Source organism: Pantherophis guttatus, chromosome 1, assembly GCF_059756535.1.
Source record: "Pantherophis guttatus breed Tessera chromosome 1, ASM5975653v1, whole genome shotgun sequence".
In the NCBI taxonomy this organism is placed as follows: Eukaryota; Metazoa; Chordata; class Lepidosauria; order Squamata; family Colubridae; genus Pantherophis; species Pantherophis guttatus.
The window spans coordinates 261,423,503-261,495,591 of NC_142063.1; the positions used below are offsets into that span (position 1 = coordinate 261,423,503).

The window sequence follows — 72,089 nt, forward strand, 5'->3', positions numbered from 1 at the left end:
TTTTCTATTTCTTTAAAGTCCAACTTTCAGTTACAAAGAGTGTCCTAGGGAAAACTATTGCCTATAGAGTTCTGATCTTTTAATGCAATTTTTTCCAAGGCCTTGTTTGCTGCTCCAAGGAAGATCCTCAACTTCTTATGTACATTTCATAGCTTGACATGATCAAAACATTTGAAGACCATTCTATAATTAATGATGCATATCTTCACTTCTTTTTGGTACTACACTTGATTTTAGCAGTCTGTACTTAATCCAGGATGTCTATGGAGTCCTGGATTTACAGTCCTGTATATTTATCCATGACCACCCCACTGGAATTGGGTGCAAACAGGAATATCTGTTCCCAGGCCAATAAACAGTATAAGTATATAATCTGAAATGTTTTTTTTTAATCCTCCAACATTTTTAACTCTAAATTTTAACCTCTAAATGTTAATCTCTATTTTACAATCAAAGCAGATTCTGCTCTAGTCTTCTCCATTACAGCTATAGCTTAATCTTCCTACCAGTTTTTTTCCCCTTCATTTTTGTATGTATTCTGGTCTTGGAATACAACAATAAAATTTTTGACTGGACTTGACTTCTTTTTGCTATTTTTCTGAATTATCTATCATACATCACCAATTGCTACAAAGAGGAGGGAGTCAAGCTATTCTCCAAAGCCCCTGAAGGCAGGACAAGAAGCAAAGGATGGAAACTAATCAAGGAGAGAAGCAACCTAGAACTAAGGAGAAATTTCCTGGTAATTTGAACAATTAATTGGCAGAACAACTTGCCTCCAGAAGTTGTAAATGCTCCAACACTGGATGTTTTAAAGAAGAGATTGGACAATCATTTGTCTGAAGTGGTATCGGGTTGCCTGACTGAGCAGGGGTTCGGAATAGAAGATTCCAAGGTCTCATCCAGCTGTTATTCTGTTCTGACCAATAATATATTGTGTTCCTCAGCCTTTTCTAAAGACTTTTCTAATCTGCATTGGATGATGTTAAGTGGTATTTTATTAGCATAAAAAAATAAAGATATTGTGTGATGGCTTAGATACTCTGGTAAATCTCCTTTCTTTAGCATTGGTGTGCAGATTGAATTCTTCCCATTTGTCGGCCATTGTGCTGAAATAATTCATAAATTCTTGTAGACTTCTGATTTGGTAAAGACCAGACTGCGTATCTGAATTTAGAGAGTTTTTTAATGAGATATTGTAGTATCATCTTTTTGTTTTAATGGTCCACTGGTTTAATTAATTTAATTTATTGCTGGTCTCTCAGCAATAGATGAGAGAAGCATATTAAAAATCAATGTATTTATTTATACAGTGAAGAAAGTTGCGTTGATGTCTTTTTAACACCATTCTACATAAAGATTGTATAGAATCATTATGCACCAAGCATAACGTTGACAGGGGAAATTCAACTATCTAGTGAAAAATGCTAAGAAAGACCAACACTGTGTTGCTATTGTTTCATTGTTACTGTACTGATTCTCACTATTGTTTTTTAATAGGAAAAAGAAAGATAACAACTTGTGTTCTGTTCAAAGGCTAGGTTTACCCAACACTGGTTTGGTGAGTCTGAGTAGAGTGTATTGCGTGAATTCAAGTCATTATTTTTAATATGCAATATATACAATATAAACTTGTTGTGATTTATTAATTAAATCAAAAAGGAAACAAGTCACAGCTTAGTACAAAATGTAAATCTAATCACAGGCATGTTCTGTAACCTATTAGGTCTGTTTCTAGATCTCAGACATGTAGTCATGGCCATTGATAGCCGTGACAGAAAAACGATGCTATGATGCAAACCCTCCTATATGTATGTCCAACAAGCATGTAAGTCAGGAAATTTACATTGATGGCAAAATGCTAGTTTTATCATCACCACCCCCCAAAAAAAGGTATGTAGGTAGACATTAGATATTGATAGTGAAAAAAAGATATATAGTGAAAAAAATCACTTGTACTGTTCTATTCCAAATACAATACCACTAACATACACAGGGGGGGGGGGGAATTGGAATCAGAAACCAAGCTTTGTTTCTACCACTAGTAGGAAATGATTGATGTACTTTCTGTTTCTTCTACCATATCACCCAACTAAGCAAAGAACATCTTGAGAAAAGGGGGAGTGGAAGTCTATAATAACACTTCCAGTTGCACTTGTTTTTGAAGTATCCAGCTTTCTATTAGCGACTTGGGCAAGAGGAGTTTTTGATATGACATTATTTTCTTTCTTCATCAGTAATGAATTTCACACTCACACAGTAATCACTGCTTACATCTTTTTACTGAAGATACTTTTTCAGAAACTTGTGAACACATTGGAGCAAAAACATCCAGAATGCCACTGTCTTATTCATTATAGCAGTCACAGCACCTCTTAGGCAGGTAGTTTATCTTCTGTAAAGGAAAAATAAATCTTCTTTCTTCCTCTTTCTCTATATTAGAACCTCTGTCTGTTTTTAATGGCAGTGCCAAGCAGCTGTTTTTAATTCTTGACACAGGATTCTTGGTCCGTGTGTAGCAAATTGCTGTTAGTGATCAGTGATTATTGTCGCAAATTTATTGTTCATTACTGTGAGAGCACTGTTTTGCAATCATTAACAGAGACCAAAATATCCATTGATAAACTGCTTCTTGCTGCATTAGACTGCAGAAGTTTATCTTGCTCTAATACTTTTGCGGCTTTTGTGAGCCTTTTTGTGATGGAATGTGCACCTGGAGAAGTGGGGAGGGGGATCTTGGCAACACAGAGCTTTCCTGGGGAGGAGTCAGTAAATCTCTTCAGAAAGAGGCCCAGAGTAAGAGACTGCACAGTCCCAAATTGGATGGAGAAATCAAAAGTACTTCAGGGTAGCTACACCCTAAAATATCTCAGAATATATCTATAGTAGGTTAAAAGGTTATAATATTGGTTTTGAAAGCCTCTGCCTATTTGGGTTGGATTCAACTGGATCTCACTGTGGGCTTGGGCCTGACACTTTTATAGTTTTATGCTGAACTTTCATTCTACACAAATGAGTGAAGCATAGGGGCATCTGCAGAGTGTTTTGAAATACCAAAACCACAAGCGCATCCTTGTTGATCGAAGTTCTGCCCTTTTAAATATGTTTTGCATGGGTGCAAACAAGTCCCTTCCCTTCTAATGAATGACCAACTTTTCATGAAGCAGTAACAGAATCACCTTTATTATAATATGTGCTATCATAAAAAGGGGACTTTCTCTCCTCCTCCATGAGTATGTTTTAGGACTCTCTTTGTATAATTGCAATGGGCACTATGGTTGCCTTTTTTTTCAAGCATGCATTCAAACTGTATCAGCTACCTAGAAGGGGAAGGGTTTTTCAGACAGGTTTAAATCCCAGCCACATCTTTGGCCCAATACACAACTAAGTGGCAGTATTAACCAATCTAGGCTGATTTCCAAAAAATAAATAGGATTGGCCCCAGTTAGCACTTGGAGGGAGACCACTAGGAAATCCTGGGGTTGGAAGCCACGTTCACATTGTTGCCAAGTATTTAATTGAATGTAGAGAGCTCTATTTAAAGGAGACTTTGCCTTTAATGCTCAGTCTGTTTTTGCTGATGGTGTTGCCTTATTATTCCTAAACTGAAATGGAATGGATGGAAAAATCAGGAAAAGTCAGTCCCAGTGAAACAATCACAGGGGTGTCAAACTTGCGGGCCATGGGCCGGATGCGTCACCTGCTGGCCCTGCCCACCCCTGGTTTAGTGAAGGGGAAAAAGTCACAATATGTCACGTGACAACAACGTGACGCTTTGAGTTTGACACAAGCAGGAAGCAGAATGGGGCTCCCAAACAATATCACACTATGACATGAGGAGTGGGGATTTTGTTATACTGGCTTCCAATGGTAGCTGGGAACCATGGTTTATGTGCTGAATTATGATTTCATCCCTTGTAACATTGCATAACCAGATAACAATGGGTTGTGTATCTAAGTATCAATTGTATTATTTTATGTTTATAGTTGTAATTATCCTGAAGCAAGAATACTTCTGCTCAGAAGAACTTCTAAGCTCCTCAAATGCTAGAGTAGCCAGGGTTGTCTTGTTCTCAGGAGCAGGTTTCAAGAATGCCAGGGACATAGAATCTAGCAATAGCAATAGCACTTAGACTTACATACTGCTTCATAGTGCTTTTACAGCCCTCTCTAAGCGGTTTTACAGAATCAGCATATTGCTCCCAACAACCTGGGTCCTCATTTTACCCACCTCGGAAGGATGGAAGGCTGAGTCAACCTTGAGCCAGTGAGATTCGATCTGCTGAACTGCAGCTAGCAGTCAACTGAAGTAGCCTGCAATACTGCATTCCACTGTGCCACCTCGGCTCCTTAATCTAATCTATAAGTGTATTAGGTCTAATTCTGGATAGAGAAAGACAGTTATAATATGCCACTGTAAGCTATTGAACAAAATCAAGAATGTCATTTTAAACATTCTTAGGAACCTTGAATAGAAGATGCGTAACACAACTGTAAGCTATTATTACTATTCATAACAATGTAAAACCACAGCTGTCAGTTTTTTACCTGGTGCTAGCCTTCATTTGCATCAACTTCTTCCCAAAAATTTAGGATGCTGTAAATTATCAGAATAGTGTGGATCAAGCATTGTGGTCTTTTGCAATTGACAGATGGAAATTTTGCTAATGTGTGCCATCCAAGATTTTTTAGTATATACTTTTGAGATATTCTGAAAAAAGTCATAGGTAACTCTGCATCTAATCCTACTGTAGAGTAATAATTGAGGAGATGCAATAACAACAAATAAGATTAAAGAATGGCAGAAATAACTGTTAATCACTGTTGCAACCAGCATTATAGAATGAAACTTCTTTACAGGAGAATATTGAGGAATAACAGGCAATGGATCAACTGTCAAATAGAAAAGCCCCAGGTGCAGATGACAAACCAGATGAAATACCCTTCAACTGCATAATGCTACAGGAGAAATATCAACTAAAATACTCAAAGTTCTATGTCAATAAATGTGGAACAAGGTCTATGATCTACAGATTGGGAAAGTTAGATGTATATGCTTATATTAAAGAAGAGAAAAAGCAAATTGACAATATTAGTTCCTCACAAAAGCAAAGATCTTTGCTTATTTGTTTGCTGTACATCTCACTGCAAAGGGACTCTAGATGGCTTAAAATTTTACATAGAAAAATAGAGTTGTACATTGAGAAAGAAATACGGAGCTACCAAGCAGATTTTTTGGCTAAGACACACATAAGAGCATGCAAGAATATGAAATATATTATGGTAATTGAGATAAATAGCTTATTGTAAGAATTGAATTTGGAGAAAGGGTGATTTAGAATAGGGAAGGATATTACAAAGGAATTTATATTGTTCCCTTATGCCAAATACTGCACATTGTAAGAATGCCTTATTGCTAATGCACACTGGATAATTGAAAAAGACAAAGAATATAAAAAAGACATCAATATCTGCTTCGTCATTTATAGAAATGTCTTTTATTATGTTTAATAATGGAAAGTGGTAAAAAAAAAAATGGGAATCCAAGAACATCTCATTGTCCTCATGAAAAAATTATATACGAGCCAAGAAGTTAAAGTACAGAGAGACTGCTTCCAGGTTGGCAAGGGAGTGTGATTGCATGTACTCCTCTTAGTTTATTCAATTTATACGCTGAATATCGTATTGATATCAGAGGATATTCATTCGGAGCCTCCAAGTGCTCTTGAGGAGCACTCGGAGGCTCCAACTGGGGCAGAGTGCGGCCGTGCGGGTGGTTATGGGAGCGACATGGCGTTCCCATGTAACACCTCTCCTGCGCGAGCTGCACTGTCTCCCAGTGGTCTTCCGTGTGCTTCAAGGTTTTGGTTATCACCTTTAGAGCGCTCCATGTCTTAGGACCTGGTTATTTACGGGACCGCCTGCTACCATCAATAGCCTCCCACCGGCCGGTACGCTCTCATAGAGAGGGGCTCCTCCGGGTGCCGTCGGCCAAACAATGTCGACTGGCAGCCCCCAGGGGGAGAGCTTTCTCTGTGGGGGCACCTACTATCTGGAATGAGCTCCCCCCGGAGATACGGAGGATCCCGGATCTGCGCACTTTCCATCACGCTCTCAAGACTTTTTTATTCCATCAAGCCGTCCTGGCCTAAATCTTTCCCCTTTGAAATGTAAATTTTAATTTGTTTTTTAAATTATTGGGTGTTTTAAATTTGTCTCGGCCAAATTGTTTAATTCGGTTTTATTCTGTTTTTTAAATTTTGTATTTATGTGTCTTACTCTGTGGCTGTTCACCGCCCTGAGTCCTTCGGGAGTAGGGCGGTATACAAATCTAATAAATGAAATGAAATGAAATGAAATCTATTAAGGAAAGGTGGACTAAACGAGGATGAGCTGGATTTTAAAACTGAAGGAAGAAACATCAAGTAACCTGCACTATGCTGCTGACAATATCCTGATAGCCAAAAATGCAAGAGGGACCTACAAGCCCAAATACTAAAAGTTCACATGATCATTAAGCAGAAATTCCAAAGGATGAGGATGGGTGGATGTTAGGATTAAAATGATTATTGAACTATTTTTGGACAAGCTAAGAGCCTTTACTCGCAACATTTTACTCTTGAGAAGTAGTTGCAAGCAACCTTTTTTTTCTACTCAGAAAAAAAAAATGAAACATTAAAAAATATCAGTTCAAGTACCAACCTCCTTCTGGAAGTTTGTATTAATGTTATAGTACAAAGAAACAAAGCAATTCTATTATACAGACGAATGCTTCTAAATCTCAGCAGCTATAGATTGTGTGGACTTCATTTCTAAAAATTCCCCCAAAAAGCATGCCAACATGCCACATCCACACAACTTTAAAATTGCTGACGTTGAGAAACCCTGATATACAGCAATGTTGCTATACTTGTGAATAACAGAACTTCTTGCCAGAAAGAAGATGCCTGTCTACCAACTTTATTTCAGATGTCTTTGTTTGGTGTTGGTCCTGCAACAATGCTCATTGAGATCCAATAGTAAGAAATCCCTCATTTATAGAAACAAATAAAACAATCAAGATAGGAGAACATATATAGGGGGGAAAAGGAGCCTTTTCGTCAGCTCATCCCTAAGCAAAAGAATTAATAAAAATATTTTACATAAACATAAACATAAAAAATAGTTATGAACAATGCCCGCCTGGGAGGAAAAAAAATAAGAATCCCTTTTTATCTTCTACCAAACCGTCTTTCCCCCTAAAACATCGCTTGATTTAATGCCCTGCTTCTCCACTTTCCACCTCTCTTCACCAGCAAACGGAGGGCTCCCGTTTCCAGACAGGAACCCGGACGTTGATTAGAAAAACCACAGAAGCCACAGCCCCTTTGCTCAAACCGCCTCTTCACCCGCATAATCCAGAGGCCGCACCTCTCGCCCTACTACGCATGCGCGCTTCAAAGGAGCCGATCGGAGTCCGTTCTTCGGTTCACGGCCCGGAAGCGGAAGTGCTTGGATGGTAGTCAACAGGAGGAGTGGTAGTAGTGGCGGCTTTCCCCCCCCCCTCTACTGAGTTGCCTTCCTTGAAGTGAATTCATAGTGCCATGGCTGCCTCGGGACTCCCCCCGCTGCCTCCGCAATTCAAGCCCATTCAACACTTCCTGAGAACCGCGCAGGAGCTCGAGAAGCGTGAACCTGTGGTGTCTTATTATTGTAAGTTAGGGGTTACAATATCGTAAGAGGGGTTAACAGTCGGCGAAGCCCCCCCCCCTCCATGTCCGTCCCCCCCCCGCGTTTACGTTCTCTGTGGGTATCTTAACGGCCAAAAAACTAGGTCCGACCGACTCTTCCCTCTTGTTATTGCGCGGGTATAATATCATTGGGGGGGGGGGAGATCTTCGGTTCAGTGAGTCACGTGATCACACACACACACACACACACAATAACTTTATTGTCACTTTGAAAGTACACTAATCGGCAAACATTAAAATGAAATTTCGTTGCATATAGCTCTCAAAAGGATCACCACCTCCAATATACACTAGGTGACAGTGGTGAAATCCAAATTTTTTTTTACTACCGGTTCTGTGGGCTGGTGGTGTGGCTTGATGGACGTGGCAGGGGAAGGATACTGCAAAATTCCCCATTCCCTGCCCACTCCTGTGGGAAGGATATTGCAAAATCTCCATTCCCACCCCACTCGGGGGCCAGCCAGAGGTGGCATTTGCTGGTTCTACGAACTGCTCAATTTTTCCGCTACCGGTTCTCCAGAACCTGCTGGATTTCCCCCCCTGCTATATGAACATGGGAAAATATATACATACCGTATTTTTCAGAGTATAAGACGCACCTTAGTTTTTGGGGAGGAAAATAAGTAAAAAGCTGATTGGCAGGTGGATCAGCCTCTTGGAATACCCCCAATTAGCTGTTCCCAGAGGTGAATTTTAGCAACAGGTTCCTTGGTTGTAAGCTCTGTGCCTTGTTTTGTTTTTTTTCCTGCCTCTGAAACTTCTGAAACTCTGTTTCAGAAAAAACATTTTCCTGCCTCTGAAAGCCTCCGAAAGAGAGCTTCTGAAAAAAAGCCTCTGAAGCTCTGTTTGGGGGCTTCTTTTCTGAAGCTTCATTTCTGATGCTTTTTTTCAGCCTCTGAAACCTCCGTTTGAGAAGATGGGCGGGGCTACATTCGAAGTATAAGACGCACCCAGATTTTCACCCTCTTTTGGTGGGGGAAGGTGAATCTTATACTCTGAAAAATACGGTACATACAAAATTATGCATACACCCACATATATGACATGGAGAAACAACACAGTCTAGTTCGGATGTGTACATGTACATGGTACATGGCGAGAAAAATGGATCTTGCGATTTGCACCAAAGTTTTGAACACACCAAAGTGTTTTGTGTAAAACCTCCTTTTTTGACTCTTGGTAACTTCATGGGGTCTGTGATGAAGTTCTCTTGGTGACTGCGCAGAGAATGGTTTTCCATAGGCTTCTTCTTGAAAGTTAAGGCAATGGCCTTGGTTGTTCCCTTGAGGGTTTTTCACCCCAAAACTGATTAGGCCTTAGTGTCCTGTCTGTTTGCAGACAAGGGCAAGGTTTTGACACGGGGGGATATGAATGAAGCATTTTGAACTCCCAAAAGCAGGGCATGGATTTAACAATGTTTCCCAGTAAAAGTTGGTAAACCCAGAATAAATAATTTGACTGGAAGTATAGTCAAATGTAAATGATGGGTAAAAAAAAAAACAGAGTATACTCCTGCTTATATGATATTAATCATGTTCTTTTTTTTGCTCAGCCATCTTAATGCTGTTCTTTAGCACTACTTTCCTTTTTTTTTTAATGCTCAGCCATCTTAATGCTGTTCTTTAGCACTACTTTCCTTTTTTTTTTAATGCTCAGCCATCTTAATGCTGTTCTTTCCATTTCTTTTATGCTTGGACTCTGAAAATTAATGCTAAAAGTAGTCCTTGTTATTGCAAATGTTGCACACTATTTAGAAGTATCCTATTCATTCATTGGCTTAAATAAGCATTACCAAACACATGTTGCAGATGATTAAATATCTATAGTTACTTGATCCAAGAGTGTAGTCTCAGTTTTGCCAAATATAATTCTTATTTATCTCGCATTCCCTTGTTTTTTGTCATCAAAAATATGAGAAAATAGCATGTAAAAGAGTAAAGTGAGCTTATTTGGCTTCATTTGCCTTTTGTAGACTACAATAAATTATTATGGCCAGCACTTAATCAATCATGACTGATTTTAAAACTTGAAACTGCTACTGGGTTCAATAGGTTCAGCCACAATATAAATAGATAATGGATAGGAGTCTAGACTTGAGAATTAAGCAAAATTATAATGGGATACTTTTTGGACGGAAGACCCTACAGGAATACCAGGGCTATAGACTAGATTGAGAAGTAAAAACAAATATGAAGAAGGCAGTGACAAACATTTCCGTATTTCCACCAAGAAAGCAATATGGGCACGTCTGTGTAGTCATCAGAAGGCAAGCTCAGCTCACGGGACACTTGATGTTTAACAAGTACTTCCATATTGTATCCAGAATAAGAAGTTATTGATTCTGAACATTTGTAAACAAAATGTGTTTCTGGACTTTGGTAATATGCATATGATGACCAAAAAAAGTTACTAATTTAATCTGAAAAAAAGTATTAGGAAAAAAACTGATAGCCACCAGTTAGCAGCCCTCAACCACATTATCCAAAATCTTTCCTGAGTTTCCATGGTTGAATAAGATTGCTTGGAAGAGGAATGAACAGTGAAAGTCATCCTATAGTAAAATTCATTTGACTATCCAAATGTATTGATATAATTTAGACCTGTATTTGAAAGGCTATGTTATTCATATTTAGATAGCTGAGCATATTTTTGGAAACTTTTTTTTTGTTTGAAAAGCATGTGTAGACATCAGAAGTCAAGCTCAGTGCACAAGAGAATTGACTTGTAAATAGATCTTATTGCATCCAGAATCAAGGGTTATAAAATTCTAAATATTTCTCCTAAATAAATGTATTCTGAACTTCGGTAACACGCATGTGATGACAAAGAAGTTAATAATTCAGCCTGAAAAATCAAATTAGTGTCTCTCTTTTATCTCTTTCCATGTGGTTGACTTTAAAAACATTCTTCACTGCCATTTTTCCACTCCTGAGGATTGTTCCCTAAAGCCTTGTTGAGTATGGCATGTTGCTTGTATTGTTCTTGTCAGCAGAAACTTTGTTTCCATTTTTCTTTTAATAGTAAAATGTTTATATACCGTTTAAGCAATTATGGTGAATCTGTTAATTTTATAGAAATATTTTTAGTATCTCAGGGAAATGCCTAAACACAAATGGTGACTCATGCTTTGATCCTCTCGATTGAACTTATTGCAATGCATTTTACATGGGGCTATCTTTCAAGAGCATCTAAAAGCATCTTCAGTGGTTCAAAATACAGTGGCACAGGCAGTTATGGGCACTTTTCATTCAGTTCATATAACACCTCTACTCCATAAGGTGCATGAGGACCCAAATTGTTGGGGCAATGTGCTAATTCTGTAAACCGCTTAGAGAGGGCTGTAAAGCACTGTAAAATGGTATATAAGTCTAAGTGCTATTCCTATTGCTATTAGTTGCCAGTATGCTTCCAGGCTTAATTCAAGGTGCTGATAAGCCCTTCATAGAATGGGACTAGATTACTAGTGGAACCATCTCTCCACAGCTGTAGCTGCCTGTTCTGTGAAGTTCATCAGGAGAGTCATGCACTGGCTCTGGTGGGTCCCTGGAGGAGAGTATTTTATGTACCAGCACCTGCCTTCTGGAATATTATTGCCCCAGAGATTATCTTTGCCCCAATTCTATTGGCTTTCCATAAGGCTTTAAAAACCTGGATTGATTGCTGAACTTGGGCACTTGGTTGTGTGGTTGAGCCCATATCTTCGCTATATTGATGATGTTGGTTGACTTTATCTTTGGATCTTATATTTCTTATTTGTTGTTTTTATTATTTTTAATCTTATTTTTATTTTCTGTTATCTGCCCAGACTCAGGCTTTGAGATTGGGGGGGGGGGGTTGATATAAGTTCAATAAATAAATAAAAACGATGTCTCAAGATGGTAGGCTTTCTGACTGAGCCTGTGTAATTTTTGGAATAACAGGTTTTTGGTTTTGTCTCATATATATACTGTTTTACTGTACATTCTCTGAACACATCAAATAGAAGGGATAATACATATAAAGACAGGATGAAAACAATTAACTCTTACACTGTTAAGATCTGGCCATTTTTCCTGAGGTATTTTAAGCTTTCAAAATTTTGATTACATATATTTTGTGACATGTCTAACTCGGAAAGAGCTGATTCATAAAATAATCTTTTGCTTTTGGACAACAGCTTGTTTTTCTGTACCTTATAATTTCTAGTATTTATTTTAGGAGCTATACACTTCAACAGTTATTTGGGAGATATATATATATATATATATTTAATTTGATTTATATGCCACCCTTCTCCAGAGACTCAGGGCCGCTTACAATGCGTTAAGCAATAATTTAATTTAATAATTTAATTTAAGCAAAATTTTATGTCTTGCATCAGTGTAACACTGCTCTGCTGTTTATTAAAACTACCTGATGATGATGATGATGATTGTTACTACTACTACTACTACTACTACTACTACTACTACTACTACTGTTATTTTGCATTTGTGCAAGATATGAAATACAATTTCTGAATCATTTTATAAGAATACACAGTCCTATGCATTTTTTAAAATAATTTCAGATCATTTCGCCTCACCCTATCTTTCAACAACAAAATTAATTGGGTCCAGTTTAGAAACTGACAGTCTGATACCTCTTATCATAACATATTGGTATATTACAATGGGTGACCATATACATTTTCTCACTAAATAAATAAATGGAGGAAATTCAGTAATAGCTTAGAATCTTTGCAGTTAACATGGAAGCACAATTCAGTTAGGTTCTAAATTGTCACTTTAGTGTCGTCTGGTTTAGAAAACACTTTATTGAAGTAATGCATGTCTTCCAAAATGACTGCTGAGGCACTTTAATGTTCTAACTCAGGAGAATTAAAACAGATTCTTAGTACTCACTAGGAAATAAACAAATGTAGGAGTGTGGGGAAATTTATTTTCTATTTTCTGGTTATAATCACTCACACATTTCTGTTTGTTTTATTGGCACATAAGAGACAGCTGGTGGAAGAATAAATGAAATAAATGAAAATAAGTGAAAAACCCTTGATTGAGCATCCTATAAAATATAATCAAAGATGAATAGCTTGGAGTTGTGTTCACTTGCCAATTCCTTGTTTATGTGATTTTAGATTTTACAGTGAAATACTTAACGCTGGTTCCATTTAAAAATAAAATGGGCATATTTCTTTATAAACTAAATAGGAAGACTCTGAAATTAGAGTATTTTTAATGTAGGAGCTATTCTCATTTATATTTAGTATAGTAAAATTCATAGACTTATGTTTCTTGATCCCAGGGCAAACACCTGTCTTCTCTTTCATTTCTCCTTCACTTTTCTCACATAAAACCCATCAATTTTACAAATGAGTTGTCTCATTTTAAAGACAGTTTAATTCTCATGATACTGATTTATTTATTTATTTTTAGAATTTAACCTGAGGCCAAAATGTATTAAAAATTTGCACAGTCAAATCAAGTGAGCTGCACCCAACTATTTGGGAGAAAAAATATACTGGACTAGTTTTAGGCGAATTGGCAATCCAACAGAAGTATTTCATATGATTTTTGCATATGTTTATAATTTTTATCTCTGTTATTTTTATGGATTGGTTTGAGAATTGTATTCTTTTCATGCTACAGAATAAAAAATGGTTTAGTTAAAGTTTAATTGTAAGTTAAATCTCCCAGCTTTTGCACACATATTGGCAAATCTATAATTATTCCAAGAAAAACTGTAGATTGTATTCTGGTTTGTGGGTTAAGTCCAGTTTAGACTTTCATTTACCAATGTCATTCCAATATGTCTTTGATTTCAATTTACTCTCAAGAAAATTGAAATGTCTGCACTTCAGTCAATTGTTGAAAGGTACTATTTATTCAAATTATTGAAGACTTTCTAAGATTCATTCTGAGACAGCAATATTCCCATTGAAACATGTTTTCACACTTAAGTACTATCAATAGTTCATATTACTAAAAATGATAGTTTGTTACATCCTTAAAAAACAAAATTATTATCTTAGACATGATTTGTATATCAATCACAGCTTTTATGCTACCTGTTTTGAGATGTTCCTTAAATGAAGCTATAATGAAAGCTGTAGTATTTGAAAACCTAAAAACATGAGTCAGGGATAACACATGCTATGACACTATTCGCCACTTCACAATTTCTTTTAACACATCAGTGCTTTTATTACTAATGCAGTTCAATTGCTTAATCTTGTTTAGTCAGGTAAATTGCTGGCCTAGAAACTCAGATACTGTGAGTTCATAGACTCACATAGACATAGCAAGCAGCTGAGAGACTTGGGGCCATCGTTTTTTTCTCAGCCCAACCCACCTCACAGGGTTGTTGTTTTGATAAAAATAGGAGGCAAGATATTAGGTGTGTTTGCTGCCTTGAGTTATCTATTAAAAGGGCAGGATAAACATAAATATAATTCCCTTAGTGTTTAATTAAAATACATATTGTTTGGATTTTGGCATAGCCATTTTATGGACATGCTCTTGTCACAAACAAACAAAACATAATTGAGTTTATCTTGACGTAACCTTTAATATAACATGCTAACATAGCCAAGAAGACGGATAAATGTAGGAAAAGTGCAGGTCTCTCTGCCATAAAAACCAAGCGGGTCTCCGTATGCTGTATATACCTTCCTATAACATGAAAAGTTTTTAAAATGTTGTGGTCCTTCCAAAGCTATTTGTAATACAGCTCAGGAATCATTTGTGGAAACAAATTCCTGATGGGATTTACCCATCTAGGTGTGCCCTGAGAAATTATACCCCACCTTCATTGTTGTTCTATATCAATAATTGTAATCCAAGAGTTATAGAACACTGCTTTCAAATGTTTCTATTTTTATAGGTTTTATGTTAGATCTCAAATGCAAACAAGGCTTGATATTAATAAATGATGTACATGTATTGCTGAATTGTATCTAGCAGTGTTTTTCACCAGTTGTGATAAAATATCTAGCAAGCCTTGGCAACATGGGGTAGGAAATAGACTAATAATATAGTATAATAATATAAGGAAATAATATTACAAAAGAGACACTTAGAATAACTCAACTTTGATTATGCTGGGTATAAACTGACCTGGAAAATTACTATAGTACTTTTTACAGGTTTTATGGTTTACCATAGTAGCAACAAAGACTCTTTCAGAAATCCAAGTGGCTCTTAGAGTTTGCCTATCTCACAGGGTCTGACATCCTTGGCAATAGTTTGGGGAATATCTAACCTAAGGGCAATAGGAAATTTCTCTGAAGTCTTCATTGAGTCTTTTTTTCTTTTACAGGTCGTTTGTATGCTATGCAGACAGGTATGAAGATTGATAGTAAAAACCCAGAATGTCGTAAATTCTTATGCAAACTAATGGATCAGCTTGAAGCTGTAAGTTTCTTGTTATGTTACTGGTAATAATAAAAACATGAATGAACTTCCACTATATCTGTTCTTAATTAGATAGTATTTATTTTGAAAAGAAACATTTCCATCTTTTGCTGCTTCATATGGATGAAAGTGGCATGGGTTTGTGATTTGACGATGAAAGCAATTTCCTACAGTATTTGAAAATTTCCCATTCCAGAAAAATATAATTTGTAAATTGGTCTAATTAATATGTTTTATTTATTCATTTTTGTTAGATTTAAATATTTATTGATCTCACTGTGGTGATATTGGCTAAACATTTGAAATCATAACATATTCGTATACATTTCCATTGCATTGAAGGGCTAGCTGAATGTATACCATATGATATCTGGAATTGTATTCTAGCAGTGTTTTTATATGGAATTATCTTAAGAATTATAAAAACTGAGCTGTATTAATTATAAAAGGTTTTCATGATATTCTCAGAAGACAGGCAAATTAGTAAAATTTTTGGTTCTGGAGTTTAACAAGACATTGATAACATGGATTTAAACAACGTTTTGCAGACTTGAGTCTAGCTGTTCCATTTCTGTGCTTCCTGCAACATTCTGCCCTCCTGTGGATTTTGCTCTCTACACAGTCCATTCAATGACATTGTTGATTTTTATGTCCATATTTTTTTATAATTGTCTAATTGTAAAATTGAATGGAGCAGAGAAGAATGGATATATAAAACATTCCTGATCTATTAATTAAGAGTAATAGAATGTGATTTAAATTGAACTTTTTTATACTGCCAGCACCATCGATGTTATATAGCTTGTACTAAGTCATTTCCCTTCTTTCATGTTTATGGCATTGTTTTGTAAGGATAAACTAGGGTTTCTCTAAATCCCAACAGTGACACTATTCAGCAGCCCAGTGCCCACCTGTTGTAACTGTAGATGTTGTAATCTGTAATATCTTTGAAAACAGCTCTTTGAATTGCATTAGACTGCTTGACTAAGCATTCCTGTAATTCTTCAGGTCTTCGGCACAATTAAATTAGCTATCAACTCTCCATTTAATTAAATTTTTATATTAAATGTCTCATGTTCTACAAGAGGCTATATACACTGCTCAAAAAAATAAAGGGAACACAAGCAGAAGACATCCGAGATCTGAATGAATGAAATAGCCTTATTAAATACTTCGTTCGTTACATACAGTAGTTTTGTGTTCCCTTTAGTTGTTTGAGCAGTGTATAAACTACTGTATGTAAAGAACAAAGTATTTAATAAGGCTATTTCATTCATTCAGATCTCGGATGTCTTCTGCTTGTGTTCCCTTTATTTTTTTGAGCAATATAGTTCTATTGCATTCATTGGCATGATCTAGGTTATGAATTAAATATTGCATCTTTCTACATGTCTTATCAGGGCAGAGTGGGAAGGTAAATTGTCATACAGCTAAAATTGAACTGAATTTGAGTGTTATCTATTTTGTGGCATAGAATGAAGTTATCTGAGAATTTTTGGATTTATAACTTTCATTTTCTTTAAATAAAGATGTCTAACATTTGTAGTTTATAATGTGAATGAAATTAAATATAGCAACCTGTGATGACCCAGGGCGTGGCACGAAAGCAACACAACCAGAGAACAGATCTAACTCCCCTTTATTGCTCCAACTGTGCCCCCAAACGTTTCCACATTCACTGCAAGTCGTGGAGCAAAGCTCTCATGCGCACCTTCAGAAGCCTCTGGCTGCAAATAGTCCAGTAAGCCAGGTTAAACAGCAATTAGGGCTAGCAGTCCAATAAGCCAGGTTAGCCCAAACATTAACCAGGGCCAGCAGTCCAATAAACAATAAACAGAGCAAGAAGTTCAACGAAGCAGGCAAACTGGCAAACCCCACAAGACGGAGTACAGCAATCTCTAGGCTTTGGCAAGTGTGCATGAGGCTCCACAGATTCAACGCTTGTTCCCGACAAATGCCCCTCCCACTGGCACCTCCTTACATCTCAGTCCCCAGGTGTGCCTTGTGAAAGGAGACGGGGCACTCTCCTCCCTCGTAGCCGGCTCAATCTGTGTTGATCTCGCCGTCTCTCTTCCCTCCTTGCTCTCGGATCAGGAGCGGGTAGTCCTTGCTCTTCTCCTGAGCTGTACCTGTCTGCAGGCCTTACTTCATTCAGAAAAGCCTTGCCTGGACTGACTCTGCCCTTCCCCAGTTTTCTCCAAGGCCAAAGGAGCCGGCCTCTCTATCTCTGTCAGTTCTTGTTCCAGCTCATCTTCCCCCGCAGATTCAGACTCCGACAGGGGAGCATGACACAACCATTGAGGGTTGGAGTTTGTTCTCCGAATTTGTGGGTTGGTTTCCAAATGTTTTGTTACCCAGCTAGGTAACCTCTTCAGCGGAATTTAGGGGATATCAGTGTAGATGTCATTCTGCTTATAAGGGCTTTGTATGGCCAGTAGGTCTTGTGATAGGGAGATCGTGTCAGGTGAGGGTGACTTCCCCTTGACAAGACTACTGACCACACGAAGCCCTTATAACCAGAACAACACAACACTGACATCCCCTAAATTCTGCTGAAGATATTACCTAGCTGTCAGAATAGGGAGCTAGTGATAGGTTCAGATGAATTGCACTTGCCCATCCTCTCCTGGCTCACTGATCAAGAGAGTTGAAGTAAGGAGCTCAGTAACATGAACTAAACCAAGAAATGCCTGGATTGCCAAGGGCATGAAAGGAAGGGCTGATTTCAAATGATAGGTAACATTCAAGTCTACACTATAATAATAAGAACAGCAAACATCTCCTTTCTTACGGAATCTGCAATTTGCCACCTATTGGTCCTTTTAAACTTAGCCAACCTGTCCTTCCTTTTTGATGAAGGACAGGTTGGCTGAACAGCTAAGGTCGCTCTGAATTTTTCTAACTTCTGGATGATAAATCACTCTGGTCAGTTCAGATTGGACATTAGCCAGATGAGTCTAGAAGACATGTCTGATGTTTCATCCTGCACGATTATCTCAAATGACCACAGTTTGATTCTCTGAGGAAGTGGATAGGGTTTTCTGTCATTTTAACGGAAATTCCTTATAGTTTGGGTTCCTTCCTGAAGGTGAAAGCCTTCAGGAGTTGACAAAAAGTTGAGTTGACACAATGGTAAATCCATCCTTGAGAGAGAGAGTAATGCTAGTGTTGTAAGCCTTTCTAAAAGAGACATTTGTATGCCCTCCTTAAGAAACCATCATTTGAGCCTGACTAAATAGACAACCTTGTCTACTAAGGTGTTTCCTGGGAAAGATTGTTGAGAAAATTGTGGGACTGCAATTTCAACAAGCCCCAGAAGAAATGAATTACATGGACCCATTTCAGACAGGACAAGATACAGAAACATAGCTAGCATTAATTGTTCTTGTGGATGAACTCTCAGGAGACTGAGATAGATATATTGTAAACCTCATAGTTCTGCTTGATCTGTCAGTAAGTTTCAAACCATCAATCATCGTAACTTCTGGGATGCATCTGAAGATTGGATGTCAAGGACACTGTTATGCAAGGATTGTCCTCCTTCATGAAAGGATGATTTCAATTAGGAAGGAGAGTCTGAGCCCTAAGCTGTTGAAATATTGTCCATGTACCTTGAGACTTCAGATCTGGATGAAGAGGAACAGATTAAAATTTAATTGCAACAAGACAGTCTGTATTTGAAAGCCTGCTGATTCCAGTGAGATATCATATTTAATTTGGAACTGGATTGTACTATTCCAAATACAACTGGTTCATAATTTGGGAATCCTCTTGGATTCACAGTTCCAATTCAGGAAATGGATGGTACCTGTGACCAAGGGGGCCTTTGCTGTGTACCAGTTGCAATCTTTCCTGGAATGGGACGCTTTGGTTATCTCTGAGTTGGATTGCTTCAATGAGTAGTTTTTGAAGTGCACTTAGAAGCTGCAGCTGATCCAAGATATGGTGGCATTAAATAATGATGTAGCACTTCAAGACATCCATGTAAAAATTCTACTTTGGAAACTGTACTGCTGCCAAGTGGCTTCTTGGTGCAATTCAACATGCTGGTTGTTAATTTTAAAGTTCTTCTTAATTCAAGGCCTGTATATGTGCAGGATCACCTCCTGGTGGTATGCCCTCACCCAAATAAGATCGACTAGGATGATGGGGTTGACTCTACACATTTCTTGGTTTGAGGGTGTCACCTAGTGATGCCATGGGAGCCTATTTTAAATGTCAATTCTTAGTCAAAATTTAAAGCTAAAACTATGTAAAACTATCTGTTTTTATTCCGAAATTATGGGTTTGAGGAGTCGTATGCTACTCATAGTTGGCTGATTGGAGTGACTTCTAAATAAATAAATAGTCACACCAAGGATTTTCATTATGTGGCTTAGAAAGTATATCTGATACCCCCAGGCTTCTTTGTAGGACTTCATATTTCGTCAACTGCTTTGTATGATTTCCATTTCCACTGAGCCATGGTGGCACAATGGTTAGAATGGAGTATTGCAGGCTAACTCTGCCCACAGTCAGTAGTTTGATCCTGACTGACTCAAGGTTGACTCAGCCTTCCATTCTTCTGAGATCAGCAAAGTGAGATCCCAGATGGAGGCAATATGCTGACACTCTAAACTGCTTAGAGACTGCTGTAAAGCAATATGAAGCAGTATATAAGTCTAAGAGCTATTGCTATTTAAGATTGAAAAAGTGGACAGAGGAAAGAAATAACCTTATGAAAAATGTAGCTTTAAAAATGTCGTTTTCAACATGCCCATACAAGTTTGCTTGACCTATACAATTATTTCCCTTGCTTATCCTACCTGCATGTTATTCATCTGTGTCAGTGAGAAGACAAGAAGCCAGTTTGAGATCTTCAGTTTATTTTAATAACTACAGTATGAGTAGTCTCTTGAAAACAAAAGACTTGAAATTTATTATAATTATTACCCTGTTTCCCCCCAAATAAGACATCCCCTGATAATAAGCCCAATCGGGCTTTTGAGCGCATGGCAATAAGGCCAAGCGCTTATTTCAGGATTAAAAAAAATATAAAACAGGGTCTTTTTTTTGGGGAAGCACAGTATAATTTATACCTTCTATTTCTAAATCCTGGGAAAGAGTAAAATCTAACTTGTCAAGTTGCACTAACAAGAACAAAATGTAAAAGTTGCCATCTTATTCTCCCTGTTGACATAAGTAAAGTTTCCAACCCAACTTGAGAAGCAGAAATCCTGATTTTCTCCTATAGTTACAATATGAGGCGTGATAAATAACCAGTTAAATTGTGTATCTTTTATTTATTTTTTTTTAGATGAAGAAACAGCTTGGGGATAATGAAGCAATTACTCAGGAAATAGTTGGCTGTGCCCATGTGGAGAATTATGCATTGAAAATGTTTCTTTACGCTGATAATGAAGATCGCGCTGGTCAGTTTCACAAGTAGGTAGCAAAGGAAAATACATACTGCATGTAATAATGAGCTATTGAAGCAATGTAGCCTAAATTTGATCTAAATATAAAGCCAGCTTGGCTAGTGGTTTTTAATAGACCATACTAGAAAGCAGGAGACTGTGAGTACAAATTCCGCCTTAGCCAAGAAAGCCAACTGGGTGACTTTGAACCAATCACTTTCTCTTAGCCCAACCCACCTCACCAGAGTATTGTGGTGGGGAAAATATGAGGAGAAAGGTGTATTGGATATGTTCGCTGCCTTGAGTTATTTGTAAATATAATAGAAAGGTGGGATATAAATAAATAAAAATATCAAAACTTTCATGTTGCATAAAACTCTGGAAAACTACTAGAATGAATGGTTATAAAAATAATGTAACTTGAAAGTGCTCTCAGTTCTGCCCTTGCCTGTGAGTTTAATGTAAAAAAAATTGTACTTGTCTAATTATTATATAATATATATATTTATTCCTATTCTTTAAAAAAACCCTATTTTTTCCAGAAATATGATTAAATCCTTTTATACTGCAAGTCTTCTCATAGATGTCCTGACAGTATTTGGAGAACTAACAGATGAGGTAAGTAAAAGGTGTTATAGATCATAAAACACAGACAAAGGAAACAATTTTTAACATTGTAATTTAATCATCTTAAATTTCTACTTAACTATCCTGGTTACAAGTGTTACATATTAATTATAAGAAAACTCATATTTAGTAACCATTTAATTATATGAATTGCAGAGAAGAATTCTAATGCAAATACAACAGATTTCTTTGGGTTTGGGAGAAATCTATTTCCAGAATCTTCTATAAAGAGGCATTGTCAATGAAATGCATTATCATTTTTTACAGAGTAGAACAAAACTATGGAATATTACAGTATGGCCAGTTTCTTAAATGTCTTACCAGAATTAATATACTCCAAAAAGAGGCAAGAGAAATCACAGAATGGAACAAAACATGACAGGAGATTTCCCTGAATTGCACTGACAATTAATTTGTACAGTATAATCAGAAAGGAAAACAACACAATATAAATAGATATATCCTTTTTATTATGCTTAATACAGGTAATCCTCAACCTATGACCACAATTAAAATCTTGGTTGTTGAGCAAAGCAGTCATTAAATGAGACATCATGTGACTGCTTTGCTCAATGACCATAATCCCGTAAACTTTATTGGGAAATCAGAGAAGATTGCAAATGGATTACACATGATCACAGGGCACTTGGCAACCAGTTGTAAGTGCAAATAGATTGCCAAACACCTAGATCATTATTATGTATCTGTCGAGGTTGGATGTGTGAGATGTTTTTCAATGGCCAGAAGTGCTTTACATCACTTAAAGCATCTGTTCCATAATCTTTGTAATTTCAGACTGTCGTTAAACAGTCATAAATTGAGGACTATAAATATATCGAGGCACACCTCAAATGACTTTTTAACTTTTTTTAAAAAAAAATAAGTAGCACTTTGGTTGGGAGATTCCATTGACTACAAAGAAATCTATGCAATAGGTTGCCTATTAAACCATCTGTCCCTTTAAATAAAAGAAATGTAATTTCTTATATTAAGAAAATATTTATACAGACATTATTAGATTTTGGCTGCATCGGATTAGAATTAGATATGCCAGACAGAAGAGGAAAATAGAAACTATTGTAAAAACTGCTTCAAATTCTGCATGCCAGCTTGCCTGTCAATTTATTTTCTTAAGTATGCAGGAGGTTTTACTGGATATGCTTAAGTACAAATTTTAACAAGGAGTTCCATTTTTTTGCACTTGGCTGTTGGTGATTAAAATTGAAGGAATTATATAAGATGAAAAGCCATCTCAGAAATTCATATAGGCAGATTTCAAAAGTAATTCTGGAATAAAAACATACTAAAATGATAATTAAATGCACATTAAACTCATCACCTAGAAGCAAGACACATGAATCCTGGAAACTTATAATAAAGACACCGCTTGTGAGATTGAATAAGTATATTTTCAATTGACAAAAACCACAGAAATTGAATGGTTTGTTCAGGTTCATTATATTTCTCTTAACTTTTTTTGAAACTATACTACACTGTATACTTGGTGTTTTAGAAATATTGTATAGTCATGCTAGATTTTTGTTTTAATGCCACTCTTGAGGCAAGACAGATTATTCCTGTTGAGATTCAAAGTTATGACCTTCTCTCCTCAGCAATCACAAATGTTCCAGAGAGTAAATAACCTAGCATCCGTAAGAACTGGGCTGCATTCCTGTTATTGTGACTGTTTCCTGTTGAAAATTTACTTAGGAAAGTACTACTTTCTGAATAGTAAAAAATTATAGAAAACTGTAAAGCTGTTGGGTTGCTACCTAGTTAAAAAAAAGCTGCATGAGAGAAAAATAATAGCTTCCCAACAGTTTTATTGTTGAAGCCTGAAATGATCTGAAAGAAATTACAATTATTGAGCCAAAAGGAATTGGATATTGCTAAGGACTGACTAGAAAATTGCTTGCTTCATCCTATAAAATTCACAACACTTCTCTCATTTATCTTCTTCCTAAATATTTAGTATAGACGAAAATCCAGCCTGTAGCTAACTCTTTAGTGACACCATCCCAAACATTTTTATTTAAGGAAAAATTGTTTTAAAAAGCATCTGCTGAGAGAAGTGCAAATAGTTATGACCCTACAGTAAACTTTTTATTCTCCCTCTGCAAAAAAGACATGTTTTGAGGGCTAAGAGTCTCTCTTAAAGGAATAATAAATCAGAGTGTAGAGATTTGAAGGATGAAGAGTTGTTCATACCAAATGTGAGAGAATAGTTTCTATTTTATTGTGTAAATTTTGGAATTGTTTTTAATAATGCCCATTTTGGAATTTTAGGGTTGTAGGCTGAATCTGTAGGCCTAGAAATCTTGACTAAGTATTAATGATATTAAAGTTACTTCATAAATACCTTCCCTAAGTGGCCAGATGATACAGTGGATGCTGAGCTAAAAGGAAAGAAGCCTACTCTCTTGTCATCATTTTTCTATGCAGCAGGAGATAGGAAGCAATAGTTCCCCATGTCTTTCTATCCGTACGCAGAATAGAGGCAAAAGTCATTATTCCCTTATCATGGACAGAATAGCATTTCACTGTATGCCTTCTTCATTAGGATGGCTTCCAGGGTGTGCTAGACTAGGGGTGTCAAACTCTATTTCATTGGGGACCACATCAAGGTTGTGTTTGACCTTGCGGTCCGGGGTAGGTGTGGCCAGCTCGACATCACTCGTGACATCAAAAACGAGTTCCCAAGCTCCGTTTTGGCTGCAACGGCCTCCTGCAACCCTCTGCCAGCGAAAACAGAGCTTGGGAGGCCGCAAGCAGCCCTCCTGAGCTCCGTTTTTACTGGCAGAGGCACTGCAGGCCAGTCCTTTGCTGTTTCCAGAATGGCCCCGTGGGCCAGATCTAAGCACCCCCGGTCCTTGAGTTTGACACCCCTGTGCTAGACATAGCTTCAGCTGTACTTGCCCATATCCCCCATTCCCCACATGGAGAAGTTCCCTGAACATTTTATCCATTTTACAACTTTTTCAATGGATGCAGATAGCGCATGGATCATCATGAAAGACAAGAACTTCCTCTAAGATGGCTCTATCTTCATTAGGCTAGGTTTCCCTTTCACACTATAAACTTGTAAAAATGTGAGTTAGAAGACCAGTAAAAATTCATATTGCAGTTCTTATTTTACAGGGAGTAAACATAGCAGAATTAAGCAGTAAACAATATATGCAATTTAAATTATTAAATTTATTTATAGAGTATAGAAGCTCTTCTATTTTACTTTTCAATTTCGAATTTACGCACTCTAAGACATGAACAAATTTAAATGATAAATTCTTCTTTAACTTTCTAGAATATTCAGCACAGAAAATATGCCCGGTGGAAGGCAACATATATTCATAACTGTCTTAAAAATGGAGAGACTCCACAATCTGGACCTGTTGGAATGGAAGAAGAATTTGGTAACATTACTGTTAATGTTTTGTTAAATATAAATAGCATATGAAATATATTTAATGTGATAGAAGTCTGTCTTTTATCATTTTTTCTCATTTCTCAATCTGTCAGACTCATTTTGTCAAGGTATTCCAAAAAGTTGAAATGGTAATTGTCCCTCACACTATTCTATTAACATATATTAATCAACCAATTCAGCTTTCTTTTCCTACTTTTTAAAATTCAGAAACATTGCTCCTTGGGTGAATATATCTCTGCTTACAACTTTGGGTTAGCACATATAATTTGTCAAAATAATTTTAAAATAAATTGTTATTTATGAATGAGCATGAAACCATGCTCATCCATTAATTTTATGTAACAGTTACAAATACATAAAACATAAATGAGTATTTTATGTAACAGTTCAAATTTCTATAGTGCATATTGCATACATTATTGCATATGTAAGGGGCACTGAAATAGATATGTGAACGTTACTTAAGAATTTTTTTTCTCTGGGCTGGTTGAAACTTTATTAGTGAATAAAAAACACTTTTTGGGGACAAAATGAAATACAGGCAAAAGTATCTTTTTACTCTCATGGAAGCTATGAGGGATTTATTTATGTCTTAAGTGTCTGAAATTTAACCCCAATGGCATGGTCATTGCTTAACTTAGCATTGGTTGCAACCATTTATAGACTTAGATTGTCGAAATCTGTTACAAACTCTTGCCATTGGATATGTCATATGAGATATATCCAGAAGTCCTTCTAGGAACTTCCCTCTCTTGTATGATCATATGTTTTAAGTTAGACTTACCTTTGAGAGGTTCCAAAATAAAGTTGCAGCCATGTTCCAGTTGTGGCTAATAAATATGATATGATTGAAAGCAATTACAAGTAATTTTTAAAACATCTGTAGCATTAAGGAGGATAGCATTTTATGCATCCTTCATTTTTATGCTAATCAGTTTTTCCTTCAGTTAGCCATAACTATATTTTGCTGGGTGACTGAGCTTGGGGGAGGAAGAGTTGTTTGTTTGCTTGATTCAGTTTGAAAGAAAACTTGACATTCGACACTTAATTTTAATAACAACAAAATATATTATGTGTCTGTTAGTGTATTAAATGCATAGTAGTAATTTGAGAAATCACCAGATTTAGCAGTAAATATCATTGCTTAGAAATCAATATTTTAAAATATTTGGTTCATTTCATAATAAAAAATAATACAATACATAATAAATTTATTCACTGGATAGGATGAATATCTAAGTCATGGTATATTTACTACACTAATTTTGTAAGATAAAAATGAGTATATTGGTTCTAAATAATGTTCTGAAAGTTTTATTTTATGTGATAAGTGACCCACAAAGTTTAGGGTATTATCGTGCCAAAGTTCATATGGAAATGTTTGTATTCCAGAATATCTGAAGAACTCATAGTTCTTGCTTTGTGCATTTCAGAAAGAAAAGCAGCATTGTTTAAATGTACTGGAAGACTTCCCCCATTCCTTTCAGCTTGCTCAGTTTCTTCCTTCTCTTGAAACTAAAAAGTACTGAACTAGAATCAGCTCACTTTTAGACATCACTGTGTTTTCTAAACGTATTATTCTTGAAAATCAGTAATCCTTATAATATTAGATCCACTGATATTCATCATTGCCAGTTGATTTGGTTACAAGATAATGAGAATTATAATGGAGAATAATAGGAGCAGCTGTAACCTTGACTATCACTAAGTGTTGTATCTTTTTATTCTCAATGATTGTATTTTATTCTCCTTATGTACACTGAGAGCATGTACACCAAAGTCTTGTGTGTCCAATCACACTTGGCCAATAAAGAATTCTATTCTATTCTATTCTGTTCTATTCTATTCTATTCTATTTCTATGCAGAAAAGTAATTTCTGAAGCAAATACCATAGGGGTAAAAGGAGCAAGTAACTTTCTTGTGTTTAAAGCAGAGCATGGACATTTTCTGTTCAAATCTTAGTATTATTGTGCCAGCAGAATACCTTATTCTCTTGGATTATATTTTCAGTCAATATAATTGCATCCATTTTTATTTTTTCATTAAATTTATGTGCTATCCATCTCATCAAAGATGACTATAAATGTTGCCCTCCCATGGTCAATTTTAGATGAAGTCAATAATAGCTACTGAATACTGATCCTATATGTCCTAGTGTTAAATTATCCTAAACATTTGCTACATTCTTATAGCATAATAAATAACATTGCAAGATGCTTTTAGTTACTTTCACAGTGCTTATCCAAAATAGGTGAAGTTGGAAGGCACTGGTCCAGAGATACTAATGTTATCGGTAGTCTCTGTTTAGCAATCACAGTTTGGATCACTCATTAAGCAAAACAGTCACTAAATGAAACCACAACTGTTCTTATGATCTTACTTCAACTTTCCTTTGTTTTACAGACCCATAAAGGTGATAAATGCAAAAATTGACCATCAAGTTAGTTATTCATCACTATTGTAATTGCAAATGGTCATTTTAAAAAAAGAGTTGCTAAATAAAAGCTATTTGTGCATTGAATTTTTGGTTTTTAAAAAAATCAGCATGTCTCTATTTTTATTTGCAAGATTATGAAAATGAACAAGCCAGTTCTCCAACACCATCCAGCCAAGAATCAGAACCATCATCTACCTTTCAATCAAGTAATATTCCCACAAGCAGTTTCAGTGGCATACATATCCCACCAGGTGCTCATGCTCCTGCTAACACTCCTGCAGAGGTACCCCATAGCACAGGTGAGTAATCTGTATATTTTTAACAGTGCATGTTTGTCTTTTCCTAGATTTGTTAACTATGTAATAAGACATTGGAAACTATTTCTTAGAACTTTTGCAGTGAAAGGAAGCTACCACAAATAGTGCCATAAGATTTATTATAAATCCATGCTGGTTTAAAAAGATAAGAGAAACTATTAAATTACACTGTATAAATACAAAGAAAAAACTATGCTCAATTATACCAAAAGGTCCATAGAGGGATAATTGCTCTGTTCCCTTACTGAATAACCAAAAGCAAATACAATTAATATGAAATCTATGGCAAGGTATGTAACCTATAGTAACCTCATTTGTGCTCCTTAGCAATTCATATTAAGAGACCACCTACTTCCATCACAGGTAGTTCTTGTTTAATGGTGTTATTGGGACTGGAAGGTCCATCATTAAGTGACATGTTCATAAGTAAAAAGCCATGTGATTGCATCATTTAGTGATGGCAGTTCCATTAGTCCCATTTTCTGTTTTTGAATGAAGACCATGAAGGTCGTTAATCAAGGACTTCATCTGATGACAATTTCTGATATCCTGCCAATTTCTTCATTGACTTTGTTTATGGGTAGCCAGCAGGGAAAGTTGTACATTGTTATCAATTGACTGCAGGGATGATTATGCATCAGCAATAATTATAGTTGTAACTACCACCCATTCAGTGCTGTCATAGGTTTGAACTAATAGGTTAAACAAGTGGTTGCTAACTGTGTAACCAACCAAGTAAAAATACTTTTAGTATACTATTCAAATACTATTCAATCAAGTTATGTTAAGTATATCTATCTAAAATCATAATTTTAGACTTGCCTATTAAGCACTTTGCCTATTTTTCACTCATTTATTCACTGTAAAATTAGGTTGTCCAGGTAAGCAGTGAAAGACACTATATTAAAAAATGGCTGCTTCCTCTTGAAGTAGTTCCATTATATTTTGGATTGTGGCATTAACTTTACAAAGAAAAAACTAAAATATATAGTTTTAAAAATCAACATAAGCCATATCAAATAAAAATTCTGATTATTTAATTCTGGTGCTCTTTCAACATAGTTAAGTAACATAGAGAGAGATTCTACATTCTTGTGGGGATAAAAGTACCTGACTTACTAAATCATTTCTTCTCTCATTTTTTCTTAGTAGAATTGACATGCAGAAAATTCTATTAATCATCAAGTTAGGCATATTTTTGAACTATAGAAACTTAATTGCTGATGGATATGAAACATTAATGTTATATAAGTATTACATTTTTCCCAATTTCTAATTACTGTTTAAAAGTTCTCAAATATTATTCTGAAATCATAGATTACATTCCAGCTAAGGTAAACATATGATATTTCTAAATTTGCATGTTTGTTTGTCTCTTTTTATTATTTATAGGAGAAACAAGTAATCCAATTCCACCCACCCCTCAGAATGTTCCCCTAGTTGATCCTTCACTTTATAATGTCCAACCTGCTGCAGGTAAGCTTTGTTTTCCTGCTAGTTTGCATCATTGAAAAGAATTGGCTACACCACACCTGTACTTATAAACACAACCATAAATTTGTTTCAAAATAATTCTTGCTGAAATCCATGGAGCTACTCCAAGAAAAAAGTACCTATGTTTACAATCATGGATTCAAGAATATTTCAGAATACATTTGGACATTTGGATTCAAAGCATTTCAAATGAGAAATACATCAGGTTCAAAGCCATCATGTTGCATTTGAAATATTAGGTTAGGTTTATTAAAAATGGACTATAGGTCTTTTGAGTTCAGAACAACTTTTTTCCACATTCCCAGCATTCTGTTTCAAGCAGAAAGCACTTCCAAAATAATTGAAACAGCCCAGTCTGAACACAAGTGTTTTTAGTGCAAAATGGTTCCCTTTGGGACTTAATACTAACTATAAAGAGGGGAAAAAAACACTTGGTACTACTTAAAAGTTTGGTCCTGTATTTGGGTTTGTGTATAAGGAATAACATTATATGAAACTCAGTGCAGAAGCAATAATTTCAAAGTAAAGGGGAAAATATAGAAATTGGATATCTCTAGTAGAGGATCTTATTGGTCATGTGATTCCACAATTCCTGGAAACGGAGTTCCATTTTAGTATATTGAGGCAATATATTGTCAGCCATCTTGAGTGCCCTCTGGTAGAAAGGCGGGAATATATATTGCATTTATAATCATAATTGGTATCAAAACATGTAGCAGATACAATGTAGACTGTATTGTGATCTCAACATTTCATATATTTATAATTATAACCTATAAATCATCCTAAGAGCTTATCATCTAGGCCATAGAATGATAATCTAGGATTCCAAATGGGTGATTACCAATTTTTCATCATTACCCACTAGCACTAGAGTTCAGAAAGACCTGACTTATAGTATATTTGAGTGGACAAGGAGCAATAATTCCTAAGTGGTCTTCCCTATAAATTATGTTAACTTTTTGTGTTTTGAGAAAGATTTTACTTTTGTTAGTTTTGCATTTAGCAGGGACAGCGGTTCTTTTTTTAAAAAAATAACCATAAAAAGATTTGCCAATCTCAGGCAATATATTCAAATTAAGCTCATTATATTCACTGGAAATTGATACCTAAGCAGATCCTTTTCACACAGAATTTTACATAGAATTTCAAAGGTACTTATGGCTATGTGGACAAATTTATTTAATGTTAAGTGACCTGGTAGGCGGCATAAGCCATGAATATGTGTCAATTTTTTGGGTACTTCAGAATTTTAGTTCTGTCCAATGATGTCATTAAAAATATCTAAAATTAAAACTAAAATTTTGCCTGATACACATTAATAATATTTGAAGTAGGCCTCAATAATAATAAATAAGGCTTTTTGCCAATAGAGCATGTAATAGAGTAGATACTGTAAAAATAAGATTAGATTGCTTAATTTAGGCTTTGTTCCAGAAAATCAGTTGAATACTGGACTGATGCCTTGGCAGTTTTCTAAAAGAATGATTTTCAAGTTTCTTTTGGCATCATAATATGAGAAAACAAAATGTCCTTGAGACAGTCTTTGAGGTAATGTGTTCACGCTGTGTTTTTCAAAGAGAGGGAGGCCACCATTGACCAAACCTTAAAAGTTAATTGTGGATTTATACATTTATCAGGTCATGGATGTTAGGTTACAGATTGAAAATTTAAGTGACACTATATTTTGTGACATGGTGTATTCTTTGAAGAAATTGCTGCTCTATGCAAATATAACTTGCCTCCTGTTGAAATAAATCCACTTGAAGTTTAGATTTTTTTATAGAACATGTAAAGTGAACTCATAAATAATAAGATGCTTGTTGCAAGAGTTTTTTTTTTAAAACTATAGGTAGGACTACTCTGATTAAAATCAGATTTAGCAAATTGATTAACAATATTTGAAAAAATATATTGGACTGGATTAAAAAAATTTCCATTTCAAAAAGACAAATGTGTATTAAAAGAAACAGCTATCCTCTGTGTGAAAACTTTTTTTAATTTGCTAAAATTAAAAAGTAAACCATCTAATCTTTAAAAGAAGTAAACCATCTAAAGTAAACCATCTAATCTTTAAAAGAAGAAAGATTAAAATAATTTTATGTTACAAATTTAAGTTATGAATGAAAGGAAACCAATAATTACATAAAGATAAAAAAACATTTTTATCTTTATCAATGTTAGGTTATAATGAATGTAATTTCACATACAAATAATTGTGATAACATCGCAATGATAACTGTAAAGTGAGGAAAAGATGATGTATAAATGCATATATAAATATGTATATATTATTAAATTCTTGCCTCTGAAGCACTTATTATACTGTGTTGTGGCTCCTAAGGTTTTGTTGAAATGAAAATAAGGGAATACCGATTCAGAGCTGTTTGCAGTGTCAATCCATCAACAGAAGATGCTGTAATGTTCTTTCTTTTAGAGAGTTACGAAAACTCAGGTTTTAAAAAGCTGGAACTTCTGACATAGGACACTAAATTTCTATGTTTATAATGTACTTTAACATGATATGGCTCATTCCTTTGAAATGTAGCAAAACAAACAAAACTTTATTTTAAACAATGCATAAATACACTATGCCTTTTAGGTTTCGTTTAGATGCAGATTGATCAGTATAAATGGTAAGCATGTATCTGTCTAGCCACAGTGTTTAAAAAGATCAAAACAGATCATACAAATAAGTCAATATTAGCTATATAGTAGCTAGCATTTGTTTGCTTTTGTTGATAAGATTGTAACGGAAATTGCAGCGTTCATTAATACTGTACAGACAGAACTTTCCATTGAATTGCCGTGTAACAAAGACTTAATGCGAACTTTTCCTTTGTCATTTGTTTTGACTTCTATAGTATGAGAGTGTATTAAATTTGAAATAAGGCTTAACAACTATACTTCTGTATAGTTTTATTAGAAATGAGGACATTTTCATTCTTCTATTTTAGGCAAAATGTGGGTTATAAAAAAGTTACTGTTTTTAAGTTCCTAGTGCCTTGGTATCTCATGCACGTTTGGCCCTTTCTTTCACCTGACAGGAAAAATAAAATGTCACAGTGCTTGATTCTTCTGCTAGGGAATGGATGTTATTTCGTAACGAGATGATCCCATATCTCAGCAAATTATACAGAGGCAGAATCAATGAATGGCCTCAGTTGCACTCCAGACTTGAGGGAAAAATGGGAGAATCTAAGGTTAACACACAGGATCCTTGTTTTTGTGCCGATTGTTTTTGTGCAGATTGTAACATGATTACTGAAGCTTCTAAAGATTTTAGATAAAGGGCAATTTTCTCTCAAAGTATTGGGTTACACTTTAAGCTTCAGACAGCTTTTCTGTTCACTGATCTTAGCAAACCATTTCAGGTGGTTAAATAAATATGTGTGTGTCATGTATGGAAGCTGAATCTTAATCATCTGTCTCTGTTTTGATAGGGGAAATTCGTTTGACTCCCGAAGATTTTGCCAGGGCCCAGAAATACTGCAAATTTGCTGGCAGTGCTTTGCAGTATGAAGATGTGAGCAATGCTGTGCAGAATCTACAGAAAGCCCTCAAGTTACTGACGACAGGCAGAGAATGATGCCTTTGTCTGCTGGCTTCATCACTTGTACCTAAAAAAACTTAACAGGCAGTTACTCTTAACTCTTGTCAGGAAAATGCACTTGTACAAAAGCTTTTGATTTCTGTGATAAGAATACAGCCTCTATGTCTGTCTCATTCTTTCTGACAGAGGTATAAGAACTATCTGTGGACAGAGATTTACATTCAGCACACCAATTGTGGCACTCCTTGCCCAAAATTATAAAATGCCCCCATGGCAGTGCTGTCCTTTTTACAAGATAGGGTAGGGAAAGGAGGGAAATGCTTTCTGATGGCATATTTGTTAGGAATTTGTTATAAGAGAAGATTGTTTGAAATGCAACATGTATCTAATTGAAATGTCCAGATTATTTGGGGGCCGGGGGGGACACTATATAATAAAACCAATGCAGCAAATAAGGTAGAAATGATTTTTTAGAAACTTTCAAATTAAGTTAGAAAGGTATAGTTAGCTTTACTGATATTGCTGGAAAGCCATTGTAATGTTTCCTGGTTCCAGTACTCATTAAAGCAGTATAATTTTGTGTGTGTGTGTGTTTTTTTCATTGTGTGGTTCATTTCAGTTTTGAAGATAAAGGAAATATACATCTGAAATGTAAAACCTAGCTCTAGATATCTTGAACTTTGAAAGCATTCTAACACTAAGAAAATAACCAAAATTAAAAATATCTGGAATTTAATATTTATTGCCATCATTTAAAAAAATGAAAATGTTCAATTCCTGCTGTACTGTAGACTATTAAAATATTGTGGAACCTTTAAGTATGTGTTTGAATTATTAATGTTAAAATGCATAAATGTTTTAACAAATAAAAATATTTTAGTATTAAATATGCTTTTGTTAATAAATTTAGTTTAAATGGATATTTTGTACAAAATATGATATGCCTCCCTTTTTTGTCTCAGCTTTTCTTTTTTAAACAATAGTTTAGCTCTGCCTTACAGTGTGCACCACCAACTCAATTGGGTGGAGATGGAAGAAACTGTTTAAATGTCAAAAACATTTGTTCTACAAATAACAACTAACAAAAGTTGTTTAATGTTAAGATAAAGGTATAGTCTTTCAGATATCAAGATTTATTTTAGGTCCCAAGTTTGGCAAATTTGAATGTTGCAGAATTCTTCACCTCTCTTGATTTGACTCAGAGCTCAAATTCAATTTTTATTTCAGAGTTTGAATCATTGACTTTCCTAACTTTTCCTGTATATATCCAGGTGCTATATTTGACAAAAACCTTTTCTTCACTGAACTCTTGTTCAGTAAACACTTAGTGCACTCCTGTTGAATTTTCTCACTACATGCTAAATGCAAATACTGTAATCTTTTCCTTTGTTACCAAACTGCCTCAAACAGAAGTACGTACTATATGCATGCACATTAAAAAGAAAAGCCCATGTAATAGCAATACAATTATGTCTCTTGGTTTTATGTTACTATAGAGTTAAAGGGCTGCATTAAAATAACTTTATATGTGTTTCTCACTGCTGGGCTTCTATGAATGCTTGCTTTTCAGAGATTTTTTTAAAAAGCATTCTTAAAAATTGGTGCTTCTGTTATTTGCAATGGAATTCAAAATTATTGGAAATTAATATCCAGACATTTCAAGTCTGCTGCTCTTAAGGTCATTTAGTTACACGTTTTAAAATAATGCGAATGTGGGTTTGAGGATTTATGTGCATTCATTGATCTTCATGATTTCAACGTAACTTTTTAAAATCACTTTAAAATCCTAGTGGATTCCATATGTAAGTCGTGTATTTTAAACTTCCAAACATGATGAACTTTGGAAATGGACAATAGCATGGTTCCTCTATGTTGATCTGCTTGTATTCAGGTATTTCAGTTAAACTTTCCAGTTCTACTGAGACTGGTTGGATCATATGCACAATGCACAAGCCAGATGCACAATTGTACGTGAATAGAAATAAGCAAATACTGAGTTGCCCTCCAGTATTTGTGCAGCTTCATCCCCTTCCCCCCTCTCAAACTAGGAAGTATTTTAAAGCAGCTTTAGAAGCGGAGAACTGTGGATAAGGAAAGTCAATGACTCCTCATGGAAGCTGGACAATTTTCTATTCATTCAGCAAGATTTTCAGCATGTATTGCCTAATTAATCTTTAAGGCATTCATTTCATAAAATAGCACATATCCCTTCAAGCTATATTATTGATTGTGTTACAGTGTGACTACAGCAAAAATGAATGTTTCTAAGACTTGCCTTACACTTTTTCTTATTTGCTTTGCCTGGACAGTATAATCAGCTTTCAGGAAAAAGTATGCACGAAATACATTTTGTTTTGAACTGGTTTAAGATGAATATTTTAAAACCTAAATAGATACAATGGAAATACAGCTGTGCTGCCATTGCTGAAAAATCTGGTTGGTTTAGAATCTGCTATTAAAATGATCCCACCCCTGCTTTTCAACAGAGGAAACCCTTTATCAGTTTCTTCAAATAAACACCCCGGTTTGTCAGCCAACAGATTAGCTGTTATTTTTTTTCCCTGTAATCTTTTTATTGCTTATTTCAGTTAGCTAAAACTTGAGATTTCCTTACTAAAATAACAAAAAAAAATAGTCAATTTTCCTGTAGAAAGTAATATTCCACTTACACAATAAAGGTGCATAGAGGGGAGTAACTGGCTATTTAAATCATAACCCAGCTGATTCCCCCAGCAGGAGGATTCTCCCAGCAGGAGTCACCTGACCCCTGAAAAACTAAACAAAATGAAGGGAGCTAAGTCAGGTTGAGACACAGGAGGAATTTGGGGGGGAGGTTTGAGATCGTTGCCTTGAATTCTGAAAGAAGGACCTCAGGCGAGGCTGGAAATTGAGTTGCTTGGCTGTAACTAGAATTGTGTTAGGGTTTTTGTGTTTTACCTCTTTTCAACTATATGTTGGGTGTGTAGAACCTTATCTTCTTTTGGCAGCTTTCATAAAGTTGATTTTTGTTTAAATCTTGGAGTTGACCGGTGGCCTTTTAAGACCCGCCTTAGCTTGGCTGTGGTGCAGACTTCCAAAAGTTTTGTTTGGTTTCCCTTCCTGTAGTTCAGCCCAAACCTTGGGGCAGGAAGAGGATTTCCCCTTCAACCCTCTCCTGGTTCCTCAGAGGGTTGGGGCAAAAGGAAGAAACTGGTTCATAATGAAGAGATGGTGGCTGCAGCAAAGGGCCTAATTTTTCAGTTACTACTCAACCCCAGGCCCTGGTTGCCTCATAGAAGGGATTTTTCCACCATGGGGCCCCTTCCTTATTGCGGTGTATCATATTTTGGAATTAAGGGAGAGATAGGGGCTGCCAATTGCAAAAAAATAAAATTACCAATGTTGCTTCATTAGATAATATATTCACAACAAGACAATACATATAGAGTATGTATTGTAAAATGCTACATTCCACAAACTGGCCCAATCAAAAAGGATTTGCATTTTGTGTGAGTGTGTGTGCTTTCTGAAGCTTAACATCAGCTGGAGACTGTTTCCTGATTGCTTATTTGTACCCTATAACTATCATTAAGTGGTGTACCTTATGATTCTTGATGAACGTATCTTTTCTTTTGTGTACACCGAAAGCGTATGCACCAAGACAAATTCCTTGTGTGTCCAATCACACTTGGCCAATAAAAAATTCTATCAGCTGGAGACGAGAGTTTGCACATCAATTCCACACTGCTTTGTATTTACATTTGAGCATAATTAGCACACTTTATATGTCATGTTTTATTGGCACTACTTTACTTGCCTGCAGTATCAAACAAGCAAAACACTGATGCAAACTTACCAATACATTCATCTGAATTCTTCTCCAGAACAAAGAATTTTGTTTAAAAAATAGCAAGTACAAGATGTGAGTAGTTTTCTTCTGTTTTAGCACACGCTTAACTGCTTCGTATTCCTCTCAGCAATTCTCCTGGTTAGGTTAAAATATTAGCAGCAAAGACATGCACTGGATAGCCTGGGAAAAAATTTTGAAAAAGGCACTGACTCAGAAGCTAAAAAAACAACAGTCCCAGTGCTCAGAACAACTGATACCAGCCAATGTTTGTTTCATGCTTGAAACCAAACAGCAAAACACTCCAAATTCATAATACAGCTTCTCTCCTCCAAACAATCAAAATGAATCTTTCAAGGTGAGAATATATCAGGTTTAAATGTTTTGCCCATTGCTACTTTCCAAGTTCTCATTTTAGAATTCTCCACTGTATCCATGAATGCAGGTTTCAGTTTGCTCAGCTTTGCAAAGCCAGGAGAAATCTATATAGTATCCATCCAAAGAAATCTTGGGAGTATCTGCAAATTCCAAAAATTAAAATTACTACATTCTCCAAATTTTCCTGGCATTGATAGAAAGTAGAGTGTTTTATTTTATTTTTTTTTCCAGGGATTCAACGATTTCACAAGGAAAAAAATAGAAGCTCTTATTTGGGAATACTGAAGGCTGCAATGTTTGCTCCCTTTGTAGAAGCCCCTACTCACAGATGCCTTTACAGGAGGTGTTTCTCTTTTAAGCCATGTCAGGGTTTCTTTTTAATACTCCCACATTTTCTTTGGCAGACTATGAAAAACTAATTTATTGTATACCTGAAGCAGTATTTTCCTGAAGCTTCCAAGATAGAAATTCCAATCTGTCTCCTAACGAGTTCTACACCTTCTAAAAAACATACCTGAACTTCTGGTATTTTCATTGCCCGAACTTGTTCTGACAATGCATAGTAGTTTAGATCTTTCTTCAGAGTTTCCAAAAGAGTAATGGCTTTGTATCATGAGAGCACAATGTTGCCTTTTAGACCTTCCACCATATGGAAGCCATTTATCCATGTAACTAGGAGAATATTTAACTCAACCACAGCATTCATTGGCTGATCATGAAACAGCTCTCTGATGGAATCAGTACCCTGTAGTCTGTTCCTTTACTTTCTACCATCAATATGGATATGAGTTTTAGCCAGTAGGCTTGTACAAAGAGACCCTCTTCAAAACACTGAGGGTACAGTAGCCTCTGGAAGATTTGTATGACTGCTTTCTGGGCTTCCCTACATTGTCTGCAAGGGTGTGCATGAATGAATAGTGATCTGCTCAACTTTCAACAGATGCTTGGGGGATTTCATTGCAATATGATTAGCCGTCCTTTCACAAACCTGGTTAGCCTCCAAAATAGGAAGACTACAAGAATATTCGATGCACGATGGCTCAGTGGTTAAAGCTTCTCAGCTGGAAGCTGACAGCCTGAGTTTGAGACCTGAGTGCTGCCCAATGAGGTGAGCTTCCGTTCCTGCCCCAGCTCTTGCTCACCTTGCAGTTCAAAAACATGCAGATGCGAGCAGATAAATAGGTACCACTTTTGTGGGCTGGTAACAGCATTCCATGCACTTTGGTGTATTGTCATGCTGGCCACATGACCACAGAAACTTCTTTGGACAATACTGGCTCCCTCAGGTAAGAAACAGAAATGAGCATCTCCCCCTAGAGTCGGACACAACTGGCAGGGGAAACCTTTACCTTTACTTATACAAGTATATTGAACAACATAATGCCCTTGTGGGGCCTTCTTGACTACAAATTCTGGAAGATTCTCGCTAAACCAGAAAATAAAGAAACAAAAGGATGCTTGAACTACTTCTGGTAGAAAGCAACAGGAAAAAAAAAACCCTGAATATAACCAAGTACACACCTACTCTTTGGCAATCAGGACAATGAAACACCAGTGTTTCTCTATCCATGTGGCATCAGTGGTGTGCCATCCAGAAACCTTGTGGAAGGTGACCTTCATTCTATTGAGGTAGGCAGGTTGATGGACTTTCCTTTGAACAAATAGTTTAATAAGATATTTTTGCTGAGAAAGCAAAAGAATATTTGCTTGGAATTAAATATCACGTGGTAGAACCAGGGGTGAAATCCTCCCAGTTCGGACCGGATCGGGCAATCTGGTAGTGATTGTGGCAGGTAGTTCGGAGAACCGGTAGCGATGGCGGTGCAACGCTCCACCCACCGGGTGTCGTTACTTCCTGGTTTTACTTCCTGGTTTCTCGGAAGTGCGCGGCGCGTGCACTTCCAAACCGGTAAGGAAGGTAAGTAGATTTCACCCCTGGATAGAACCAATGGGATAAGTAAGATCTTGCAGTGTTTTCGATTTTGAAGACTGAGAATGTATCAGAGTTCTTGCAGCTTGAACACTGCCATTTGAAGGCTGACCAAGGTGGGGGAATTGATTCAGTAGGTCTTAAAGCCATATAACCAGTTAGCTAAAACCTCCATTTCAGTTTGAAATTATTAAAAGTAGAATATTTTTATTTATTTATTCTAAAAGACCTCAAGGGTAGACTAATGTTTGGGAGGGGGGGCAGTAGTTGATAATGGCTACTGTCATTGAAAAGGCCTTAGCAATTTTCTATTGAGACAAGTATTGTTTGATGGGAAACATAAAACAAGACTTGTGAAGATGATCACATTTTATAGATGGCTTATCTGAAAGAAAAAGTGTTTCTTTAAATCTTTTAGTTGTACTCAATTCCCCTCCCCCTCAAGGAGAGCATCATTTTAGATTTTCGTAGGAATAATCCTGAAACATTTTGACAACAGGCTCTCAAAAAGTTAATAGTGAATAGTAAATGTCGAGGTCAGGAGAAGAAACTAATTAAAAATATGAAAAATAATATGTTTAAATAATAAATGAAATGAAATTAAGTGTACGTGCCAGCCCCATTTTTTTCTCCTACCTGCTTTTTGGATTAAGCCCCTAGGATGCCCTCAGGTGTGGATGGTTCATGATCAGAGAGGAGATATGCATCCATGCTTCATTCTCAACCATTTGCTGTTCAGAGTTTAGGATTTCAGAGAGGAGAATACTTCTCTCTGTACTTCTTCTTGTCCTATCTATATATATATATAAGCTAAATACCACTCACGCATCATCACAAAATCTCTAAAACCATAAAGCCTACAAACTTGAAATTTGTCACGTATGTTCCTCTTAGCTTCTAGGTCTGTGATGGTAAATTTATGGCATGCATGCCAAGATGGCATGCATAGCCGTATCAGTGGGCACGTCAGCTCAGCTCTGGTGCGCATGCACTCGCCAGCCAGCTGATTTTTGGGCCTTCTGGGCCCACCAAAAGTAGGGAAACAGACTGTTTCCGGAGGGCCTGGCGAGGGTGGGGAAGGCCCGTTTTTCTTTCTTACCTGGTTCCAGATCGTCTCTATGCACCTGCAGATGGCGAAAACAGCCTTTCCCACTCCCTCGGAGGCCCTCCAGAGGCCTGAAAGGGCCCATTTCCCAACTCCCAGTGGGACAGGAAGTGATGTTTTTTGCTGTCCTCAGCCTCCAGAGACTCCTAGAGAGGCTCTGGAGGCTGGGGACAGCAAAAAAATCACTTCCTGTCCCACCGGGAGTTGGGAAATGGGCCCTTTCAGGCCTCTGAGGGAGTGGGAAAGGCTGTTTTCATCCTTTCCAGATGCATAAAGATAAGGTGACCAGATTTTAACATTGGTAAAGAGGGACATTGTGGGCGTGGCTTATTTTGTGGGTGTGGCTAGCTGGTCGTGTGACTGGGTGGGCGTGGCTAGCTGGTCATGTGACCGGGTGGCCATGGCTATGTCTATAGGGTAAGGTGAACAGATTTTAACATTGGTAAGAAGGACACCATTGTGGGCGTGGCTTATTGTGTGGGCGTGGCTTGGAGGCCATGTGACTGGGTGGGCGTGGCTATCTGGTCATGTGACCGGGTGGCCATGGCTATGTGTATAGGGACTACTCAGAGGGCTGAAAAGTCATTTCTGACAGGTCCTCACACTTTTGACTGGTCCTCACACTTATGACCATCCTCACATTTATGCCCATGCAGCATTCTTAACAACCATGTCACTCATTTCACAACTGCTTCTCTTCACCATGATGACAAGATAGGGCAAAAATGTAAAATGTGAGGACAATCATAAGTTCGAGGACTGGTCAAAAGTGTGAGGACCAGTCAAAAATAACTTTTTCAGCCCTCTGAGTAGTCCATATGCATTAAAGGATTACAGCAATAGAGAGGGATGAAGGAATGGAAATTAGAGTAGGAGTGAGGGTAAGAGAGGGAGGAAGAGAGGAGGAGAAGGAGAAAGAAAGAGGAAGTAGGGAGGAGAAAAAGAGGGTGGGGGGAAGAGAAAGTAAGAAGGAAAGAAAAGAGAGAGGTGGTAGGTTTGAGGAGAAAGATTGCTGTACAATAAAAAAGATGAAAGGGAAGAAAGCCAACCCCAAGCAAATATAAAGATATTAAGATAAAGAATGAATTGTTAAACTTTAAAGAATAAAAGAGAACAAATATGAATAAATAGCAATAATTAGAAACACACATACAAACATACAATGTATTTTCTTTGAACAGAATATTTGGCTGGTTCACAAATTTAAACAGCGTTTAGTCATTTCAATTAAATTTACAATTTCTATATTTCCTTTTTGCCATATTTATTCCTCATCTATTTTTTAAAAAAACCAATATTACCCTTCATCCTCATCTCTAATCTTAATCAAATTCAATTTTTCCCTTCTATTCTATATTATACCCCTTCCCATTGTCATCTATTTTTATATCCATCCTCACATTGTTTAATTATGTAATTATGTAATACAGTTGTTTAATACAAATTCAACATTTTAATATAAATCAATTAGTTATAAAACTATCTTTTTTGTATATTAATCAATATGAACATGAATATTCCAATTATTTCCATGCAATCCAATTTCTTACAAATCAATTAATTATATTTACCAATAATAATAAACCAAATAATTTCTCCCATATATTCCTCCGAACCACAACTTAACCATTTCTGCTTTCAACACAATATACAATTAATAGTATCTCAATTATTACAATTCCCTAGTTAAATACAGCTTTTTTTCCTTTGTGTTTTAAAATCTTGAACTCTCCTCCTAAATTTCCCATTGTTTGCAGTTTTTCACCTACCTTTTTTGGGGAGGAAAAATAAAAATAAAAATAAATCTCTCTCTGCCTCATTTTGTCACGCTGCACCAAAGACCCTGGTTTCGGTTTCGTTTCTGAAGCTTAGCTAGGGGAAAAAAAAACTGCTTTACACTGATTGCCTGTAGGGCGGCCCTTTGAAGCCCCGGGCAAGAGTTTAAACAGTTTTTTTTTCTTCTAGCCATCAGCTGGGGCTCAAGAAAAATCGGGACTTTTTTGAAACTCCGCGGGACGCGGGACAAATTGCTCAAAAGCGGGACTGTCCCGCCAAAAGCGGGACGTCTGGTCACCTTAATAAAGAGGATCTGGAGCCAGGTAAGAAAGAAAAACGGGCCGACTGGGCCATCACATGCCAGAAGTGGAGGGGGGGTTGCATGCGCATGCTCAGGGCAGGGCGCATAGAATTATGGATGTGGGCATGCACGTGCGTAAACCTCCCCTGCCCCCCCCCTCCTGGCACACGATGGCAAAAAGGTTAGCCATCGCTGTTCTAGGTGCTTACTAAGAAAGGATTTTTCAAAATGACCATCAGAGCATTAGTATTTCCTATATTATTATTATTAACATGCTCTGATGCTAAGGAGTTCTACTCCCCCTCCCCACCTGAAAAGTAATCTGTTTCAAATGCAAAATACAAGCAGAGGAGAGGAGTTTCAGTTTCTGTTTTACTTTCACAGTAGCAAGCAGCTTTACTACAGAACAGTTGAGCTAAGCCACGGCCAGGCTCTTCCCTGTCTCCTTCTTGCTCACACAGCAAATACTATTTCACTTTCCAAACAGCTCTCTGATGCTAAGGAGTTCTACTCCCCCACCCCACCTAAAAATAAATCTGTTCCAAATGCAAAACAAGCAAGAGGAGAGGAGTTTCAGTTTCAGTTTTACTTTCACAGCAGCAAGCAGGGGATAGGATAGGGGAGGCTTCTATGAGGCAAGCCTGAGGGAGAGAAGGGGGATAGGATAGGATAGGATAGGATAGGATAGGATAGGATAGGATAGGATAGGATAGGATAGGATAGGATAGGATTCTGTGGGGCAAGGCTGAGGGAGAGAAGGGGATAGGATAGGGGAGGCTTCTGTGAGGCAAGGCTGACGGAGAAAAGGGGTAGGATAGGGGAGACTTCTATGGGGCAAGGCTGAGGGAGAGAAGAGGGTAGGATAGGGGAGGCTTCTGTGGGGCAAGGCTGAGGGAGAGAAGGGGATAGGATAGGGGAGGCTTCTGTGGGGCAAGGCTGAGGGAGAAAAGGGGATAGGATAGGGGAGGCTTCTGTGGGACAAAGCTGAGGGAGAAAAGGGGAGAGGAGAGGCCAATCATAACTACTTATTAATTTTCAAGCTGTGTCAATTTATCAAGCCCGATCACATAGTTTCATAGTGGAGCACAGGCATTCAGCTAGTATTACATATCAATAATGGCACGAGAAGGAAACCTCCTTAGATAATCCAGCTGGATTCATTCTTTGATATGTATTTCATGGACTGTATACACAATCATCAAGTGTAAACTTTGAGAAGTAGCTTTCTTCTCATGTGTGATGATATGTCAATTCTAGTATTTGACAGAATTAAAAAAAACCAATTCATGAGCTGAACCAGGAAGGGCTAGAATAATTAAAGCCATCATATTTTATTGTTATCTCTATAGATCTTCCAATTCAGCAAAGGAAAATTATGAATTTCTGTCAAAAATATCCTAAGCACTAGCAATTCTATAAGTACTGTCAGATGTAAATGCCTTATTCCCTAATGTGTAAATAATATATATATGGGATATCAGGGGTTAACTTATTCTTTGACTCTTAATGTATTCATAATTCACCACTCCCACTCTTGGCTCCACCCTTTGTATATATAAGGAGCCACCTTCACCAATTTCTTTGCTTCTATCTGTGAATATTCAGTGAATATAGAATGCCTATTATAATTAAAGAGAAATATATTTAAACCTCTAACTCTCATTATTATTATTGAGTCTGATCCTAAAAATATCGCAACAATCTGGTAGCAGAGGATGGTTAATTGACTCAATAAATACCTAAAAATGTCTAAGAAAGATAGGCCCAACACCAGGGCCTACAGCAAAGAAATAGAAACTGAACAAGAAATAATCAACGAATCCACAAACGCGATTTCGAGAGAATCCGAAGAATACACCACTGAAGAAGAAGAATTAATAAATGAAAATGATGGCCAGGAGGAAATCGAAATAGAAAATAACGAACTCAGGTCAGAGATACTGAAGTTATTAAAAAGCCAGAAGAATGATGAAAGCCTCATCGCGAACCTCCAAGAAATGCTGAAGAACAGCGGAGCAGCGAGAGAGAAAAACATCGCTAAAGAGAAACCCAAAGACCAAAAAACTGTGAGTGATATGACTACAGAGAAAGTCGTTATGAAAAAGAAAAAATGTGATCCCGCGCGAAATTTTGAATGGCAGCCATCTTGGTTTCAACAAGCCTCCAAAGTGAGCGAAGCAGAGCCAATCAAAATGCTCAGTTCAAAATTTCTGGCGCGAAAAACATTATCAGACAACGAAAGTGAAAAGGAGGATTCAAACTCTTCGGAAGAGCCAGAATCAGAAAATGAAGACGACTTAACGAAATCCCAAGTAAAGTCAGCAATGAAGACGCTTTTTGCTGCATTTGGGCCAAAATTAAAAATTTCCAAAGCACCAACGAAGAAGCAAGCGAACAAGCCGATACTTCAAGACCTGCACGCTCCCATCCTGACTTCGAGAACGACGACGCCCGAGCCCAGAGAGCCATGTCGATTCCGCCCTACACCGCAAACCAAAGCAAGTGCCAACGCACCCAAAAGAAAGAGAAGAACAGTCGCCGCCATCAGAACTCCTAAGACCGAGCCAGAGACCGACTTGTCTGAAGAGGAACGGAGCGAGCGAGCTACAATGGAGAGAACCTTCCACGACGACGTCAAAGAAGAAATGAACAACGCGCATGTGCGAAACTACGTAGACGGTCCGGAAAGACTTGAACTGGCCAGAGAACCGCGCAGACTCGTTGCGAGCATCCCCATGCCGTTTTGCAATTTCCTACACTTGCGAGACCACGGACTACCTCAGGTTGTAAGTAATGGACAAAATAATGTGGGTAACTTACCCAGTGACTTCCCAAAACTTAGGGTTGATGGCATTAATTTACAAGAATGGTATCAACAGCTCCAGGTTGTCTTTATGAAAGAAAATTTACTATTTTTTATCACTAGTCCCCCAAGAAGACCTTGGACTTTAAAAATAGATTGTTTACACCATAAGGCATTTTTCTTAATAATATCTAGCGTGTCTCCTGCAATGTATCATAGCATCAAACCAAATCTAACTGTTTCAGAAATAATTCAATGCATGTTTAATTTGTTTCACAGCGATAGTGTAGCTACCACCACAAGAATGTCTAAGGACTTCTTTTCTTCCAGAGTAAAACCAGGGGTTTCCATAAGTGAGCATTTAATATCTTTAAACAAAATAAGAGCTGAGCTGCATTTGAGGGGGGAAGTGATTTCAGATCAAACAATGAAAAGTGTTATTATCAACTCACTTGATTCATCATGGGATAGTTTTATGTCACACTTAGACACCATCAATCTAGGATATTTATCAATAGAAAGTCTGTCTAACAAATTGATAGCAGAAGACAATTCAAGAAAAAATCGTTATAGCAATCACACAGAACACAAATCTTTTAGGAAGGTAGCTTTCCAAGAAAAATATAATGAAACTTTTAAATGCCACAATTGTGGGTCCAGGGAACACAATAGAAGAGATTGTCCCAAAATTTCAAAGGAAAGACATAGGTCAGAATATAGGAATAAATACAATTATAGACAGTCTTCCACAGATAGACATAAATATAGAAGCCCACCAGATTACAGAGAAAGTAGAGGGGGCAGAGAAAATTCAAAAGAGAGAAAATCTGGTTCACTGAATGGACTAAATAAACAAGACAGCACTAAAACGCAACAAAATGAGAACAATAATTGGCTTATTGATTCTGGGGCAACTAATCACACCACTAATAACAAAAATATATTGTCTTCATTTACAGAAGATAAGTTTGTAATAAAGGTAGCTAATCAAGAAAAAGTTCAAGTATTAGGCAGAGGGAATGTGACCTTGCCTGGTCTAGGAAAAATAGAGGGGGTATTGTTAATACCAGAAATACCTCATAACATACTAAGTGCCATAAAACTAAGCAGAGATTCTGACATCAATATAGTTTTCTCAAAGGGAAAAGCAACTTTAGAGAAGAATAAAACAAATGTAGGCACTGTGATGATTAAAGGAGGCCTACCCTATCTGATAACAAAAGAAAGATGGTTACATAACATTGATTCAAATATGGAAGATTGTATTGAGGCAGATGATGAAAATATTAGTAACAGTGACAATGATGAATGTAAAATATCTCATGATCACACAGATACACACAATGAGAAGAAACCAAAATTAGGTAAACCAATTCATGACGAGTGTGCTCATATCTTACATAGGAAGTTAGGACATGCAAGTTTTCCTGTAGTACAAAAAATGACTGAACACGCAGAAGGTGTCAAAATAAAAAATTGTGAAAATTATTTGGAATGCTCAGTATGTAAATCTACTAAATTAAAAACTAGTCCCAGGCCAAAAAAATCCACCAGATCAACTAACAAAATTTTTGACTTAGTACACATGGACTTAGTTGGCCCATTAACTCCATCAATCACTTATAGAAAACGTTACTTCCTAACAATAGTAGACGATTACAGTCGCTATGGTTTTGTTTACACATTAAAACACAAGGATGAAACCTTTCAAAAATTTAAGGAATTTTACAAACGCATAGAAACACAACATAATATCAGAATAAAACAAATTATGACAGATAGGGGATGTGAATTCATGTCTAAAGAATTCTCCCAATGGTTAAAGGATAGAGGAATGCTACATTACACGTCTAGTCCATTTTCTGCGTTCCAGAACGGGATTGCAGAGAGAAAGAATTCCACATTACAAACCATGATTAGATGCACATTAGAGGATGCTGGTTTAGGCAAACAATTTTGGTCAGAAGCCCTACATTATTCAAATTACACTCAAAATAGAACCTGGTCCAGTATTGTGAATAAGACACCATATGAGGTGATGTATAATAGGAAACCAAAATTAGCACACATGCACATATTTGGGGTCACTGCAGACGTACACATACCCAAACAGTTGAGAAGAAAGGGAGAAAACGTATCCAGAAGACTAAGATTTATGGGATATGAAACTGGCACCAAAGGGTACAGATTCATTGATAATAATAACAAATTTATAGTTTCCAGAACAGCTGTGTTCCATGAACAGGCCAACTGGTCTAAATTACATCTTAATGAAATATTTCCAAATAAATGCAAAGATACCAAATCTCATGAGGAAGGGACAATAGAAAATCAAAATGTCAACAAAAATAAAAACAAAACCAAAACATGGACAAATAGTCAACACAAAATAAAGACAGACACATTAACAAAAAAGGAAGCAAGATATTTGCATGACTACCATAGCAAACCAGAAAGAGCTATTAGGAACAACAGAAATCAAATACCAAATAAATACAGAGATTACATAATGCATATGGATGGTGAACAAATAACACCTAATACATATGAGGAAGTATTAAAACTACCTCGTGAAGAAAAGGAAAAATGGGAACTAGCTATGAAAAAAGAGATGGAAAGTTTGCAAGGATTAAATGTATTCACACCTGCGATTGCACCTAAAGATAAAACAATTATTGGTACCAGGTGGATTTATAAAATTAAGAACCTAGAAGGAGGCAATACCTTATACAAAGCTAGATTGGTTGCACAAGGTTATGCACAAAAATATCCGGAGGACTATACTGACACATACTCCCCCACAGTAAGAACAGAGAGTGTTAAAACAGCTCTAGTAGTAGCATCCGCACTCAATCTTGATGTATTTCAATATGACATACAGACTGCGTACCTACACGCAAAACTAGATAAAGAAATATATGTAAGAGCACCTCACAGTCAATACACTAATAAAAATGAAATTTGGCTATTGAACAAGAGTTTATACGGATTAAAGCAATCTGGCAAAAGATGGTACGATTGCTTGGTAAAAGTACTTAAGACCATGGATTTCAACGCTACCACTGCTGATAACTGTTTCTTTGTCAAAAAGAGTGATGATCACATTGAATTTGTATTGATTTATGTAGATGATATTTTATATATAGGAAAACACAAAGAGAGAAGAGAAATCTTTGTAAACAAGTTAAATGAACATTTCTCGTTGAAATCTCTAGGTAAAGTAAACAAATACCTTGGTGTACAAATTAACAAAACTAGAAGGGGATTCAAACTTACTCAGAAAGATAAGATTATTGAACTTCTAAACAAATGCAATTTAAACAATGCCAAACCCTGTGACACTCCTATGCAAACTGATTTCCTTAGAAATACTGATGAATCTTCCCCTGAATTCAGGGATAATACATTTTATAGATCAGTCATAGGTTCACTTCTTTATATATCTAATTGGACCAGGCCAGATATTGCATTACCACTCAATTTATTATCAAGGCACGTTAGCAAACCAACAATGTATCACTGGGAAGCTGTCAAAAGAATTTTAAGATATCTGAAAAGTACATTAGACTTTTGCCTAGTATTAGAACCTAGTGATAATAAAGAACCAAGACTTACATGTTACGCAGATGCGGATTGGGCTGGAGATATATCATGCAGAAAAAGTACTTCTGGTTATATTTTTCTGTTAAATGACTGTCCAGTTTACTGGTACACTGGTAAACAAGAACTGGTAGCCACTTCAACCACAGAAGCGGAATATGTTTGTTTATCCAAAGCTGCAAATAACCTTGTATGGTTTAATGATTTAATTTCAGATGTTTGGAAAAAACCTGCTTTGCCTTTTGTTATGCATGAAGACAATAAAGCGGCCATTGAAATATCTAGATCCGATGCCATTGGACAAAGATCCAGGCATATAGATATAAAATTTAAGCATGTGAGACAATTGTCTCAAGATGGATTTATCAAAGCAGTGCATTGTGATACCTCTGAACAATTAGCTGACATACTGACGAAGCCTTTACCTTCTAAACAGCACAAATACTTAACTTCCAAATTGTATGTCTTATATTGTCCTGAATCTGAATGTAATTGGTGTTGTATAGCGAACCGGCATTTAGAGGGGGATTTGTCAGATGTAAATGCCTTATTCCCTAATGTGTAAATAATATATATATGGGATATCAGGGGTTAACTTATTCTTTGACTCTTAATGTATTCATAATTCACCACTCCCACTCTTGGCTCCACCCTTTGTATATATAAGGAGCCACCTTCACCATTTTCTTTGCTTCTATCTGTGAATATTCAGTGAATATAGAATGCCTATTATAATTAAAGAGAAATATATTTAAACCTCTAACTCTCATTATTATTATTGAGTCTGATCCTAAAAATATCGCAACAAGTACAAATAGTAGGCAGCCAAAATCTGTGCATTAGAAGGAACTTGAAAGTAAGACTACAGGTTTTTTTTCCCCTCTCAAATAATTTGCCTCAAAAATAGAAGACATTCTCTCTTTTTTTTCATTGAGGCTAGGGAAATGTAATAAATGGCTTTTGTTTTTGTTTATAATCTTCCATGGAGATGACTGCTTCAATTAATATTAACTTCCTTTGTGGTAAATATGGTATCATAAGATTTTGAAAGTCTAGGAAAAGGGTGCAACTGGCTGGTTAAAATCTTGAATGCTCCAAACTACATTTCCTTGTGAGCCCTGGTGGTATTGTTGATACAATAACATTACATTTCATGACTACCTGTAACATATAATTTACAGTGAAAATGTTCTTTGTCTCATAAATAATGTCCCGAATTCCTCCAAAGAGGAGTAATCACAAAAAGAGATCCCAGTGCTATAATTCAGACTTCTCCTACCTACTACATGTTGTGACTCTTCTTAAAAAACAGGATTTTGCTTCTTCCTTGTTTACTGGTTGCTCTGGGATGCTCTATTTATGTTCTGTCATGTGAAAGCTGTAATAAGATGAAGATGTACTGTCATTGTTTAAGTGTCAGCTAAATTGCAGTTCCCTTCAATGTACTGACTCATTGGAAGTAATAGGAAACAGAGGCTCTCTCCCCTTTGAAAAGTCAACATGAAAAAGGGGGCTTGATAGATAGATAATTGAAAGCCAAATTCATTTGAGACATGACTCTGAAATACTGTAGGCTTCTTTAGAACTGGTTAAGGTGAGGGATACCAAGCAGTAGGAGAGCTTTTCCATATAAATACACAGGCAGTGCTCATTGCCTATTTGTCCTCATGAAGAGGACAAATAGGAAAAAAGACTCAAAAGGTTAATCCATACTTTTTCTTCCAAATTGTTTCCTCCATTTCTTAGCTCATCTGGAGTAAAAACCATTGCATGTAGTAATGGTAATGACTGGAACTAATTTATATTTTATGAATTCAAAATAAAAGTTAATTTCATGTCCATATGTTGCTATAATTAGCTTTGTATTTATACTACTGAGAGGGAGAATCATTTTTCTGAACCGACTTAAGAACACAGCAGGAAGATGTTACCCCAAGCTTCCTTCTCCCACAGGAATCCCATTTTCCACTGGATGAAGCTGCAATCCTGTTTTCTTAAGAAACTAATTAATAAGTTTAGCTGCCTTGATCCTGTAGGGGAAGCAGAAATGTTCTAACCCTAAAGCAATTGTTCTAATAGAGTTTTGCTCATTTCATCTTGAGGATCTCTTAGAACAATTTTTTCAAATCAGGCCTAAAGAACATTAATCATCCAGATGCTGTCAAACTACAATTCTTGGCGGCTTCGGGAAGCAGAAATAAGAATGGTAGAGGTTGTATTTTGCAATTTCTGAACCATCCATCCCTGTTTTAATTATTTATCCATTGTTTTTAGTTAAAACAAATAAGTTGTTCATTTGGGTTTATTTTAATATGGTTGCACGACGGACTAAGGCACAGAGTGCCCAGATTCACACATGATGCAAAGCCAATATTAAATAAACCACACTATGCTGCAAACCTATCAATGTCTTGTAGCATATTGTATCAGAAGGGATCTTTCTATTTTTATTCTTCCACATATGGACGTCTGTTTTTCCTTCAAATAGAAATTGTTTGCAATTATGCCTTCAGGATCTTGTTGTTTGGAATGTGCCCTGTTAGCAGATATTTTTCTCCAATGGATTCCATTCATCATGACACCTTGAAATGATTCCTCCATGTTGGTGGGGATTAGATCCAGGGTAGATTTCTTTATTCTTTTTTCCGCATCTTCTGATAAATGAAATTGCCAATAAAAGGTACAAGAATTTGTTGGACCTCTGATTCTTGTCAGAGTCAGATTCTCATCCAAGACTACTAAAATCCTGCATTACGACTCTCTTTGAAAGTTTGCTCATCTGATATAGCAACATTTCTATTTTTTTAATCTATCCAGGCAGTCTTTAATAAAGACTCTCTTTTATTCTTACCCAAACACTTTCAACAGGATTTTCATGCTCCATTTCATTAACATCTGTGCAGGCATTTGCTTTATGTACAATGCAACATCCCGTCTCTTTCTATTGAGTCTGTCCCATTTAAATCAATTGGAGTCTTCCAAGACAATATTCCAATTGTGTGCTACCCTACCAAAATCAGTGATGCTTATGATATCCTATTTGTCCCCCTGTGTTTCCAGCTCTTCCTGTTCCCATGTTCCTTCCTGCTCAGTCTGCTTTCCAGATGCTAATAGATTGATGGATAATATCAAGACCTCCTACCTTTCCTCAAACAGAAGTTTGTAAAGTGTGCATGTCCCATTGACTATTTGCATCTCCTAGCCCCTTAACTTTTCAGAGTTGTACATATTGTACAGAATTTATATCGCTGACCTTCATAGTTTTTTTTATTTATTTAGACGTGGTCAACAGCAGTTTAGTATTTAGTATGTAGATATTTTAGACTTTTATAATCTTGTTAATTTTAATATTTAGATTTCTAAGCTAACATGGTACCTGCATTTATATAGCATTATACACAGAAAGCCCGCTGCATATGACCTGGTTAGCATAGACATGTGGTACAAAAAGGCAAACATGATAAATTGGGCATTGGCACATCCCCACACAAATCCCTGTATAATGATATATGAGAATGACAGTGGGAGACAGGACAACAAAACACCATCAAGGGTATAGTCAGATAAAAGGACTGCAGCCAGTAGCAGGAATGTGGGTTAGAAGATCCTCCCTAGTTTGGGAGCTATAAAGGGAACAAAGGAAAAGAAGTGCTTTTAGACTTACAACTTTCTGTTAATGTAACCTTACAATAAAGTAAAATTAGCTCATTTGGTCATATTTCCTGTCTGGTCTACCTTGTAAGGCCTGACACTTTGTTATTCATATTTATAGCCCAATGTCAAATGCAAATATTTCTCAGCCTATGATCAACAAACAGTCAAAGACTGTTCAAAGTTATGATAACGCTGAATGAATGGTGGTTATCATGGTCAGTTCTTGGAGTTCCAGTGGTCATGTGATTGCAATCTGGGTGCTTGGCAATCTGTCGCACTTACATCCAGTTGCCAAGCACCCCACAACCACATGATTGTCATTTGCAACCTTCCCTGCCAGTTTCCCCAAGAAAGTCAGTGAGGGGGCAGGCAGGAAAAATCACAAGTTGCTGGGATAAGTGTCCCATACCTGCACACTCTCATGTCGTGGTTGCCACTCAAGCACCCCACACTCTTTTCCCAACCCATACTCTGTATGTACTTTCCCAAACTCATGCGGCACCTCTCATGCACCCCCCTCATATTTTGCACCCTCTTCTCAACCTGCACAATATCTCTTACACACCAGATCTACAGTATATGCATATGTCTAACATGCCTGGTGACTTCATGCCACCTCTATGCATCCTTCATGACTCACCCACTCCCATGCAGCTCCATGTGCCCTCTCCCAATTACATCACACCATGGTGCACCCACCCTGCCTCACATAGTACCTCTCACTCTTTCCTCCATCTAGAAACAGCCATTTACCTGCTTGCAGGCTTGGAACTTGAAACTTTCAGCCGGCTTCCCCACTGATTTGATTGTGGAAATCTGGCAGGACGTTGCCTCATCCAATGACTGTGGGATTCAATTAACAACAGCAACCAGGACTGGAGGGATTGCTGTTGCTTTATAGTTTCATTGCTTAGTGACAGAAATCTCAGTCCCAACTGCCATTGCCTCATTCCACTTCCAATTGTTCTAAATTAAGGACTATCTGTTCAGGTACAAGTGACGCTGCACCAGTGGTGAAATCCAATTTTTTTTACTACCGGTTCTGTGGGTGTGGCTTGGTGGATGTGGCGTGGCTTGGTGGGCGTGGCAGGGGAAGGATACTGCAAAATCTCCATTCCCACTCCACTCTGGGGCCAGCCAGAGGTGGTATTTGCCGGTTCTCCGAACTGCTCAAAATTTCCACTACCGGTTCACCAGAACCTGTCTGAACCTGCTGGATTTCATCCCTGAGCTGCACCTGAATTGTTTCATCATTTCTGAATCGTGTGGGTTTACTTATATTCTCTAGTGGGTACAATCTCCATTTTCTAATGGATAATATTTTGCAAAAACTGATCCAAAAGCAGCTAGAAGAGAATGTCCCAGTGTGTGGTATTTTGTCTTTATAATCTTCAATATGAAGAAAAATCAGTGTGATATAGTTGTTAAGGTATTGGACGTGTACTAGGGAGACTCTGGTTTATGTATTTTATTTAAACAATTTAGAGGCTTCCTAACATCTGTGGATGGTTTACACTTTGAAAAGCAAGAGAATACCTTATAAGAGGCAGAAATTTACAAGCAGTGGTAAGACAGACATATACACAAAAAACCCATCCGATGGGAACTTCACCATCAACCTACTGCTAGGCCTGAAGAACAGCCAATCTTTAATACCTTCCTCACCATCATGAAGATGGAGGCTATCCACAGCTCATATTATTCCAGAGAGAGGAGTCATGACACAGAAACCCTGGGTGCCCCTAAATTACACTGCTTATTAGAAAGCACACACACCCTACATGATATCACCAGATGGATAGAAACAACTAGAGACAGGAGGTCCTTCAAATAACATGGCTCTAGCCAAAGAAGGACTTTATAGGTAATTACCAGTTTCTTCAATTGTACCCAAGAATTGACTGATAATCAGTGCAGCTTGCAGCAGTAGAGTCACCTGGGGACAATGGGACATGTCCATCAATGCCCATCCTACTACATTCTGAAGCTTGTTTATCGGAATTTATTAGATTTTTGTCCTATCTTTATTACTTTATAAATAATACAAGATGGTGAACATGGTTGTAGTCTACTCTCAGTATATACAAGGTCCTGGGAGGAATTTAGGCCTGTCAGCTTCCCCCATAGAGTTGATCTTGTAGGCAAATAGGGAGTGTTATGCATGCCCCTTTGAATTCCAGTATAAAATATATTTCAATCATGGTACCAAGTTTTTTATACAATCCTATTTATCTGATTGCATGGCAGGAATGTTTGGCACTTGTTCTGTATTGCCACATCAATAGCTGTTCCCAGAAAAACAACAATCCACAATAAAATTCTACTTAAATTTCCAAGTCTAAAATTCAGACATTTGAGTTCAACATTTGTAAATGCTTGTAAATGTATTCTCATATATGAAAAAAATACATTCTCTGCCAAGCTTAGCATGTTAATATCATAAATGGCTTAATAGATTATTCTCTGCTGTAGCAACCCAACATCCCGTATATGATGTATGATCTTTGAACAGGATGGCTATTTTTAACCATCAAATGTTATTACATTGATAGAAGATTGTTCCTCAATTTTTTCTGCAATCATTTACGACTATGGCCAATGGAGTAACTCTATGAATTAATACAACTGTTGGATTCGACACTGTGTTCTTGTCTATTTGTCTGTGGCGCTTCCTACCCACTAGGGGTAATCTGGCTGGCTTTCTGTGTCAACTAAGTATAATATTTTAGAGCACCATGGCTTAGGCCTGGGGTACTTGCAGGACCATCTCCTGCCGCTCTCCCATTGTCCCGTGCGCTCTCACAGAGTGGGCCTCCTCAGGGTGCCGTCGGCCAAACAATGTCGGCTGACGGCCCCCAGGGGGAGAGCATTCTCTGTGGGAGCCCCGACCCTCTGGAATGGATTGCCCACCGAGCTCAGGACAGCCCTCGACCTCCTTTCCTTCCATCGCGAGCTGAAGACGTGGCTCTTCCGTCAACTCAACTGATCCGTTTGGGTGTACACTGTTATAATTTTAAACTGTTTTAATTGGGCAGTTGATTTTAATTTTATCTTATTGTGATTTGTATTGGAAATTGTCATTTTGTAAGCCGCCTTGAGTCCCTCGGGAGAAAGGCAGCATATAAATCGCAATAATAAATAAAATAAATAAATATCAGAACATTATCTGAGTATGGTTCAGAGTGGTTCAGTCAGCCTAGGATTCTTGACCATGATTGTTCAGATTTTTAGAAATATTTTTCCATCTTCCTGGAAGTGCCATGAGTTCAATAGGAATATCTATAGGCAATCCATACGCTCTGCCATTCAGTTATGTACTGTTGTTCATTCAGAAGTAATGTCAATGTAATGTAAAAGAATTTAGGTGTGGCACATGAATAAGGCAAAGATAGATAACCATTTGGGGATCAAACGTTGCCCTCAATATTATTTTTCAGGAATAGATAGCCCCAATAGGGAAAAGAAATGGAAAGTGTTGTGTTCCAAATCTGGCCTTAAAATCAACAAAGGGATGTCATTTCATAGATAGAACTGCCGAATCTGAATTGAATTCAATTTTGTACATGTTCTACAATTGAGAACAATAGAAATTGCTTCCCAGCCCTAACCGTGTTTATGGAAAAGTTTGTCCCAGAGACTTGTAATGGCTTTCTGCTCCTAAGTTACAATGCCAGGACTGAAGGAATGTAATTTTGTTCTGAATATAATTAAAGCGTTCAAATTCTATAATAAAACTCTTGCCAAAAGGATGGAACATTTGAAATCCTACAAAAAAAATTAATAACAAAATAAATTGCAACCAGGCATTCTTATTCTTGGGACAGGGGAGTGGCCTGCTTTATGTGCACTGGCAAGGGACAACTGTGAACCAAATGAATCTAAGAATAGAGAACCCGCAGTGGCCTATAATGGGCACAGTATTTCCAGAGAAAATTTCTGTTATTAAACATGTGGCCAGGATCATCAGTGGTGCACATATATATGAACTGGACTAATAGAGGGGGTAGGAATTGCCTTCTATATTCTTCCTCCCAATCCTTGAATGCACACATCCACACAAATACAAACATACACTTGCATACACCCAAACCACTTATTCTCAGACATCCAGACACTTTCAAATTAGGATTTATGAAAGTGTTCCACAACCTCTTCGGGTTTGTAACTAATTCACAACCTTTTTATTTCATTTTATTTTTCTCAGAATGGAAGCTTTGATTTAAAATACTGTGGGGAGAAGAGAACAAATGGCAAACCATTCTTTCCTGTCAAGAATGAATATTAAACCAAGATGTCTTGTAAGACAATTAGGGGAATATAGCTTTTTGAAAAGGAGCATGGAGAAACACAGTTTATGAAACTAGCAAATAACTCAATATCATCTCACTCACTCACTCATAATAGAAGATGGATCCGTATCACCCATCAATTTGCCATGATGCTTCTATTTCCTTTAGGCTGGAGAAGAGGATGCATTTTTCCACTCTCCCAGCTATAATTTACTCAGAATCCATTATACGCCCAGTTGGTACCATACTAAAATCATAATATGCAGATATTAAATATATAGGTGATGGGCCTGACATCTCTACATTTAGGAAAATAAATGCTTCCCATACCAATGCTTTCAAGAAACAGAATCTAGGCGGTCAGACATGTAGCAAAGAAGGAATTGGTCGAAATAACCAGGCAGAGAGGAACCAGGGAAGCTTGAAATAGAATAAGGACAGACCAATCACAGAACTCGGGGGCTCAGTGGCTAAGATGCTGAGCTTGTCAATCAAAAGGTCGGCAGTTCAGTGGTTCGAATCCCTAGTGCCGCATAACAGGGTGAGTTCCCGTTACTTGTCTCAGCTTCTGCAGTTCGAAAGCACATAAAAAATGCAAGTAGAAAAATAGGGGCCACCTTTGGTGGGAAGATAACAGCGTTCTGTGCACCTTTGGCATTTAGCTATGCCAGCCACATGACCATGGAGACGTCTTCGGACAGCGCTGACTCTTCGGCTTAGAAACAGAGATGAGCACTGCCAGTGGTGGGGTTCAAATAATTTAACAACCGGTTCTCTGCCCTAATGACCAGATGGGTAGGCGTGGCTCTGTGGTCATGTGACTGTGTGGGCGTGGCCAACTCAACGTCACTCACATCGATGGGCGCTTAGTCTTAGCTCTTACAATGTAACAAGGGTTAACCAGAGAGGCAGTTTCTGTAAGCAGGGCAATAAAGATTAGGCTAGAAACAACACCAGAATGTTTCCTTCCTGCCTTCCTTACAGGATTAGCCCTGCAAAGTGGGAAAAAATAAAATAAGATTTCTTCCAACAACCAGTTCTCCGAACTGCTTAGAAAGTTAACAACCGGTTCTCCTGAATTGGTGCGAATTGGCTGAATCCCACCACTGAGCATTGCTCCCTAGAGTCAGGAATGACTAACACATATGTGCGAGGGGAACCTTCACCTTTACCTTTAATCACAGAAGCCTTCTTTATTAGAGGACTTCCTCACAAATAGTTGGAGACTGATCCCAACTTGCCTCATTGGGTAAAGGGCAGCAACTCCTAATTCACAATCTTAGGAAATCTCAATAATTATCAACAGTGTCTGTAGGTGGAAGTTAAAAATCAGCAGATGGGAAAGTTGTGAAGAAAGCCTCTTCTTCTTACCCACTAGGACATTGTACACATGTTCAAACAGGATGGGTTTTACATTGCAATCTGGCATCTGCCATCCTGCTGATTTTAATGTCTGCCTCCCTCTCCAAGCTGCTACTGCTAGATTATCCCAAATGTATACACATATCATTACATATCCTGTATGTTATTAATTTAGGGAGTAAGTCACAGTATACCCAGTGCAAATAAAAAGCTACCCAAAGCAGTAAGCCAAAAGGAATCGAAGGTAGAAGAGAACAGAAAAGGAAATCAAACTACTTTGTCAACATCATTCTCTATAGTTTTATCCCAGAATTTTAATTTTCCAATTAAAAAAAGAATCGATATTAAGTCCTTGAAGAGAGAGAAGAAAAAATGTTCACACTCTATTCTACCCAATCACTTTCTGCCAAAGGAAACCATTATCACTTTTTTTTTTCATACGTTTAGCTGATGAAATCACAGCTATCCTTGACACTTGGCCATGTGAGTTAAGTGAAGAGTGACCCTTTGATTGCCAAAAAAAGGTTTCTTGATTATTTTAAACTAATTTTTGGCCTAGCCTCCTGGAAGAATAGATTAATTTATTGATTGATGTATTTATTTTTATCAAATATATTTGCTACTCATCTCATGGTTCAAGACAACTCTGAGTGTCTTGATTACTATCCGTTGAAAACGTTCCTTTTTTGCTATACAAAAAGAAATTTTAAGCTAAATCATACTGAAAAAAATGTTTTTGTACAGTTGAGTGTATCTGTGAACAAATATCATAACCTACCAGAAACTTTCATGTAGCCTGTTAGCCCTTCCGCCTATTATCAATTTCACCCATCCCTATATTCAAGCACTACTTCTGTACCACCCAAAATGGTGCCAGCTCAATAACCTTCGTCTTCCTTTCCATTCTTTGATGCGCTGGACAACCAAAGATTCAGAATTTATCTAAAGCAGTCTCAGATATGTGAGGCCATAGTTCTCATAATTCCTACCCAAAGTGGCTAACAGTGAAGGGTTGGTCTACAAGTTAGTAATTTATTTCTGACTGCTATTCATAAGATGCAGAGAAAACGTGCAGGGTGTAGAGCTTTATCATTCCACCCTGCCTTTTAAACACACGCACACACACATTTTAGGTAGTCTTTAAATTTTACCTGATATTTTTTAAACATTAATTCCACTTAAATAGTACTTACAAAGGCTTACATTTGCTTCTGTTCCCTCAGAAGAGGGAAGTTGTATTCTATGTTTTTTATCTTGGCTGTACACCGCCCTGAGTCCTCAGGGAGAAGGGCGGTATATAAATTGGAAATTAAATTAAATTAAATTAAATTAAAGTCTATATCTCCTCATGAGGTTAGAGGCAGAAATCCTTCATTCAGAACGAAAGGAGGAAGAGATAGAATAGCTACCCTCAATTTAGCAGCTTTTAGTTTAGCAAATGTTGGATGCAAGGGATGACCTCTGTCTGTACACTGTAATGCTTTTGCACATCCCGTTCCATTCCATACATACATGCATTAAATGTGTATTGTACAATATATGAAATACTCATCCTTAAAATTCCATACAGATTCGAGAAATATTTTGCTTTAACACTTCCCTTGTTTAGTCTATGAAACTGAGAGTTCACTATAATATCATTTATATTCAACATAGTTGGTGAAAAATCTCTGCTCATGCTGATAACTGGCATGCCGAGTTAATCATTCTGTTAAGGTTTTGATTCCTAATTTCCTTGAAAGACATCTATATCAAGGGATCTTACCAGGTTTTGTCATTCACGTTGGCTGGGACTCATAATTTAAAAGATTGTTTCTCCACTGTTGATCTCTGTAACCATTGATGTTTTTAAGTAATATGTTAGTTACTTAATGATCTCTACAGTTTTTTTTTAGATTTAGTGAGCAATCAATTCTACCTCTTACAGAAAAAGAGGGCTTCAATTTTATTCAGAGTACTGTTGCATTAATTGTCATGAGAGGACAATCCAGGCAGTCCCCTTTCTACATTTCATCTGTCTTATTGGTCTCAATGACACCTGCCCATTCTAATTTAACTATTTCTAGGTTTCGCTGTATTAACAGTCCACTTTATCACTTTTATACATTAAAAGGAATAGTATTTTTTTTAAAGAAGTGTATATATTTCTGCACAGTTTTCTCAATATGCACATTTTCACCAGTGGTGAAATCCAAATTTTTTACTACCAGTTCTGTGGTAGTGGGTGTGGCTTGGTGGGCGTGGCAGGAGAAGGATACTGCAAAATCCCCATTTCCTCCCCACTCCTGGGGGAAGGATATTGCAAAATCTCCATTCCCATCCCACTCTGGGGCCAGCCAGGGGTGGTGTTTGCCAGTTCTCTGAACTGCTCAAAATTTCCACTACCGGTTCTCCAGAACCTGTCAGAACCTGTTGGATTTCACTCCTGATTTTCACCCAAGTGTTACCATAGTTGTTCATAGATAAGTCCCATTTTAGTGCCTCATCAAAAACAGTCATGGAAAAAGTTGTACATTCCACTAGGGATGAAGCAACCATGAAGCAAGGCTAGAAACTATAGAAGTCAGCAGTACAAATGAATTACATATAAGACTAGAATTAATACTTCCTCTTGATCATGAACATCATTTGATGACCCTGGGTCAGTTACTAATTAATTTTGTTTGTGCCTTTAAGTCAGTGTTGACTCCTGGTAGACTGCTTGTACTAGTCCCTGTAGTTTTTCTTGGCAAGATTTTAGAAAAATGGTTTGCCTTTGCCTCCTTCTTTGGGCTAAGAGAGGGATACTTCCCAAAGTCATCCAACTAGTTTTGCAACAGGATGAGAATTCAGGATGAGAATTCATGGTTTCCTAGTTTCTAGCCAGATGCCTTAATTGCTATACCACACTGATTCTCTACTAATTCATTGGCCAGCTTATTTCTCAGGACAGCTGTTGCGATTAGAAAATGTAGAAAACCCACATATATTGACCTGGGAAACTTGGGGAAAATACAAGCTAAAATTGTAATGTACAAATGTAAATCTGTGCCAAGATTGGGAATAACCCCCTTCTCCTTTATTTAAAATGGAGTCAAATGTATATGAAGTTGTGACTATTTGCAGGAAGCAAATGGAGCTGATTCATAATTTTGGAAGATATATTTCTAAATCTGCATGAATCATTTTACTGTCGTTGTTTCCTTTTTCTTTGCCAAAATTAATAGCTGGTTCTTTTTGGGATAGTTAAAGCATAAGTCCTTCAATATTACTAGGAGCTTAAGGGGTTCAACCTCTGCATAGTTACAAAGAAGTTTGTCCTGTATCTTCAACAAATTCAATCAAGTAAGGTTTCGTGAGATTTCATTTTCAAGATGTTTCCAGACAACACTGTAATTGCTATGTTTCATTAAGTAAATGTTATATGTGTGATGAAAAGAATCTTCCAGCTATAAGTCTGAAAAAATTCTCTGTCATCCAGGTCATGGTTGTCCCAAAGGTGCTTTTTCGGGAGGCAACTGGACTTTCTTGTTTTTATTTTTGAAGACATTTCACTTCTTCTCCAAGAAGCTTCTTCGGCTCTGACAGGATAGTGGGGAATTGAAGGATTTATATTCCTTGCAGACAGTCGGTAATTTGTATCCTTTTAGAGGGTCGTTGAAGCCCTTGGAGGTTTATCTGTATGACCTGGATGACTGAGAATCTCTTCAGACTTTTAGCTATACAATTTGGGATGAACACCCTTTGAATGGTGTGGGAGCAGGAATAGATTTCCAGAGGAAAAAAATGCAGACTACAGGACCAGGAGCTACTACTCAGGTGACCCTGAGGACACAGATAAATCTCCAAGGGCTTTAATGACCCTCTAAAAGGATACAAATTACCAGCTGTTTGCAAGGAATATAAATCCTTCAATTCCCCACTATCCTGTCAGAACTGAAGAAGCTTCTTGGATGAGAAGTGAAATGTCTTCAAAAGAAAAAACAAGAAAGTCCAGTTGCCTCTTGAAAAAGCACCTTTGGGACTTCCAGCTATAACTTGGGTTTCACACTACTTCTATATTGTTAATGGTCTATTGTTAAATATTATTATTAAATATTATTAAATTTATTTACATGTTTATTAACTTGTCTTAATTATTTTTTATAAATAACACAAAGTGGCAAATATACATAATACTTCTTATCCTCATATTTTCCGCCCGACAACAAACCTGTAAACGGGACTGAAAGAAAACTCAAAGTCATCTAAACTGCTTTTCGTACTTAATGTGGAATTCATTAGAGAACTCACGGTCTCCCTGGTTTCTAGCCTGATGCCTTAACCACTAGACCAAACTGTCTTAAATAATGTGCACAATATGTTTTTGGACTGATGATATGAGAAACCATCTGCTTGGAGGAAGCACTTCTAGTTTCTCATTAAAACAAAAGCACTTCCAAGTATTTTCCATTAACTTCAAGTTTTTCTGTTTGCTAAAACTTGCTTTAAGAAGAAGAAAAAAGAAAGAATGCAGATGGAAATGTGACCTTATATAAGACATCTCCAACTTTACGAGTTAAGAAGTTTTAGAAATGTAATCAAAACATTAGACATTAAATCATGTCAACTCAGCAAATATTTTCAAAGCAAACCATGTAGAAGATGATAAGACAAAAAAAAATCCATCTGAAATCCTAGTCAGTTTCAACTATATTATGCAGACAAGTAACCCCTCAAGTTTCTTAATTGCAGCTGAGCTGCCACACTTTGCAAATGTAAAATCCTCTGAGTTGATCTACATAGTTTGGCACTGCTTTCTTCTGTGTTGCCTTTCAATTTCTCACTCTAGCCAATAACCTTGGAATTCCCAGGCAGTCCATCTTCCAAGTATTATTAATCTGTTGTTAAGTGCTGTTTCCAAGATCAGCTAAGGCCAGCTAGATGTTGCCATCTGCTGAGGCTGCTACTATAATTTCTGATACAGTTTATTTGGTTTGGGTTTAAGGGCAGTTTGTGAACCCAGACACTGTAGTTTGTACACTAATTTGTGGCATAATTAAATATGCAAATTAAGTCAGCAAAACAGGATTTGGGAAAATAAAAAAACTCAGAATAGTGCAATGTGGAAATCTAGCTAATGGTTTTTAAAAGGCTGAACACAAAAGATAGGTTTTCCATCTTCATCATATTCTAGATATCATGCAGCCGAGAAAATGCATCCCAAATGCAGATTGGTTTAGGCAATCAGTAATACTTACTGGTTCTATCTAACCAAGAGGGAAAATAGATAGATAGATAGATAGATAGATAGATAGATAGATAGATAGATAGATAGATAGATAGATAGACAGACAGACAGATAGATATAGATATAGATATAGATATAGATATAGATATAGATATAGATATAGATATAGATATAGATATAGATATATAATTTCAGTGCTGCCCAACTCCATTGCAACTATGGGTGGTTTCCAGGCCAAAAATATATGGAAAAAACACACAAGCAACCCAGACATAAGAGCCAGCTATAAATCACCCATAATAGAAGAGGGTACCCCAATCACCTTGTTCCAATCTCCAGGCTAGTGATGTCATTAAGCCCTGCAAAATTCTTTTGCTATAAGGGGCAGAAATAAATAAAAAACCTGACCACACATTAAAATGATGGCGTGAAAAAAATTACTAAGAAAAACCTGGCTTGGTATGTTGGTTGGCTGGTTGGTTTTTAAAAAAGGCAAAAATCAGTCCCTTTCACTTTTCAACTCCCTCCAAGCTATACAGGTTGCTTGTTGTCCACCCCGATAAAGGTAGTCTTCGACTTACAACAGTTCATTTAGTGACCGTTCGAACTTAAAACGGCACTGAAAAAGGGGACTTATGACCATTTTTCATACTTACAAACGTTGCGGCATCCCCGTAATCATGTGATCAAAATTCAGATGCTTGGCAACTGGTTCATATTTATGATGGCTGCAAGGGTCATGTGATCCCTTTTTGTGACCTTCTGACCAGCAAAGTCAATGGAGAAACCAGATTCACGTAACAACCGTGTTACTAACTTAACAACTGCAATTGTTCACTTAACAAGAAAGGCCATAAAATGGGGCAAAACTCAGTTAACAAATATTTTGCTTAGCCACATAAATTTTGGCCCCAATTGTGGTCATAAGTTGAGGACTACCTGTGTAGAGTTTCATGATGTGAAACTTAATTAGCAGGCAATTAGTCATCTCATTGATATTGTATATCCAGCACCAACTTTCAAGGGCTCGAACCTGGATCTTCTAAAAGACCACCTAATTTGCACTCAAAATTCACAAAGCCAGTGATTTTTTTCCCCTTATACATTCTACAATTTGGTTGAAATTTATGAATACATTTTTATTCACACAAATTTTATACATTCATTCCCCAATGATTTTTTTTTTAAAAAAATTGAAATAAAAACACCTTTATATTTCAACAACAATGACAACCTATTTCATTCCCAGCCCTGGAGCACTCTACCTCTGTGAACCTTCTCAAATCTTTCAGCATTCCAGCCCAGATGGAAAGTTGAGGGTTGGAAGTTGCTCAAGATCTTGTGATGTGGATGGTGACATTTTCTACAAGGATGCTTCCTATTAGTTGACGTTTCCATGGAGTGGGACATTTTGAGCTGACCAACCTGCTCTGTACTTTCTTCCTTTCTGTACAACAAATAGAAAAGCAATGTGAGTTTTCTCTGGGTTGCCAAAACCAGTCCTATCTTAGGAAAAAGGGGTGGGAGAGGAAGAGAATTAAAATCAGGCATCCACAGGAACAGAAAATGTGATGTTTTCACCCATTAACTTGTGAACTTCAAGATTTGAAACAAGACTTAATGGTTACTGTGCCAACTCCCATCACCAACAGATGTATTCTACACCCCTGTAAAATATAGCAAATATTGCTCTTGGCTTGTTCAGGGGAGCAAACTGTCAAATCCTCTCTTATGAGAAGCCCAAATTATTCCATCAGAAATTTCTATTTAACATCAGGTTGGTTTAAAACTAGCTGCATTTGCAATTCAGTCAAAAGATGGGTTACATTTTACTTCTCTATGTTTATAATAGACCTCTGGATGTTGGTTTAGTTTAGTTTCCATTTCCAGATGATCTGGAGGAGTAGTAAATGATAATAAGCACTCAGTGTTTCTGAAGTTCAATGAATCTTTGTCTCAGATTCCTGAGAATCACAAAAAAATCTCTGGAGCTGTGCTTGAATGGGTCTCCATAGACACAAAACTGCCACTTAAACCCTTAGTGCAAATGATCAGCCTTATAAGAAGCATTTTAAAATTTAACAAATGTAATATTGTTCAGTAACACTACTGAACCAAATGCTTTTTTTTTTCTTTTTAGCATAGCCTAAAATGGAGGAAAGAACTTGGTTTAAAGTTCTCAAAGGTACTCAGAATCCCAATGAATGAAAGCATTATTGTGACTGTAACCATTTTGAATGTTGGTTTCTGCATATTCCCCAAGGAGGGACACACACACACACACACAATTCCAATAAGATAGCAACCTCAGTTCCTATACTGTTAATATCTTGCACATGAATTCAGATAAAGTTTACAGAGCTGTAACTTTTGGTGGTCTTTTATATCCTTGGAATCATGACTGATCCCTAACTATCAGATAAATGTAACCTGTAAAATAATGCATGTTTTTCTTCCCTATCCTATTTTATACTACATTAGAGGTTTTTTGTTCAAGGCAGAGGTGAGCCCCCAATTGATTTCAGGATTAAATTAATATGACATATCTATCTATTCCTAGTCCTAAATGAACTTGAAGAGTTTATTCCCTCTATTGTCATGGTTGATTTTTCCAATATTATTTGGAAAATAATGTTCCTTATGTTTCCCCACACTGGGAAAACAATATAATTTGACTTCCTAGAATTCCTGAGAATTAAGTTTTGTGCCCATGTAAATTAACATCTACCCTGAATTACTAGGACAGATAAGAAAACATATACACCAAAGAGTCTTTAGTTTATCAGTGGTACCCAATTTTCCTGCCACCTTTCATCTGATGGCCAAGAAAGTTGTGCAGGCTTCAAATTGGTCTCTGAGTTCAATGAAAAATTAGTGTAGGTATGGGTTAATAAACTGAGGTATGAATAAGAAATAGAGTGGCACTGTTGTTCAGTGGAATAATTGTGGAGATACAACTAGGTCTGGATGGGATTTTTCTTTGAAAAGAAATCAGGACTAATATTTGGAAACTATAATTGCCCCGCCCTTGCTCCAGGATGTACAGATGGCTTGTAGCAGGGTTTTTACAAGTCCATTCTTGTTCATTTCCTTTACTCCTTGCACAATAAAATAGATTATATGCGTAACTATGCCTACAATAGATTGTAGTAGGTTCTCTGTGAGATTACCCATTGAAAATCATTTAAAAGTTTCATTTTGGAATAAAATTTGACAGCCAGAATACAATTGTTTCGTCTGCAATGACTCATAGGTCATACTTACTTCACCACATTTAATAGATTGGGATCAAATATGTTAGATTGGGATCTAATCTTTAATGGATATAATACTGAACATCATACCTATTTTATGTATTCAGCATTAGAAGTCCTACTACGGAGTTCCCTGTATTTGTCAGCTTTCCCTTAACTCACTAATGTCTGATGTTAAATATGAACAAAATAAGATACCTATGTAAGCTATTTTTAATCTCTTGCTTTATCTAATTACTTTGTTTAGAAAATATGTGAAAATTGTTAAAATATGTTAATTTTTAGATCTTGTATATGTGAAATTAGCACCAGTTTGGTGTAATGTTTAAAGGATGGGACTAAAAACTGAGTTTTAATTTTACCTTAGGCATGAAACCAGCTGGGTGATTTTGGGCCATTTATTCCATCTCAGCCCCATGAGTGGCAATCACAAGCCACTTCTGAAAATATTTTTACAAACTGCATTGAGTTTTCCATGCACTCTTGAGGAGTCAAGACTGATGCAAAGGAACAAATAAATCAAATAGAATAGAATAGAATAACAGAGTTGGAAGGGACCTTGGAGGTCTTCTAGACCAACCCCCTGCCCAGGCAGGAAACCCTACACCACTTCAGACAAATGGTTATCCAACATCTTCCTAAAAATTTCCAGTATTGGGGCATTCACAACTTCTGCAGGCAAGTTGTTCCACTTATTAATTGTTCTAACTGTCAGGAAATTTCTCCTTAGTTCTAAATTGCTTCTCTCCTTGATTAGTTTCCACCCATTGCTTCTGTTCTACCCTCAGATTCTTTGAAGAATAGTTTGACTCCCTCTTCTTTGTGGCAACCCCTGAGATATTGGAACACTGCTATCATGTCCCCCCTAGTCATTCTCTTCATCAAACTAGACATACCCAGTTCCTGCAACCGTTCCTCATATGTTTTAGCCTCCAGTTCCCTAATCATCTTTGTTGCTCTTCTCTGCACTCTTTCTAGAGTCTCAACATCTTTTTTACATCGTGGTGACCAAAACTGAATGCAATATTCCAAGTGTGGCCTTACCAAGGCATTATAAAGTGGCATTAACACTTCACCTGATGCCATGCAGTCAGTTTTTTTTCTTTTGTGCTTTATTTATGTCTCATTTGAAGATTTGTCTATTGATACAAGCATTTGTAGGAACTTGTTGCTTTCATCCTTTTCATGTGAGTATGTAATATCTCAACACATGTAAAAAAAAAAAAAAAAGGGCCATGGTGTTACAATACTGGATTCATCAACATGCCCCCAACTACTTGCAAACTCTCCTGTGTCTTGACATAAGAAAATGTCAGCCCATCTCACCCGTGGGACCTTTCACTCTACACAATTCTCTAATGTTTGTTACTTGCAGCTCAAATAAACATCTTGTTTCTACTAACCCAAATTATTTGGGGTAGAATAGTGACTTGGCTATTTTAACCTCCTCAATTCTGAACTATTTTGCTTTTGTGGTATCTTGCCTTGAAGAAAGCAAGAGTATAAGAACTGAGTTGCATTTATCGATATAGAAATGCAACATGATTGTCAATTTGTTGGAGTCATATCACAGCACAGAAAATTTAGCAATTAGTGCCAGGAGCCCTTCTTTTAGGCAAATTACTTGGTCACAATAGCAGTGCTACTTGAGAAAAGTATTATGGACTAGTAAGATACAAGGAGAATGCCAAATTGGTATAATAGTGAAAGCCACCAGACAAGGAACTAGGAGACTATAAATTCTAGTTCCTCTTTAGGCACAAAGTCTGTGGCTTTGGACCAGTCACGCTTTCAATCCTAGGAAGAGGGCCATGGAAAATGACTTCTGAAAAACCTCTGCCACACAGTTGCTAGGAGTGAAATACTGACTCAAAGGCACAGAGAAACAAGACAAAACAATTAAAAGAAACAACGTAAGTAAATGTTCTTAGGGACTTTTAAGGTAGCAACGTGCATATCTTTACTACACAAATATCTTCCTCTTTTACCCCTTTATCAGACTTGTTCACAGAAGTGAAAGTATGAAAGGAATGTTACCAATCTTTTCTGTTTTGCACAGATGTGGTGAGTATTTTATGGAAAATCTTGCACTTCTAAAAGCATCTTCAACTGTGCACAGCCTCATTCATAAAAAGAGCCACAGACCTTCCTGTTAGGAAATGACATGCAAACCCATGCATTGCCTAAACTGGTAAATTTTTGAAACTCTCCCTGTCTTCCTATAAGGGGCTGATTTAGCTTAATTTCAAATTTAATTACAATTCCAGTTGCTTGTGTTCTAACTGCCAGAAGTACCATGAAATGCAAAATTTTATGTATTTGAAACCATGAATGATCCACATTTCCTAAAATTATTTGTAATTTACTCTCATTTTAGGAATGCCCCCAGTATATAAATATTTTAGTATTTAGTAATAAAGTATTTATTATTTAGTAATAAAGTCCTTTCATTGTTCAGCTCTGACATTATTCAATTTTATCTTCATCATAAAAGTAACAACAAAATATAAAGAGGCTGAAGAGAGTATAATTGTGAAGTTAAGTAAGGGGGCAACTCTTCCCAATTTTGAACATGTTCAGAAGAAATGGATTTTGAATAAGTCCAAGTTATTAATGTTTTGGATTAAAAAATGCTATAATTTTTTTGCTAGTGGCATGTTTACTCTTATTCTTCTTTAACCAAGGTGTAAATTCTTCTGACTTATCAAGCCAAAAAGCTATTGATAGGTTAGAATCATAACAAGGTTTAATTATGGAATATCAAGGTCTCTTTCATGTGTTTTTATATAGATTATTGTTTATTTCTGCATTTTGGTACTATGTATACATTTACTAATCATAAACTGCCATTTGTTCAGACTTTGGAATTCCAAAAAATTATGCAAACTTTTAACAATACACATTTTTAGACCTTTCAAAGAGCATACAGAGTAGATTTTAATTCCTTACATATTTTATATTATTATAGGGTAAACGATACTTGGTTTCATTGAGGGGTACATCAGGGCTGTGTTTAACTTCAAACAGTGGGGGGGGGACCAGGAGGCATGGCCATGGTGGGTGTGGCACAGAACTTGTGTTGGGGGCACCTGTGGTGGCCAAGTGCTAAGGCAGGATTTCTCTGAGACCCTCCCTCACATTCATAATCTCTCTCTTTCCTTCCTTCCTTCCTTCCTTCCTTCCTTCCTTCCTACCTTCCTTCCTTCCTTCCTTCCTTTTCTTCTTTTTCCTTCCCTCTTCATTCTTCTTTGTCCTTCCTTCCCCTGTTTCCTTATTTTTCCTTCCTTGCTCTTTTCCCATCTTTCCTTCTTTTTCTTGGTCTTTCCTCTTTTCCTTTCTCCTTTCCTGTCCCTTCTTCCATGTTCAAATGCAAAGGGGAAACATTTCTCCTTTTGTTTTGTTTTGAATTTGTTTTTATAGCTCTCTGCCAGCGCACCCCCCCAACCTCCATTTTCACTAGCAGAGGCACCGTGGTCCAGTCCTTTGCTGTTTCTAGGCCAGCCCCATGGGCCAGATCTAAGCACCCTGCAGGCTGGATCCAGCCTGCTGGCCTTGAGTTTGACACCTCTGCTTTATAGTATTATTTACTCTCTGTAAGCCGCCCTTCTCCGGAGACTCAGGGCGGCTTACAATGCGTTAAGCAATAGCCTTCATACTTTTGTATATTTATACAAAGTCAGCTTATTGCCCCCACAAAGTGGGTCCTCATTTAACCTACCTTAGAAAGGATGGAAGGCTGAGTCAACCTTGAGCCTGGTGAGATTTGAACTTGCAGTAATTGCAAGTAATTGCAAGCAGCAGATGTTAATTACAGTGCTTTAGTTCATGAAATACACAATTTCAAAATCAAAGGGGCATTTAAACCATCTAGATTTTTTCCTTAAATTATGAATCTGATATATGTACAAATTTTATTTATTTATTTATTTTTCATACTTATATGCCACCCTTCTCCCAAAGGACTCGGGGCAGCTCACAGAAATTAAAACGATAAAAACAATGAAATAGCTGCTAAAATAATCAATTAAAATCTCCGAATTAAAATCACCCATCAGATCAGAAATTAGTTGGAAAAGCCATGTCTTCAGGGCACGGCGGAAAGAGCGGAGGAAAATGTATTTATTTAGCATATGGCAGAGAAATAAAAATGATAACATAATTCTAAGTATAAGAATAGTAAATGATAAAATTCACAGGATGCAGTTCTTAAGTTCTTTAAGTGTGCCTTCCCAGTAAACATAAAAACTAAACTCAGGATGTTCCAAAGTTTCAATTTCAGCCTTCATTAATAAGGAAACAACCGATGGAGACATAATAGAGTGAACTCTGAAAAAACTAGGTAGGATAATAAATTCTTCTAATAAAAAGAGCCTTAATTGTTGACATTCTAGGGGCCATGCGTAAGTTTTTCTTCATGTCTGTGTTATTTAAAATACTTTTTTTTTTCTTGCACAAGAATAAGGGCAAAAATGTTTCCACTAAAAGAAGAATCCAGGGGAAAAAAGAATTAAAAAAGAAAGAAAGAAAGAAAGAAAAGAACAGCATCCGACATACAGTGCGAAGTTCTGCATCATCACTTACAACATTGTGACATTTTCTCCTCAGTAAATATTGTATCCTTATGACTTCCTGTCAGGTTCCCCAAGTTGCTTAATTTTATTGAGCACTTGCTCCACAGATATTTGCCTGACCTCTAGTTTGCACGTATTGTGAAAACAAGCCAAAGATGCAATATATAGTGCTGTTATGTACTTATTCACATGGTTGTAGGAGTGATATCACATGAATTTGTATAAGATAAATAAGAAGGCCGCTTAGCCTATATATTCTATCTGCATTTTAACAGACATTATGGAGAGTCCTTAATGCTTTCTGAGCTTGGTGGTTGTTTCCAAGCTTGAAGATGTTTCGTCTGAGCTTGAAGATCTTTCATTACCAAACTAGGTAATGAAACATCACTGCTGATGATGTTACCTAGTTTGGTAATGAAACCACCCAGCTGAGAAACATTAAGGATCCCACAGTTCAGTCCTGAGCTACAAATATTCTTTTCTATTGAGATCTTCTCGGCTTCATGGAGCATAATAGTTTTCTAGGACCAGTCTTTTAATTGAGTTTTATTTAAAAAAAGCATCAAAAACATCATCAAAAAAGTTCAACAAAGAATGTTCGTTCTGCGCAAATTCAAAAAGCTCAGACTGCCTGTACACCAAAACAACTAGACACAAGGACAGTTTTTCCCCGAATGCTATTACTCTGCTTAACAACTAATTCCCACAACACTGTCAAATAATTTACTAAGACTGTATTACTATTTTCATCTCTTCCTTACTAGTATCTATCTCTTCCCATCTATTACTATAACAATGTTGCTTGTATCTTTCAATTATATTGTTTTTATTTGTTTCCTAGTATGATTTGATAGCTTATTAAGTAACCTTGACTATCACTAAGTGTTGTATCTTTTTATTCTTGATGAATCTATTTTATTTTCTTTTATAATGAGAGCATATACACCTAAGATAAATTCCTTGTGTGTCCAATCACACTTGGCCAATAAAGAATTCTATTCTGTTCTATTATTTTAATAACATGAAGAAATGCCTCCACGTTTACCGAGACTGAACTGTATTGTAAAGTAACAATGTGAAAAGGCATCAGGAATTAGTTTACATATAGGACAATTCTGGATGGATTCTTTTTCACCCTCTTATTCTTTCTTCCAACCTCATTGCACATCTTCAGTTGGATTAAAAGAATTTGGGGGATATGAAAGAGCTGCAGAAGGAAATAACTATTTTTTTTACCATTTTAATGTTAAGATTTTATCATTTTTATTTATTTATTAAATTTATATTCAGCTTGTCTCAATATCAGGTGACTGGGTATCTTACAACATGATAAAAACATGAATATAAAAACATTAAAAATTCCACACTAAGTTAGGAACCTAACCTAACCTAACCTAACCTATGTTAGGTTCTCTTAACATTCAAAGCAAATATAAATGGCAGTAGGTGGTTCAGCCTATTGTGGGAATCCACCCTTTTTTGTTGTCTGAAGTAAGACTACATATTAATCTGTAATATGTTTATTTGGACACTGCATGTTATATAAATATAGTAGTTATGTTTTGTGAGGGTAAGTTTCAGGGTATCATGTTGTTTGAACCAACCAAATATCTATAAAGTTATAGCTGGAACCCACCCAAATTAATAATTAACATTATTCT

The 72,089-nt window shown here is 36.8% G+C and overlaps 1 protein-coding gene across 1 annotated transcript; it reads left to right on the plus strand.

The window, feature by feature from the left end:
- The first annotated feature begins 7,405 nt into the window (after positions 1–7,405).
- On the plus strand, positions 7,406–33,257 carry VTA1 (vesicle trafficking 1). Its single transcript, XM_060692255.2, has 8 exons — positions 7,406–7,692; positions 15,027–15,121; positions 20,418–20,545; positions 21,060–21,135; positions 24,446–24,554; positions 27,138–27,305; positions 28,716–28,799; positions 32,261–33,257. Exons 1-8 carry the CDS (start codon positions 7,584–7,586, stop codon positions 32,404–32,406), a joined length of 915 nt encoding a protein of 304 aa, XP_060548238.2. The 5' UTR covers positions 7,406–7,583; the 3' UTR covers positions 32,407–33,257.
- Positions 33,258–72,089: the final 38,832 nt, after the last annotated feature.

Coding starts and splice junctions, on each gene's coding strand:
- VTA1 (XM_060692255.2), top strand. CDS start 7,584: ATGGCTGCCTCGGGACTCCCCCCGCTGCCTCCGCAATTCAAGCCCATT. Junction 27,306..28,715: donor AGAGGTACCCCATAGCACAG/GTGAGTAATCTG, acceptor TATTATTTATAG/GAGAAACAAGTAATCCAATT. Junction 28,800..32,260: donor TAATGTCCAACCTGCTGCAG/GTAAGCTTTGTT, acceptor CTGTTTTGATAG/GGGAAATTCGTTTGACTCCC.